This window comes from Benincasa hispida, chromosome 12, assembly GCF_009727055.1.
Source record: "Benincasa hispida cultivar B227 chromosome 12, ASM972705v1, whole genome shotgun sequence".
NCBI classification, from domain to species: domain Eukaryota; kingdom Viridiplantae; phylum Streptophyta; class Magnoliopsida; order Cucurbitales; family Cucurbitaceae; genus Benincasa; species Benincasa hispida.
In genome coordinates this window covers 55,623,517-55,695,605 of record NC_052360.1, presented here as the reverse complement: position 1 = coordinate 55,695,605, position 72,089 = coordinate 55,623,517, and the positions used below count along the sequence as shown (strand labels likewise).

General features: G+C 33.7%; 1 protein-coding gene across 1 annotated transcript; it reads right to left on the bottom strand.

Moving 5' to 3' along the window:
• Positions 1 to 25,172: 25,172 nt before the first annotated feature.
• On the bottom strand, positions 25,173 to 49,621 carry LOC120092612 (uncharacterized protein C24B11.05-like; the record flags this gene model as incomplete). Its single annotated transcript, XM_039050753.1, has 8 exons — positions 25,173 to 25,504; positions 32,794 to 32,859; positions 33,477 to 33,686; positions 34,045 to 34,132; positions 34,222 to 34,259; positions 49,152 to 49,249; positions 49,353 to 49,418; positions 49,495 to 49,621. Coding segments are annotated over 8 exons (825 nt in total), but the record flags the coding sequence as incomplete, so codon positions are not given.
• Between the last annotated feature and the right edge of the window lie 22,468 nt (positions 49,622 to 72,089).

Genomic DNA, 72,089 nt, shown 5'->3' with positions numbered 1-72,089 from the left:
ATAAAGGTACATCAAACTCTCTACTTCGCATATTTATGTGAACCTCATGGCTCGGTTGTTGACGGAGTGAGATTAAAGGAATCTAGAAAAATCATGAGAGGATGAGAAGAAAAAGAAAGTAAAGAGTCATAGCCTTTAAAGACCATCTTTATTTTTAGAGCAGCTGACTCCCAAGATTGAAGATGTACCTCCGATGAAGTTATGATCTGTTGCCTATCTTTCACGTAAGTAAATAGAACTTCACCAAAGAGAAAGAAGCAATTCAAGAAGCATCTCTCACACCAAAAAGAGTTCAAAAGGTGAAAAAGGAGCTAAAATGGATATGTTCATATATGACTAGAGGTGATGGTGGGGGGGGTGGGGAGGAGGGGGAAGGGGGTTGAATGCAAGAAATGCCGGGTCATATTAATGACACCGATTGTCCTTATTATTTCAAAATCAATCACTAGAAAATCCAAGAAAGAAAGCCAATGAAATAAGTCTTCGGCATTCATTGATATAGCTGATGGAAAGTGAAAGTGGGAGGATAATGAAGAAGTGGCCAATTTTTGCTTTTGGGTTCATAGTGACGAAAGAGGACGAACAAATGATAGGTAAACTCTAGAACCTATTTCTTATAATGAATTGTTCAAAGCTTTTGAGAAATATGCAAAATGATTTAGAAAAACTTAGTTCTAAGTATCTGTTGTGCTTAAAAAGAAATACAAATGTTTTATCTTTAGTAAAAAATAAGTTCTTTACTTGAAGAAATGTTTGCTAAAAGAGAATGAGCATGATGCTATGCATATTGATGGAAATGAATATCTCTTGTGACAAGCATGCTTTGAATTGTTGATGAGAAAAATGCCTTGCTTGACAAGTTAAAATTTCTTGAGCATGATAGTTGTGAAAAAGATAATTTGATTAAATTACTCAAAGAAAAGGAATTTAGTACTTTGCAAGAACTTGATAAGGCTAAAGAATCTATTAAAAAGTTGACAATAGGTGCTCAAAAGATTAGACAAATAATTTGAAGTAGCCAAGCCTTTTGGTGATAAAAAGAGGTTTAGGCTATATTGATGAATGTTCTACTCCTTCAAGTTCTGAAACTATCTTTCTTAAAGCATCTCAATAATATGCCAAGCTTAATATGCCCAAGGTTGTGTCTAAGTATGTTAAATCTAATTTTGTGCCTTATATGTCATTATTGTGGTGTTGAAGGCCATTATAGACCTAAGTGTTTTAAATTGAAATATGCTCATACTACTTTCTTCAGAAGAAAATTTTCTCAAAGGCGAAAGTTTCACAATGCTCCAAGGATAAATTTCTCCATGAAAAGTAGAGATACATAAAATTTGTTTGTAAGCAGATAAATCTTGCATAAATGTTGTTGTTTCTCATGTGGCAAGTTTGGACATACAACTTATTCTTGTTACTTGTCTAAATCCAATGCTTTAAATGTCTATGCAAAAATGAAATGGATTTCCAAGTTTGTCAATGCTAACCATCTAGGACCCAAACAAGTGTGGGTACCAAAGAATTAAACTTGAACATTTGTGTTTGTAGGTTTGTTTGAAAGCCTCTAAGAAAAACAAGTGGTACTTGGATAGTGGTTGCTCGAGGCACATGACGGGAGACCCATCCAAGTTTGCTTTCTCTCCAAAAAGGATGGAGGTCTTGTAACCTTTGGTGACAACAAGAAAGGTAAATAATTGGTAAAGGTAGTATAAGTAATGAATCTTTTATTTTTAATTGAAAATGTACTCTTTTGGTTGATGGTTTAAACATGAATTTACTTAGTATTAGTCAATTGTGTGATAAAGGCTTTAGAGTTGTGTTTGTAAAAAGAATCGCATCATTGAAAATTGTGGATAAGAAATGTATATATGTTTGGAAATAGAGATGAAAATGTTTATACTATTGATTTGATGAGTTGTCTATTAATGATAAAATGTTTGTCGGCTTGCATAATGATTCTGGTTATGAGCATATGAAGACAGACTGCTAGCATGCACTTAATTTCAAATATTTCAAGAATTCTTGGTTAGAGGTCTTCCCAAATTTAAATTTGAAAAAGACAAAGTTTGTGATGCTTGTCAAATGGGTAAGCAAACTAAGTTCCTATTTCAAATCTTAAAAATGTAATCTCTACAACTAGACCCTTCAACATATTACACATGGACTTATTTGGCCTTTCTAGAATTGCTAGTTTTGGAGGGAACTACTATGCCTTTGTGATAGTTGATGATTTTCTAAAGATTTACTTGGGTTTTGATGCTAAAACATAAGGATGATGCTTTGAAAAGCTTTTCTAGTTTTGCAAAAAGAGTTCAAAATGAAAAAATTTTTGATTTCTAAAATTAGGAGTGATCATGGAGGAGAATTTGATAGCAATGCTTTTGAAACTTTTTGTGAAGAAAATGGGTTTTTCTCATAATTTCTCCGCTCCAAGAACTCTTCAACAGAACGGTGTAGTTGAAAGGAAAAATCGTACTTTGCAAGAATTTGCTAGATTAATGTTGCGTGAGTATTGGTTTACCTACATACTTTTGGATGGAAAGCCGTTAACACCACTTGTTATATTTTAAATAGAGTTTTAATTAGACCTTCTTTGGATAAAACTCCTTATGAACTTTGGCATGACAAAATTCCAAATATTGGGTATTTCAAAGTTTTTGGTGTGCAAATGTTTTTATTTTGAATAAACAAAGAAAAACTTTGGAAAAATTTAATTCTAAGACGGTTGTTGGTATTTTCTCCTTGGCTATTTCCTCTGCTAGTAAAGCTTATAGAGTTTTTCAATAAAAGAAATTTAGTAAATTGAGGAATCTATGCATGTAGTATTTGATGAATCTTGCAAATGTTATTTCTAAATGAGTCTATTTATAGTGTGATGTTTTAGAGAAAATTTTGGAGATTTACTTGTTAGTGACAAAAGGCAAGGAAATGTTTCAAGTAAGCAAGAGGTGACTGCTTAATAAAAAAGAACGAAGTTGGTTCTTCATCCATGCCTAAAGAGAGTGGAGGTATGCTCCTTCCCATCTCCAAAGAATTAATCTTTAGTGATCTCAAACAAGGTGTGAAAAATCGTTCCTCTCCTTAATTATGTTTAATAATCTTGCTTTTGTTTCTCAAATTGAACCAAAAAAGTTTTAAAGATGCCGAAAAATGATAGAATTTTTGGATTTTAGCTATGCAAGAAGAATTAAATTAATTTGAAAGGAATAAAGTTTGGGAGTTAGTACCTAGCCCTCTCATTCTTCTATAAATTGAAACTAAATGGGTCTTTTAGAATAAAATGGATGAAAAATGGATAAATAATCATTAGAAATAAAAGCTAGACTTGTAGCTCAAAGTTATTGTCAAGGAGGAAGGAATAGATTTTGGAAACTTTTGCACCCGTTGCTAGATTAGAAGCTATTAGCATTTTGCTCTGTTTTTTGCTTCTTATAAGAATTTCATTTTGTATCAAATGGATGTGAAAAGTGCATTTTTAAATGTTTATATCATGGAGGAAGTTTATGTAGAACAAACCTTCGGGGTTTGAAAGTTTTGATTTTCCTAATCATGTCTATAAGTTGAAAAAGACTCTTTATGGCTTTAAAACAAGCTCAAGAGCTTGGTATGATAGACTTAGTAATTTCTTGCTTGAGAATGGATTTAAAATGGGTAAAATTGATACTACTCTTTTTATTAAGACTAAAGAAAATGATATGTTTTTAGTACAAATATATGTTGATGATATTATTTTTGGTTCTACTAATCCATCTTTGCGTGAAGAATTTTTCTAAGTGTATGTATAGTTAATTTGAAATGAGTATGATAAGAGAACTTAGCTTCTTCCTTGGATTCCAAATCAAAACAACTCAAGGATGGTATATTTCATAAGTCAAGAAAAATACACAAGAGATTTACTCAAAAGGTTTCCAAATTCCAAATGAAGGTGTAAAATTGCCAAAAACTCCTATGAGTACATCCCTAAGCTTGACAAGGATGAAAAAGATAAACTGTCTTAAAACAAGCTCCAAGAGCTTGGTATGATAGACTTAGTAATTTCTTGCTTGAGAATGGATTTAAAATGGGTAAAATTGATACTACTCTTTTTATTAAGACTAAAGAAAATGATATGTTTTTAGTACAAATATATGTGGATGATATTATTTTTGGTTCTACTAATCCATCTTTGCGTGAAGAATTTTCTAAGTGTATGTATAGTTAATTTGAAATGAGTATGATAAGAGAACTTAGCTTCTTCCTTGGATTCCAAATCAAACAACTCAAGGATGGTATTTTCATAAGTCAAGAAAAATACACAAGAGATTTACTCAAAAGGTTCCAAATTCAATGAAGGTAAAATTGCAAAAACTCCTATGAGTACATCCACTAAGCTTGACAAGGATGAAAAAGATAACTGTGTGGATATAAAAACTTATAGAGGTATGATTAGATCTTTACTTTATTTAACCGCTAGTAGACCCGATATTAGTTTTAGTGTATGTCTTTGTGCTAGATTTCAATCTTGTCCTAAGGAATCACATTTACATGCCGTTAAAAGAATTTTTAAATATTTGCTTGGTACTATTGATTTAGGCTTATGGTATCCTAGAAATGTTGAATTTAATTTTGTAGGATATTCCGATGCGGATTTTGCAGGTAGTTTAGTTGACCATAAGAGTACTAGTGGGACTTGTCAATTTCTTGGTAGTTCTTTAGTTTCTTGGTTTAGTAAAAAGAAAAATTCGTTTGCCTTATCCATGACCGAAGCGGAATATATTGCAGTTGCTAGTTGTTGTGCTCAAATTCTTTGGATGAAACAAACTCTTTGTGATTTTGGATTAAAGTTTGATAATTTGCCTATATTTTGTGATAATACTAGTGCTATTAATTTGACTAAATATCCTATACATCATTCTAAGACTAAGCATATTGATATTAGGCATCGCTTTATTAGAGAGCATGTGCAAAATGATGATATTACTCTTGAATTTGTAGGCTCTAATAATCAATTAGCGGATATTTTTACCAAGCATTTGAATGAAGAAAACTTTTGCAAAAATAGGCTTGAGCTCGGTATTATTCGTTGTGATGCCTCTTAATTTTATAATCTACTTATTAAATTTTTTAGAAGGCATTTTGATAGGGGGAGATATGGAAAGCATGCGTTAATATTCTTAGGGGGAGTTGTGCTAAATTTATGTTCATGTTTTTAAGGGAAACATTTATGTAGTTCTAAATTTTTCTTAATTATTCTTTTTGATGATTCCAAAGGGGGAGAAGTATAAGAAAAATATGCTATAAATTTGTTATGATTTTGATTGTATTAATTAGGGGGAATTTATTTTTTTGAGTGAATTTCAAGAATGATCTTTATGGTGATATGTTGAATTTTAATTATGTGCTACATATGGTTTATATGTATTTGAAGCTATTTTTCTTGAATGGTTTGTCATCATAAAAAAGGGAAGATTATTGGCTTTTTGGCACTTAATCTCAAATAATTAATTTAAATTAATTAATTAATTAATCAATGTTTTGATGATAACAAACTCAATTTTTTGACTGAAAATCTTAGTGTTTTAATATGTCCATAGCGTAGAGCTCGGAACAACGATTCCAACAACTCTTGATTCACTCAAATCGAAGCTAAAACGAAGACGATATGACCGAAACAAGTCTATTGAGAAAATACTGTGAGGGATGATGTGGCATAACCAGACCATTTGCATGTAGACATGTGGCATCATATTGGTTGAATGATGGATCATTAAGAGATTAACATATGATGGACTTTTGATTTTTGAATTGATTTAAAATAAAAAAATTGAAATTAAAAAGAAATTTAAAAGGAAAATAAATTTAATATTATTTTATGTTTGTGTCTAACGGCTAGTTTTTTTACACATGGTATGTTTTTTTTTTTTAATTTTTGGATTGACTTTAAAGAGGATGAATTTAAAAAGAAAATGAATTAAAAGGAAAATAAATTTAATATTGTTTTATGTTTGTGTCTAACGGTTTGTTTTTGACACATTGTATGTTTTTTTATTTTTAGGATTAATTTTAAAAAGAAAATGAATTTCAAAAGAAAAGGAATTTAATATTATTATTTTTTGTATCTAACGACTAGTTTAGTTTAAAATCTTTACCATTGATTTTTCTTTTCCAAAATCCAATGTCCAAATTAATTGTGGTTTCTAAAAATTTTTCCATCTCTATATAAACCATATTCCTCTCCAAATTTTACATTTCATAATCCTCCAAAACTAAAAAGTTCCATTATTACTCTCTCTAAGTTCCCAATTTTTTTTCTTTTCATCTTATTCTTAAGAGAGTGTTATTGTATTGTGAGGATAAACTTGTTGAGTGCTTAAACTTGTAAATCCACTCTAGTGAGAGTTGTATTGTGTTCTTCCAAAATTCTAACATTTGTAACGGTTTGATTCTAAACCGTGGAAATGATCGGGGTTGCTCTTGAACCCATCAAAGAAGCGGTTGTGTAATGGTTGGCTCTAATCCGTGAAAAGAGTCGGAAAGATTTTATTCAAATTCTCAGAAGGCGCTTGGGGAGTGGAGTAGGTCGAGTTTGACGAACCACTATGTTTTAATTTGTTCTTATTTATTTGTTAAAATTTGATAGAATTAAATTATCACATTTTTTGTCATCTTATTTTTGCATAATTTGAATTTTTCTTATTATTTATAAAAAGTGTATTAATTAGTTTAATTTGGTTAATTTAGAAAAAAAAAAGTTTAATTAAACCCTATTCACCCCCTCTAGGGTTGTCATATCGATCAAACATTATGATCAATATGTATCTTCTCAAGCCCAAACAATTCATCATTCAAAACATCTCTCATCCAATGATACATTACATGTATATGTTTCATTCTAGAATGAAAGGTAGCATTCTTACCAAGAGGAATAACACTCTGATTCGCAATATATCACATATCATTGTTGCTTGATGCCAAGCTCCTATATAAAGCACTTCATCCACACACTCTCTTTGCATGCCTCTTTGGAGGAAATTAGATATAAATATGATTTATATCAAGTAGAGGAGAAAATACCATAGTAGATATGTGATATCATACTATAGGATAAAAATATAATATGATTATATTTATTATTAATATTTTAGTTGGTTAATTATATGATAATTAACCCAAAAATTAGGTTTGGACGTGGATTAGTGGGGCAACATCGGTTATTGTAACTGATGAAATAAAAATGAAATTGTTTCATTTTGAATTGTTCGTTCAATCGCCCATTCGAAAAGAAATCAAGAGAGCGCACTGGTGAATCCAAAAACGATCGCTTAAGTAAATCGGGAGTCTAAATGATAATCACTCTCCGCCTAAACGATCGTCCACCTCGCGCCTAAATGATCGCACACTAATTCCTACACAATCGGATAGCTTACCTAAATGATCGTAGTGTGTGTCGAGTTTGCTAAACGATCATATACCATTTCCTAAACGATCGTTCAGTAAAACCTATACGATCTTGTAGTGTCTCCTAAACGATAAGCATCGTGCTACACGATAGCGCCTTTTTCCCTCCCGCTTGCTTACCGCCTACACGATCCGTGCTTCCTCCTTCCTCTAGCAAATTCACCAAAGAACATGCTTTGGGATCTCACTCCGAGAATACCCAGGGCTCTTTTTTGGTGGTATCGTCCCCGCGGCATTCGTGTTCGTGCAGTTGCTCGTTCTGCTATAGTCGACGCTGCTGCTGGGCATTGGTTGATCAGGTGGAGGGTTCTGCTGCGTCGAGTTCCGAAGATTGAAGATTATCTTCAACTGGTATGTCACTCTCTCCCTTGTTATATCTTGTTCATAGCATGCCGTTAATTAAGATTTGTTTGCACAATTGTGCGTTTGAATGAATATTGTTGTATTTCGGTCATTGTGAGATCGGAGCGATCCGAACGTGCTCATGGAACTCTTTGATAAGAGATTCTTCACTGTAAATGTCATAAAGTAACCAGAAGTAGACTTTTGGTTATCTAGATCTCTTGCCATATCTGAATCAGTGTAGCCGACAAGCACTGACTTTCCACTTCCAAATGTGAGCTTCAAGTTGTAAGTACCTCGCAAATATCTCATGATGCACTTGACTACCTTCCAATGTCGTTTTTCTGGATTAGACATAAAGTGACTAACAACATCAATAGCGTGAGCAATATCAGGTTTAGTACATACCATGACATACATTAAGCTCCCAACTTTTAAAACATATGAGATCTGTCTTATATCTTCATTCTCTTTATAGGTAAAGAGATCCTGTTTGCTAATTAGTTTAAAGTGACTAGATAAAGGATAATTGGCTGGCTTTGCTATACTCATGTTGAAAAAGTACAAGGTTATCATATGTAGTCTTGAACAGTATGTAGTTGACATACAAGGTGGATCATATTCAAGAGATAACCTAAAGGTCTATAGTATATGAATAAGGTTGGATGTCTTATCTTAGTGACACATGGATACGATCCACTTTGTAATAATTACAAATGGTTTGATCTAAATCGTTCATGTGGAAACATGTGAGTGAGAGTATCCTATACAAAGAGTTTGAATAAGACTAGACTACAAAATATCTAATCCATCTTTGTACATCTGTTAATTGATGAAATTAATATTTCATACTCAATCATGTGTGACTCAATACTAATCCTGAGTAATTTATGAACTCATGTCTATGAGGTTAGTCCTTGATTTGCATGGGTGAGAGCGGCCCGAGCTGCCGACTCAACAAGCCTACCATTTTGGGATTTGATTAAATGAGAAGTTGGGAACATAAATTCACAAGATGGAATTCAGTTCTTCCCTATATGGGTAAGTAGATGAGTAGTTCCCTTAAGTGCTAATTTCGGGAATTAAACAAAGGGATCACACCCTCTCACTCGTCCAGGAGGGACTTAGTTTATGGTTAGACTATAAATAAATTGTTCATTAGAGGAATCAATGAGACTTAAGGAAAAGATATAATTACAGGGGTACAACGGACTTTTTAATCCAACTATAATATGAACAACTCATAAAGAATCGACTTGCTTATATTGATTATATCCATGGACACAACTTGTCTTGTAGTGCATAAGAGTTTAACTATGGGCCTAGTGGTTTGTCCTGTAGTTAATGAATGAAGTTAACTTAATTAAAGAGTTTAATTAATTAATCTTGGATCATTGGAACTTATAATCTGTAGGTCCATAATGTCCCTTTGCCAGTTCACCACGGACCAATAAGGATCAATTGATGATTAAAAGAAAAATTTGAAGTGTTCAAATTTTTAGAAAAAATATTAATTGTATTGGATACAATTAAATATGATTTATTATAAAGTTTATTTGGATGAGATTCAAATAAAAAAATTATGGAGAATTAATTTATTTGAATATGATTCAGATAATTAAATTATTTGGATGAGATCCATATAATTAAATTATTTAATTTAAATGAGATTTGAATTAAATAATTACAGAGATAGTTAATTAATTAATTTAAATTGGATTCAAATAATTAATTACTTAATTTTAATGATTTTCAAATCAAAGATTCTGTAAATGATAAATGATTTAAATACTTTAGAACATTTAATATAGGATTTTATTTCGATATATATTCATGTTATTGAATATTTAATTTAAAATTCTTGCAAAAGGGTTATTACAATAGAATTAGGAATAACCCATAGAGTTCTATAAATAGGGCACTTAGGAGCCCTCAGAGTTTATACTCTCTACTCTCTACTCTTTACAAGAATAATCTCTAAGATTACTTTAAAACTCTCTCTAGAAATTCTCAGTTCTTTAAAAATTATTCTTCCCATTCCCTTTATTCTTTTAAAAAGCGGTTCCTATAAACGGAGATTTTGCTGCCATTTCGTATCGACAAAGGTATGTTCTTAACCTTTTCTTGCTTATTTATATTTTTAATTGTTTCAAGAATCAAAGAATATGATCACACATTTCCGTCAGGGTTCAATTTCCTTCATATATAACTTCTTGGATGTTTTGACTTGTACTATTCGAATTCTAAGAATTTTTTTTGCAGGCCTCAAATCCTTCGTGGAAAAATATTTGTGCAATTGTTTACTCAACATATGAATTCTCTAAATGTTCCAACCAACAATCAAAGTGTCATCAACATAAGTAATATAACAAAATCATCATCATCATCATCATATATATATATACTTTAACAAAAACGCAATAATCAGAAGTATTTTTTTTTTTTTTTAAATTTTTTGTAGCCTTGCTCCCTCATACCTGACTCAAACTTCTTATACCATTGCCTCAGTGCTTGTTTAAACCCATACAAATTATTTTTTATTTTTTCCAGTTTACACACTGGATGCTGTCTATCTTTCTCCTTAAAACACTCTGGTTGTTCCCTGTAGATTTTATTATCTAAATCCCCATGAAAAAAATACAGTCTTGACATCCATCTACTAAATCCCTAAGTCAAAACTAGCTGTCAAACCCGAACTACATGTATAGAAGACATCTTAACCACTGAAGTAAAAATTTCATCAAAGTCAGCACCTTTTTCTTGACTAAATCCTTTGACAACCAATCTCGCTTTGTAATACAACCTTAAGGTGTGTTCTTTCTGTTTCACTCTATAAATCCATTTATTTTATAGTGCGATTTTTTCTTTGAGCAATTCCATAAGCTCAAATGTTTGGTTTTTATGTAAAGACTTGATCTAATCTTTCATCACATCAATCCACTCTCTTCTGTGTTAATCTTCTATTGCCTCTTCATAACTCTCAGGTTCTCTTTCGTCAGTCAATAACAAATATTCATTAACTAAATATCTTGTTGATGGATGTTGATCTCTGACAGATCTTTTAAGTGAAATATCTAACAAAACTTTTGTTTTGACAATTGTTTGTGAATACTGTGATCTGCCTCAACTTGCTCAACACCCTCATATGTATGAACAAACTGATAATTCTGAACCTCATTTAACTATCTATATAGAAGCCTGTTTCAAATAAACTAAATTCAAATCAATTAGATCATCATTGTGTTTAGACACTATTTTATTTGTCTTCTTAATATCTAGTATTGTTTGTGGTGAGATTGAATCTCAGAGCAGAAGCGTGAATCATTTTTGTTATTGATTTTGGGAGATGAAAATAAATATAGAAACATGCATCTCATACTATGTAAAATAGATTAAACATTAAATTAAGGAGAGAAAAAAACAATACATTTGAAGACCTTTTCTTCTAAATATTTTTCGAGCCTTTTAATCACGAATAAAATATTGTAATTCGTACTACATAACTCTAAAATGCCTTCCCGACTATCCTCTGGTAGGAATCTCACTTGCGGGAGTGGTTTAATTTGAAAGAGATAAGAGGAATATTAGGAAAAATACAGAATGAGAATTTTTCTTTAGTTTTTGGAGAACATGAGAATCCTTTGAGAGAGAAATATATCATTGAGTGAAGTTATGTGTCTACAAAAATGCAGAGTTAGAATATAATTTTAATATAAGTCTTATTTTATATTAATTTAATATTTGAATCAAATTCAAATACATTAATTCTCATAATATATATTTTTAATTATAAACTATATATTATAATGTATCAATATACATTATACTATATTTTAATATAAATCCTATTTATATTAAGTTAATATTTGAATCTAATTGAAATATATTGATTTTCCCCAATGATATGTAGTTATTATTATAAATCATATTTAAAATTAACTATATATATTATAATGTATCAATATACATTATACTTTTTATTAATTATATCATATATAATTAATACATAACTTAGCTCATTTGAACAATTCAATTATTCTTTCAGATTTTGGTCCTTGGTATTTCGTAGTGAGCTAGTAGAGGGACCTAATGAACCTACAGATTATAAGCTCCAATGATCCAAGATTAATTAATTAAACTTTTTTAATTAAATTAATCATCATTCGTTAATGAGAAACTTCACTAAAGTCCCATAGTTGCACTCTTATGCATTGTAGAATGTATTGTGTCCGTAGATATAACTATTACATGTAAGTCAATCCTTCACACGTTGTTCGTAATTACAGCTGGGTTAAATAACCATTTTACCCTGTAATTACATCTTGCTCCTTAAATACCACTTTCTCTAATAAGCAACCTGTTTAAGGTTCAACCATAAACAAAGTTCGTCTCGTGCCAGTGAGAGGGTGAGTCCTCGTTGTTCAAGTGCCCGAGTTAGTACTTAAAGGAACAACTTATCTAAATTCCTTAAAGGTGGGAAAAAGTGAATTCCATCTTGTGTAGTTATATTTCCAGCTCACTGCTCGGTTTTGTCCCCAAAATGGAAAGCGTATTGAGTTAGTGTCTTGGGCCATTCTCATCCACAAAAATCAAAGGATAAGCCCTCATAGGCAGGAATCCATCACTCACTCAGGATTGATGTCAAGTTACATTTGGTCATAAATTGAAGTATTAATCTCTCCAGTTAACGGTATTACAAAGAGAGATTATACATTTCGTGGTCCAGTCTTATACAAACTCATTGTATAGGATATCCTCATTCACATGTCTTCATATGAACGATTTGGATCAAATCGTTTGTAACACTTTCAACATTTGTAATCTTTACAAAATGGGCCGTATCCATAGTGGTACCAGGATAAGGCACCCAACGTTATCCATATACTATAGATCTTTTAGGTTATTACTTGAACTCGATCTACTTATATGTCAACCACATATTGTTCAAGTTACATCAAATAACCTTGGATCTTCATGACTTCTTATGAGCTTCTTTTGTATTAAATCATACAATTTATAACCAAACTCATCTTGGCCATAGTCAAGAAACACATGTTCTAATCTTTGCTTCAAGCTTCGATCTCTTATCTTGAGGAACATTAACAAAAGCTTTACAACTAAAGACACGCATGTGATTATAAGATATATCCTTATTTGACCATATTCTGTTTGGAACTTCTAATTCCAAAGGAACACATGGTGTAGGATTCAAAACATGTGCTACTGTTCTCAATGCTTCACCCCAAAATGATTTCGATAACTGTGACTGTGAAGCAAACATCTCACTCTCTCAACTAATGTTATGTTCATTCTCTTAGCTAACCCATTTAATGGAGGAGTCTTAGGAGGAATCTTTTGTTGTTGAATACCATGGTTTCTACAATACTTATCAAAAGGCTCACAATATTCACCTTCATTATCAGTTCTAATACACTTCAATTTTTTACCAGTTTCTCTCTCAACAAGGGCATAAAACTATTTAAACACTTGTAACACCCGATCTTTAGTCTTTAAGGTATAAAGTCATATTTTCCTTGAATGATCATCAATAAACATCATAATTGTCGAAGGATCGTGCCCTAAATCTCGTGGTTTGTAATGTATAAACGACGATATCATTTATTTAATAAAATAAGGGGTTATTTTATTTGACATTTAGAATTGGGTAACTCAATCCAATAAACACGATCCAAGGTTATTTAATGTAACTTAAACATGTATGTGGTTGACATACAGGTAGATCATGTTTAAGTAATAACCTAAATGGTCTATTGTACATGGATAAGGTTGGGTGCCTTATCTTGGTGACACTATGGATACGGCTCACTTTGTAATTGTTACAATAGTTGTAAAGTGTTACAAATGATTTGATCCTAATTGTTTATATGGAGATATATGAATGAGATTATCCTATATAAAGAGTTTGTATAAGACCAAACTGCGAAATGATTAGTATTTCTTTATAACGCCATTATTTGAAAAAACTTACATTTCATTAGGATGACTATAGGTAACTTAACCTTAATCTTGAGTGAGTTGTGAACTCCTATCTATGAGGGAAAATTAATCTGTATAGGTGAAAATGACTTGATTTGCCGACTCAATATGCCTACCATTTTGAGGATTTGTTTGAGTGGAGAGCTAGGAACATAGCTACATAAGATGAAATTCACTCATTCTCAATCATAGTTAAGTAGATGAACTGCTCCCTTAAAGGCTGATTTCGAGTCTTGAACGATAAGGTACTTCACCCTCTCACTGGCTAGAGAGGGGTTTAATTTATAGTTGAACTATAACCAATTATTCATTGGAGGGATCAATGGTACTTAAGGAGTTAGATATAACTACAGTAGTAAAATAGTAATTTTGACATAACTATAGTTACGAGCGATTCGTGAATTGACAACTCACTGTTGATTGGTTATATCCATGGACACATAAATTTATCTACAGTGCAAATAGTGTAACTGTCGATCTTTAGTAGAGTCACTAACAGTTAATGAATGTTGATTAATTAGTTAAAGAGTTTAATTAATTATCTCGTATCATTGGAGTTTCTAATCTGTAGGTCCATTAGATCTTCGTTTTAGCTCACTAAGGATAACACAAGGAACAAATAGTTTTGGAATAATTGAATTGTTCAAATTATTTAAGGAAAATTTTATATTAATGTGATTAATATAAAGTATAATGTATATTGATACATTATAATACATAGTTAATTATGAATATGATTTATAATTAATACTATGTATAAGGGAATTAATATAGTGTATATTCATATATTATAGTGCATTATGAATATGATATATAATCAATAAGAGAGATAAATATTTGAATGAGATTCAAATTGATATAATGTATATTGATACATTATAATATATAGTTAATTATAGATATGATTTATAATTGATACTATATAATATATGAGAATGATATATTTGAATAAGATTCGACTATTATTTATATATAAATGCGACTTATATAAATACTGTGGGTTAAAATTTGATGTAAATATGATTCATATTAAAACTATAGGGAGATGTGCAATTTAATGTGATTAAAATGCATATTGTATGATTAATTAAGTTAGTTAATTAATCATATAATATACTTTATTATATGATAATAATGTGTATTAAATAACTCCTCATTATAAGGGAATTATTTTCATTTCACGTTGGATGGGAGTTAAAATAACTCCTATCCTCCCTTTTCCTTAAACGATCTATATTGTGAATAGAAGTAGAAGTTTGTGTTGGGTTTTAGGCTCTAAAACTCATAAATGATAAATGTAATATTTGATCGATCATTAATAAAGATTTATCAATGTTTATTCCAATAAATAGTTATTGCTTACCTTGAATTTATCTTGCCTAAATAACCCTAATCATATAAACTAACTGTTGGGAATGTCCGAGAACTTATAGTTCGTGTTAAACATTCTATTTATCAATAAATAATAAATTGTTGATTTTGCATTCTATTATGAAAATCTAATAAACATATCCATGGCTATTGTTTGAATACTGTAACGTTATGTAGTGACATAAACTGGCTCAAGTTAATAGTATATAGCCTAAATGGTCTAATAAGTATATGGATGAAATTAGGTATCTCATCCTAGTAACACTATTGGATGCGGCCCACTTTGTAATTGTTACAAGAAGTTGTAAAGTGCTACAAACGATGTGATCCACATATTGTTCATTTGAGACATGTAAATAGGGGCATCCTATGCAAAGAATTTGCATATAGTCTGGACTACGAAAATAGTCACTTTTCTTTATAACGACCATTTACTGTTAAAACTGACTATTTCATTTATTACACAACCTAGGTTAACTCGATCTTAATCCTGAGCTAGCTATGAACTCCTGTTTGTTTAGAATTATCCTTTGATTTACAAACGGTGAGAGTAGTCCAACAGCAATGCTCAATAAGCTTTCCATTTTGGGGATAAGATCGGATGAATAGTTGAGGACATAGCCTTGCAAGATGAAATTCACTCCTACCCGATTTAGGGTTAGTAGATAGGTTGTTCTCTTAAGTACTGATTCCATGTCTTGAACAATCGGGGCTCCGCCTTCTCATGATAGAGAAAGGACTTGATTCATAGTTGTTATGAATCAGAATTGTTCATTAGAGGGTCAGTGGAAACTTAAGAAACAAGATGTATTCACAGGACGGTTATCTTGACCCAGCTGTGATTATGAACAACTATGAAGGATCGACTTGTTGATTATGGTTATATAAAGTGGACATAATATATCTACAGTGAGGGGAGTTCAACTATGGGCTATAGTGGAGTGACCCATTAGTTAACGAATGGGGGTTAGATCGGTCTAATGTGTTTAGCCGATTAATCTCGAATCGTTGGAGCCCATGATCTGTAGGTTCGCGAGGTCCCCCTACGAGCTCGTAAATGGATAAGCTTTAGAGTAGCTTGAGAAATTAATTTGAAACGTTCAAATTAAAATTAAACAGAATAGGAGAATATATATATTTAAATATGATTTAAATATATGAAGATGAGTTTGTGCAAGGATTAATTTAATATTTGATATAAATTAATTAGTTTTATTTAAAAATTAATTTATGAAATTACTTTTATAAAATTTAATTTTCAGTTTTAAAATCAAAATGGATTTTGAAGTCAAATTTTGATTTTGAGAAAAATTGGAAAATTGAAAAAACATGCACAAATGGAAAAATGAGATATTCCATTATCCATCTTCTTCATGCTTACACAAATCCCATTTCCTCATCTTCATTTACTCCAAGCATGGGTTGCAAGTCCTACAACATTCTTCTTTGCAAGTTCACTTGCAATAAATAAAGAAGATTAGAGTGAATTTGAGGCATGTATTTTATTAGAAATTTTAGAGAAAATTTCGAGCTGAAGAAGAGTTCTTCGAGCATGCTGGTGCAGTGAGATTTTCTCTGTAATTCTGTTGTTTCAAGCTATTCTTGAGTCCCATAACTCATTCTAAAGCTCCAAGAGAATAGTGGGGAAGATCTTTAGGTGGTTCACGTTGTTCTTTGGAGAAGTCTGCTGCTGATGGTGTTAGACGATAGCCTTCAGTGTTACACGATTGGTCTTAGTGAGATTTTGAGGTTAGACCAAGAGCAACCAGTTCGACCGATTTTCTCGAGGTCCAATCCAGTTAAGCCTCAAAGGATTTTTGGCTGGTCCGGTTCAGACTCATCCAGTCTAGTTCAAGATGCTTGGGTTCGGTTTGGAGCGGTTCAAAGATTATTTTGAAGCTATTTGTAATAGTTAGGCATCTGTTTGCTTGTTTATGCCAAAACTAAAACCGTATCAGTTTGTATTTAATTGTTTATGCATGTGATGTATGTAATAATTAAATAATTCATGTATGTGCATACAGTATGCCATGTAGATTTAAAACCCTACCGTAGGAAGCATGTTACATGCATTGAAAGTATGTTATAAATGTTATAATATATAGTTTGCATGTTAGGGTTATATTTATTATAATGGTTATATTTGATATTGAATGCCTTTGTTGAATGTTGTGGATGTTTAGCATGTCTAAAATTTTAGGTTGTTATAAAATTGGGTTAGACGTTTAAAATCCATAACAAAGTACAGCTGCATGCTCACTTAGGTTAACAACTAGTTTTAAATCATTAAAATAAATTGTTACCTTAGAAAATTCGGTTAAAAATTCATATCGGTTCATAAACCTGTATAAGGCTTGGGGTACTTAAATTGACGATTTATAGAACACCTCCTACCTGGGGACTATCGATCAATCAGCAACAGTCTTCTCCAAAGAACACCGTGAACCACCTCAAGATCTTCCCCACTATCCTCTTGGAGCCTTATAACGAGTTTTAAGACTCAAGAATAGCTTGAAGCAACAGAAAACCAAATAAAAGCTCATTGCACCAGCACGCTCGAATAACTCTTATTCAGCTCGAAATTTTCTCTAAAATTTCTAATGGAATGCCTGCCTCAAATTCACTCTAATCTTCTTTATTTATTACAGGTGAACATGCAAAGAAGAAGCTACATGAGTTACAGCTCATGCTTGGAGTAAATGAAGAGAAAGGAAATGGGTTTTGTGTGAGCATGAAGAAGATGGGTAATGGAAAAACTTAATTTTCCATTTTGTGCATGAATTTCAATTTTCAACTTTTCTCAAAATCAAAACCAATTTCAAAATTCAATTTTGATTTTAAAATTGAAAATTTAATTTTATAAAATTAATTTCATAAATTAATTTTTAAATAATACTAATTAATTTAATATCAAATATTAAATTAATTTTTGCATAATACCATCTTCATTAAGAACTGAGTTCAACCTTTCTTACGCTTCAGGATATCATGCTCAGAATTTAAGTCATAGAAATGGAACTCTGTGTTTGATTTAGCATGATTCACTATATATCACTCGTGATAAGTTATTATCCATTGAACCTGTTTTTTGGGATCTCTTGTCTACAGGTTGGGTTTTCCTGCTTGTGATTCATCTTTCTATAGGCATCAGTCCCATCCTTTCTGAGGTTCTGAAAACCTTTTCTTTGGCCAGTCCTTTTGTCAAAGGATCTACCAGATTTTCATCAGTCTGTATGTGATCTACTCTAACTACACGAGTAGTGAGAAACTCTCTAATGGTGTTGTGCTTACTACGTATTTGACGTCTCTTTCTGTTGTAGTAACAGTTCTGAACTTTTGCGATTGCTGCAGTACTATCGTAATGGATCAATATGGCTGGTACCAACTTTTCCCATAAAGGAACCTCTGATAGAAGACTTCTAAGCCAACCTGCTTCTTCACTAGCTGTTGCCAGTGCTATCATTTCTAACTCCATAGTAGATTAGACTAAAATAGTCTATTTTTTGGACTTCCAAGAGACAGCTCCGCCAGCTATATTAAAGATATAGCCACTTGTAGCCTTTGAATCATCCGAAAGAGGGTTCCAATCAGCATCGCTGAACCCTACCAGGACAGCGGGAAACTTTTGATAATACAATCCTAGGTTTTAGGTTTTCTTCAAGTATCTCATTACCCTTTCTATAGCATTCCAATGCTCTTTACTAGTTCTGCTTGTAAACCTGCAAAGTAATCCTATAGCATAAGCTGTGTCAGGTCTACAGTCGGTAGCGTATCTAAGGCTGTCTATGATGCTTGCATACTCTGATTGATTAACACTGTCACCAGTGTTCTTGAACAACTTGACACTAGGGTCATAAGGAGTACAGGTTGGTATACACTCAAAGTAATGATATTTTTTTAGAATATTTTCTATATAGTGAGATTGATCCAAAGAAATTCCTTTTTTAGACCTATTTACTTTTATGCCTAAGATTACACTAGCTTCTCCTAAGTCTTTCATGTTGAAGTTCACACTCAATATTGATTTTACATCATTTATGACGTACAAGTTTGACCCAAAGATCAATAAATCATCTACATATAGACACAAGATAGTGCAGAGGTTATTATTAAACTTATAGTAAATGCATTTGTCACTTTCATTGACCTTGAAACCTTTAGAAAGGATAAAGTTGTCAAATTTTTCATGCCATTGCTTAGGAGCTTGTTTTAGTCCATAGAGAGTTTTGTCTAATTTACATACCTTATTTTCTTGACCATGGACAACAAAACCCTCAGGTTGTTCTATGTAAATCTTTTCTTCAAGTTCACCATTTAGGAAAGAGATTTTTACATCCATAAGATGTACTATGAGATTATAAAGGGCAACGAGAGAGAACAAGACACGAATAGAGGTAATTCTAGTGACAGGGGAAGGTGTCAAAGAAATCTACATTTTCTCTTTGTCTAAAACCCTTTGCTACAAACATGGCTTTAAATTTGTCGATAGTCCCATCAAGTCTAAGTTTCCTCCTTAAGATCCATTTGCACCCTATTGCCTTACATCCTGGGGGTAGATCTACTAAGTGCCAAGTCCTATTTGACTCAAGTGAGTCCATCTCATCATTTATGGCTTTTTGCCATAGGTTGGCATCAACTGAGGACAGGACAACTCTTAAATCTTTAGGATCTTCTTCTACATTGTAGGTCAGGAAGTCATTTCCGAAATCTTTGGTGGTTCTAACTCTTTTGCTTCTTCTAAGTTCTGGGTCAGTTTCCTCACTAGGGTTAGGATCTCTAACTAGAGTTATACCACTTGATCCAGAGCCCCCACTATTCCTTGATTTAAAAGAAAATCTATCTTCAAAGAAGTCGACATCTTTTGACTCAATGATCACTTGGTTCCCTAGATCATAGAACCAGTAGGCTTTACTATTTAAGGCATAACCTATAAAGACACATTCGTAAGCTCTACTAACTAACTTTCTCCTTTTTGGGCCTGGAATCTTTACAAAGGCTAGACAACCCCAAGTTCTAAAGTAGGACAAGTTTGGTTTTTTATTCTTGACAATTTCGTAAGGTGAAGTTTTGTTTTTAGATTTTCGGATTCTATTTAGGACATAACACAAGGATGATTTCACCTCACTAATAAGACGCGGCTTCTGAACTAAGTAAAATAGTAACTACTAGTTTAGCTAATGTTCTATTTTTCTTTTCGGCTTTTCTATTCATTTCAGAAGAATAAGGTGCAGTCTTTTCGTGTATTATTCTATGTGAGTTAAGAACTCAATAAAACTGTCTGAGTCATACTCCGTTCCCCTATCACAATGAAGTCTTTTAACCTTGCTATTAAACTAATTCTCTATTTAACAAACAAAAAGTTTGAAGGCATCAAAAGCATCACTTTTGTTTTTCAGCAAGTATACGAAAGTAAAATCAGAGCAATCGTCAATAAAGGTAATGAAATATATTTTACTGTTCCTAGTTAAGATGTCATCAAATTCACAAACATCAGAATGAATAAAATCTAGAGGTTCTGAATTCCTAAGTATAGATTTATGCGGAGTTTTAGTAATTTTAGCCTGACTACAATACCCGCATTTATCAAGATCATTCGTGGATAACTTAGGTATCATTTCCAGCCTAATCATGTTACTAATTAAATTCTTATTCACATGACAGAGTCTAGCATGCCAAATATTCATAGAACACAACATATAAACAGAAGATTTCATTTTATTAAGGTCAAAATTTAATTTGAACATTCCCTCAGTTGCATATCTTTTCCCTACAAATACATTATTTTTGGTAAGGGTATATAGGTCTGCCCCTATAGTTTGAGTAAACCCGGTTTTGTTGAAGAGATAGCCCAAAACCAAATTCTTTCTTATCTCCGGAGTGTGTAGAACGTCCTTCAATGTGAGGGTCTTCCCAGAGGTAAACTTCAGTTCCACCTTGCCGCTTGTCCAGTTCCAGCAACTTTCGTGGAGTGGTGACCAACAGAATACTCTTATCCTTAGTTTCAGTATAAGTTTTAAATAGACTAAGGTCGTGACAGACATGGCAATGTGCCAGTGTCTATTCACCACCTTTCAAAACCAATCACATTTACTTCTGTGATCATGGCGACTAACGGTTCTTCTGTCAGGTTTGCCTAACCAGCAGAACGACGTTTGTTCCTACAGTTCCTAGAGATATGTCCAGGTTTATTACAATTAAAGCAGAGGAACTGTACTGTTTCTTCTAAAGAGGCCTTTTTTTTTGTTGGTTTTGGTTGCTGGAGCCACGATTCTGACCTTTCCTTTTTGTCCCCTTAGATTTTTTGTCAGGTTTTACCACGGTAGAGGAGGGTTTTCCCAGGTACTGCGTTCATCTCCTCCCTTTGGTCTGCTTCCGAGCTTCCTCCTCGATCCTTAGCCGGGTTATAAGACCCTCCAAGGAGAACTCCTTGGTCTTATGCCTCAAATTGTTTTAATCCTTCCACAAAGGGCAGTTTTATCAATAATAACAACAACTTGGATTGTTCGTCTAGAGGCATACCTTCAATATTTATCTTGTGGGCTATCTTCTAGAGTTTATGGGATTTGGGCCTCCAGGGATTTGTCATCATCCATCATCTGAACTTGGATGACGGCTAACAACATATTTCTTTGACCCAGCCTTCTCGGTTGTCATACTTCTTTTGCAGGTATCTCAGACCCATTCGCTGTCTTCATTGTACTGTAGTAGTCATACAGATCATCAGTCAAACCATCCAAAATGAAATTCTTACAAATAAATTCTTTCTTCTCCCAGTCAGCAACTTTCTTTGTCTGTTGTTTAGTTGGTTTTCTAAAGGGACCATCAGCTTAGCTCTGGTATAAGTTTCGACAACTTTCTTGACGGAGAAAAGAACAACATCTTTTGTTTCCACTACTTGAAGTTCGCTCCTTCGAACCGGAATAGACGGTTGAAGTCAGATATCATAACGCCATGTTGCTACTGAGGGCCATTGATTGATGTGGCATAAACGTCTTAAAATGTTAGAAACGGCAGGACCCTCCGAACGATGAACAGTAAAATAGTCAAGTCACGGCGGTCAAGCAAGGAGCAAAAACCTGCAAAAACAAAATCTCATTATAGGCTGAGTCGCGGAGTTCGCTCTCTTTAAGATGTTTCGCAGCTCTACCCAAGTGTGCAAGCAAAAATTGGTCGCGTCGCCCCAAGAATAAAACAACCAAAGAAAACCCGATCGAAAATGCACCGTTACCGATCGAAACACACACCCTTTCTAAACGAATTGCTCGGAGAACTAAAATGGAAGAGGAGAGGAAAAGTGAAATGAGAAGTGAAGAATGAAAATGTGATGATCGAATTGATGAAGGCCAAACCTTTTATAAGCCTTCAGCGTCAAACTGTAGGGAGCGAAAAAGACTCTTTGCCTCAGAATGTGGGCGGAAGAAATGGTGGAGCGGACGAAGTGGACCTTTTTTTATTCTCGATTAAAAAAATAATAAAAAATAATATTTTTATTAAAATTAATAATCACACACACGCGCCATGCCTGACCAATCGAACGGCAGCAACGGCACGCGCGAGATGTCTACCGAACCCAATTTGGTCTATCTCCTCATTCCTTCCAAAACATGGGTACCCCTTGAGGCCCAAACCCAAAACTCAAGATTGGAGTACATAAAGGAGGCTTCCAACACCAAATTTTCCAATGTGGGATTCTCTAAACAAAAGATTGGTTCCCTCTTGTTTTGAAAGTTAAATTTTCACCCAACATCACATCTTTTAAAACCCTAAGTGGAGCCGGTGACCTCGCAGCATTGTCCCGAGTACGAAACACGTGAGAGAGTTAAGAGAATGGGAGAGCAACTATCATGCAACTGTGGATGCTTTCGACATTGAGAAGGGCTGGTCGAAGAAAGGGCTTATGGTAAGGAAGAGAGAATCGAAGAAGATGATGGGAGGGGGAGAAAACAAAAATGGAAGAGAGGAAATGGCTTGTTGGGAAAATTGAAAATAGGATCTGAAGAGAAGGGAATGGAAATTATATGAAACAGGGTTTGGGTTTTAGGAAAATGGAAATGGGGGAAAGAATAGAGGAAAAACAAAAATAATTAAAGGGCTCCAAATTTTCAATTAATTCTTTTTATGAAATATTGTGTACTTTCAATAACAATGTAGTATGTTGCCAAAAAGTTTTTAATATTTAGCGACGCTAGTCAATACGTCACAAATTGTTTCAGTGATGCCAATGCAAATTTCATTGCTAATAATGATATTCTACAACATGGTTTTAAACGCGTTGTTAAATATAAACTTTTAGTAACAAAAATTGACTGCGCCACTAAATATTTGTCACTAAAAATAGATTTTCTTGTAGTTTGTACACAATGTTCACATGCTTTCGCAAGGAATTCGGTTCCTTCAATAAAATTTGACACCTCTAAGTATTTTTGTTTTCATAGCACCACATATATCAGAATGTACCAAGTTTAGTACAACTGGTTTCCTTGAATAATGAGATGACTTAAAAGTAACTCTTGTCTACGTTCTTACCAAATAATGAGAACACCTTTTTAGGGGTGCACTCTTTATATCACTAAGATGATTTTTCTTGGCTAGTATCTTAGCCTGCTTATAATACAATGATGAATATTTCTCTCCTTAGCTACCACTATAAAGCCGTTAGTAAGCTTCCATTTACCACTATAGAAGGTATTGTAAAAACCTTCTTCATCAAGCTTACTTGCAGAAATCAAATTCATGCGTATATTAGAAATGTGTTTCACATTCTTCAAAATCAGCTTAGAATCATTCTTGTTCTCCAAGTGTACATCTCTAATGCAAATTGCTTTTGAGTATCTATCATTGCCTATCCTAACATTGCCAAAATCACCGTGTATAGGATGCAAAGAAATCTCTCTTGGATGTAGCGTGAACTGAGGTGTCACTGTCAATCACCCCACTACTGATCTGTTGTGTAGCAAGATTTATAACATTACCATAAAAAAAATGTAAAAATCGTTGGTGACTAGTGTAATTTTGTCAACACATTACTCTTTACTAAGTCTATACTTAGTACTTCATTTGGGGCTGAGTTTGATAAGGAGGTTCTAAATATTACCCACGAGTCTGACAATGTACCAAGGACTGGTAACCCCATGTATCTCGTCTTCGAACTTGATACTTCACCGCCATCATTTGTTTGATAAAAAAAATTATATTATTATAAGTTTTAGAAGCTCATAGTAACTCAAGCTTGTTCCACATATCATTACTAGTTTTAGGGGTACATTGCGAATGTAATAGGAAATTAGTTAACTAGAAACAATAATAATTATCATGCAAGTAACACAAACGATTTCAATGTGGAAAAACATCCTCAATGTGATGAGCAAAAAACCACGAACCAAGGTCAAAATCTCTACTATAATTAATAATAAGAACAAAAAAAGTTATTCGTAGTCACAACTAGAGGCATACATAAAATATATGTCAAGATCGATAACCTCGGCAACAAATGACAATAATAAAGAATAATAAATTAGAAAAGTCTCACTTGAAGTGACAAACAATTATCACTATAATCTAGTGTAATTTCTATTGTATAAATTGAAGTCTCTCGTATCAAGAATATATTGTCAAAATTTTAGGTGGATGGGATCACAAATCAACCCCCAAAGGCTGAAAATCTTTGTTGTTCGAAATGAGTTTTCTTAATTTTCTAAAATTCCTTTTAATTTTTCTTTCTGTCGTCAACCCTCTCTCGGTCTGCGTGATGTTACATCAACCAACCGACGCTGCGTTTGGTTTTATATCTGAAACCTAGTCCATAATATTGGGCCTTAAAATGGGCCTTCACATAGTGAAATAACACATCACATTGCAGGATGTCTATTCGAGTCTGACTCAATTATTTTTCAATTCTTATATGTTCAACTGAATTAGTCGATCCAAATCCATTTATCTTTTGGGGTGCACATTACCATGTGCCTCTTTTATCCTATAGACTTGGACTCCATGAGTTTTGAGCCTTGCATTAGGCAATTCTCAACATAATTATATTGATTAAAAATTGAAAATAGATTGCCATATATTTATTTATTTATGCCACCATTACGAGGCTAAAGGAATTTTACCAACACGCTGCTGGTGGTATAGATTGTAGGAGAGATGCATTTATTTTTTTTTAGGGTAATATCGTCTATATAATTTAAGCACTTATAAGTATCGCTTCAAGAATAAAATCAACTTTGCTTCAACTCTCATTCAACTTTTCATCATCACGATCTGATTCTACGTTCACCCATATTTCTGGAACTGCTTGTACCAGATTATGTACGGTCTCCACCACGTAATCCGCCTCCTTGCTTTTCCTTATCTTCCCCACCTTCATTAATGATACGATAGCATAATTTTGCCATTAAACTCATAATTTTGTATCTATTTGATTTTTAAACTTTCAATTTTATCTTTAACAAGTCATTGAACCTAAAACAAATGTCTAACAAATTCTTAAACTTTCAATCTTTGTTTAATAAGTCGTTGACAGATTTAACATGCACCTTTTAAAACTTGAAAGTTTAGTCCTTTATTTGAGTTCAAAAGTTTAGGTCGTTTTTTCGACAATATGTGGAAGTGGGAAGACGAGGATCTAACCCCTGATCTCGAGGTCAATAGTCCATACTTGATGTCAATTGAGCTTACTCATTTTGGCAAGTTTATGTCTTCATAGATATAAAATTCAATTTTATATACACTTGATCAAACTGTTTCTTAAATTTTTTTTTAACATATAAAGAATTGTTGGATACAAGATTAAAACCTATAAAATGTAATATTAAAAGTTCATGGACTAAACTTGTAATTTAACATGTATTCTAAAAAATTAAAAAGTTTACCGCATTTAAAAATTCATATTTGTTTACCGTTGATGCAAATACCTCATATTAACAAGAATCTAATTGTAATTTATATGTGATTTAAATTATGTTTTGAGCTAATATTGATGACGTGGCTCCACTATTTGGATGACTTCCATTAGAAATAATTAGGATACGACGATTTTATTTATTGTAGAGTAGAGGAATTGAACCTCCTAATCTCGAAGTTGATCAACCTTTATGTTAATTTTGGTTAGAATGATGATTCCAAATTCTAACTTAAATAAAGAAAAATTTCTAATACTATAATAATAAATATCCTTTCCATTCGATCTTCGATATATTATAAGATGAATAATAATTGAAAATTTCTTACTAATTGATAGGACAATTTTTTTTTTATATAACAAACCATCGTGAAATGCCATGTCATTTCAAATATATACATATATTTTTCCATACACAAAGGAAGGGATCTTTTAGACAACTTCCTCTGATTACGTAGAATATTAAGATTATTTACACGTGATTATGAAAGTAATAATTAAGCATTTTTTTTTTTAAAAAAATAATCGAACATATTCTTTATCATTTTTTTTTATTCTATGAAAGACAACATGTGTAACAACTACCGAGTAGAGAATAAAGTAGGAAAAGAAAATATGTGGTTAAGATTATACTACTTTAAAATCACGTTTTTATCCTTCAATCACCAAATTTATTATATTTAATATTGAAATCTTTAAAAAGAATATTTCTAAGTTAATAAATCTTTGAGAAATAATTTTTTTAATAAAAAATAATAAATAACAATTGATATTTTTATTTGATAATATATGTGGTGGGAAACAGAAACTCCATTATATAAGCTTTATGTTAATTGAGTTATACTCATTTTGAAACAAAAAAAAGCTATTTCGATTATTATATATCTTATTGAACTTATTCAACTCTAATATGTATAGTGTTGAAAATAGTGTTATTAATCTAGGGGCATTTATGTAATTGTGTAGGTTCCTAGGGTTTCCTACTGTCTATTTATACGTTTTGTCCCTGTGTATTCAGTGTATCAGATTAACTAATAAGAAAGATCTCTATATCGTGGTTTTTCTTCCTGTACTGGAGTTTCCACATAACTGTGCGTTGTTATTCTCTTTTCTTCTTCTATATTTTAACATGGTATCAGAGATAGACGATGAAACCCTAACCGTTATGGAAGAGAACCAACCACAGTCGTCTTCTACCGATGGAACTTCAAGTTTTGACATGAAGACAGACATTCGAGCAGCCGTGAAGGAGTGTTTTCAAGCAGTCCTACCGGAGTTGATTTCTGTCGTTCAGCTGCAGTCGATGGAGAGCCAGAGTCGATGGGAGCTATCGCGCCAGACAGAAGCCACGATCGGCGATCGAAACCAGGGCGACGCTGCCTTCGACGGTCGGACAGAGACGAATCCCATCGAGCCCAGCCGTGTCTTCAATAGTCGGATAGAAACGAATCTGATCGAGCCCAGCCGTGGGTTGCTGCCATCCGTGCCGATCGTGCTCGCGTTGGTCGAATCCTACGCACCAGGTCGGATCGATCGCCGTAGAGCCGTGCCTAGCACTTCGCTCGAGCATTCTAGCTGGCTGGTGCCATGTATTGTGCCGAGCAGATACGAGGACCATCTGAAGTAGCCGGCAACTTGTGGCTTGACCCAATGCCCAGATGATGTTAGACAACGGTTGGCTTATCTCCAACAATAGATTTCAGACTTGGATACGATGTTCGGCGCAAATCCCCAACCGGTTCAACTAGTCTATTCAGAGAATTCGATAAATTCATTCCCCTATTTTACCAAATGCTTCTTATTTATCTGGGTCGATGGGAAACTCTACAGGATTTCTTGTAGGGAAAAAATTAAATGGCTAGAATTATTTCTCCTAGTCCCAAACAATCAAAATGGCCTTAGAAGGGCGTCATAAATTTGGGTACTTGATAGGGGAGATTCCGAAGCTGGTACCAGGCGATGCTCAAAAAGGGATCTGGAAAGGGGAAGATTCACTGTTACTTGAAAATTGAAGAAGCAGAACATGTGTATGTTTTCATGGCTGGATTAAATCCTAAATTCGATGGTGTCCATAGTCGAATATTGGGTCAACGCCCTACCTTTCTTTCAGAGAAGTTTGCTCCGAAATACGGTTGGAAGAGGATCAGTCATGCGCCATGAATAATCCTATTACTACAACTGATGCAGTTGCCTTCATTGTAAAGTCGGCCAGTGCTGATGGCGATTAAACCCCAACCCCCCTCCCCCACATGTGTGTGAGCACTGTAAGAAGCCCTAGCACATAAATAACCAGTGCTGGAAATTGCACGGGAGACCTCCAAACAGCAGGCGACGATAGCCCCATGACAAATCTAATATTGGTCGTGCCCTAGTGAGTGACTTAGTAGATGAACATACTCAGAAGCAATCTTCTATTGACAGTAAGAACCGTTTGAGTATGGTTGGGATGAGTACTATTGCACAATCAGGTAATTTTCCTTCATTTGGCCTTATTAGTATAAATGGTAAAAAACTGTGGATTGTGGACTCAGGGGCCACAGATCATCTTACAAGTTTTTCAGATCTGTTTATTTCTTACAATCCGAGTGCTGGAAATGAGCGTATTTGAATTGCAGATGGATCTTTTGCCCCTGTTGCAGGGAAATGCTATATCTCCCCGTTTGGCGGTTTAGTTCTGCGTGATACTTTGCATGTGCCTAAAATCTCTTATAATCTGTTGTCTGTCAGTAAAATTACAAGGGATTTGAAGTGTAAGATAATTTTCTCACCTGATTCCATTTTGTTTAAGGATCTGAAATCGGGATGACGATTTACATTGTCCGGCACGATAGAGGATTCTATTTCCTTTTCGAAGATGCTTCCTCTAGAGATGATCATCGAACTGGGTTTATGTCATTAAATTTTTCTATTTCTAAAAATGACTTTATGTTGTGGCATTTCCGTTTAAGACATCCAAATTTTCAATATATGAAGTATTTGTTTCCGCATTTATTTCGCAATGTTAATACTTCCTCTTTAAATTATGATGTGTGTATTCGTGCCAAGCAAAGCCGTGTTCCTTTTAGGTCTCAGCCTTATAAACCCTCGAGTCATTTTACTCTTGTTCATAGTGATGTTTGGGGTCCTTCACCTGTTACCACTTCCACTGGTAAATGTTGGTTTGTCACGTTTATAGACGACCACACTCGCCTTACTTGGATCTTCCTCCTTACTGACAAATTTGAGGTGTCATCCATTTTCCTGCAATTTTATATAACTTCCGGGACTCAGTTCAATGCAAAGATTGGAATTTTATGGAGTAATGATGGGTAGAATTCTTCAACACCTCCTTCAGGGATTTTCTTATCTCTAAGGGAATTGTCCACCAGAGCTTGTGTGCATATACTCTGCAACAGAATGAAGTAGCCGAACGTTAAAACCGTCATCTGGTGGAAGTTGCCCGGTCTCTTATGTTATCTACCACTCTTCCGTCATATCTGTGGGGGGATGCCGTTCTTACTGCCGCCTATCTCATTAATCAGATGCCCTCTCGTATTCTTAACCTTCATACTCCCTTGGAACTGTTTAAAGAGTCCTTCCCAACCACTTGGTTAATCTTCGATGTTCCCCTTCGGGTCTTTGGTTGCGTTGCCTTTATTCATTCCCATGGTCCAAACTGCACAAAATTTACTCCTCGTGCTCAAAAGTGTGTCTTTGTTAGATATCCACTTCATCAACGTGGGTATAAGTGTTATCATCCGTCATCTCGTAAATATTGTGTCTCCATGGACGTCACCTTCCTCGAAGATCAACCGTTCTTTCCAGTTAGTCATCTTCAGGAGGAGAACATATATGAAGAGACTAACTGCTCCTCTTATGCTATTCCCTTAGAGTAAGCTCCTATTCATATTTTGTCTTAGCCTAGTTCTGAGCATGACAACCCGATCCTTCCTACCAACCAAGTTCCTTGTAAAGCTTACTATAGGAAGAATCTCAAGAAGGAAGTAGTGTCACCTGTTGAACCGGAACTGCCGGCTTTAGTACATGAGTCAGACCTGCCATAAGATCTAAGTATGTATATTCCTAAAACTAATGATGTTGATGTGTGTATGGAGACTGACAAATGCAGGTAGGATAAGGGCAAAGGAAGTGGTAATACTGAAAGTATGGGAAGACAGTTGAGAATGAAATGATTCTATTTAATGATGATGTAGAGGATACTACTGAAGTCCCTGATACACAGATAGTCGATCATGGTGAGGAGCTTGGAAAGTTGAAGGATCGTTATGCCTCGCTCGTTCTTCCTATAGCTTTGAGGAAAGGCACTCGTTCATGTACTAAATACCCTATGCATAGTTACATGACGTATAGTAATCTGGCACCCGAGTTCAAAGCTTTCACTACCAGTCTGGACACTATGATGGTTCCAAATGACATAAGTGTTGCGATGGAAAAACCAGAATGTCGGTCTGATGTTATGGAAGAAATGAGAGCTCTCGAGAAGAATGGAACTTGGGAACAGGTGGCTTTACCTGAAGGGCACAAGACAGTTGGATGCAAATGGGTGTTTACTATAAAATACAAGTCAGGTGGGATGATTGACCGGTACAAGGCTAGGCTTGTTGCAAGAGGATTTACTCAGACCTATGGAGTAGACGACTCTGAAACCTTTTCTCCCGTGGCCAAACTAAACACTATCCGAGTGCTTTTGTCAGTTGCCATAAATAAGGATTGATCCCTACACCAATTTAATGTTAAAAATGTGTTTCTGAATGGGAAACTTGAAGAGGAAGTCTATATGAGTACTCCTTCTGGATTCGAGAATCAGTTAAAAAACAGGGTGTGCAGATTGAGAAAGTTGTTATATGGGTTGAAACAATCTCCAAGGGCCTGGTTTGACAGATTCACAACCTTTGTGAAAGTACATGGGTATGTTTAAGGGCATTCTGATCACACTTTATTTACAAAAAGGTCGAGATCGGGGAAGATATATGTTCTTATTGTCTATGTTGATGACATTATTTAATCTAGGGATGATGATGTTGAGATCATGAAGCTCAAAACAAAGATAGCCAAAGAGTTTGAAATTAAAGACCTCGGTAAGCTAAGATACTTTCTGGGAATTGAAGTGGCTCGATCAAAGGAAGGTATATCAGTTTCTCAACAAAATACACTCTGGACTTACTAAAGGAAATAGGCATGACTGAGTGTAAACCTATTGACACACTAGTAGAGTACAATGCAAAGCTCAATGAGAAGAATGATAGAGTTCCTGTCAACAAAGAGAGGTATTAGCCGCAGTCGAGAAGTTGATCTACTTGTCTCACACAAGGCCAGATATTTCGTATGCAGTAGGTGTTCTCAGTCAATTTATGCAGGCTCCCTGTGAGGATCATATGACAGCAGTTGAACGTATCCTTCGTTACCTGAAAGGAACCCCTGGCAAGGGACTGATATTCAGAAAGTTCGATAAATGATCTGTTGAAGCCTACACTGATTCTGACTGGGTAGGTTCTGTTGTTGATAGAAAGTCGACATCTGGGTATTGTACGTTTGTCTGGGGTAATCTAGTCACCTGGAGAAGTAAGAAACAAGGGATCGTTGCTAGAAGTAGTGTTAAGGCTGAGTATAGAGCCATGAGTCTGGGGATCTGTGAAGAAATCTGGTTGAAGAAAGTGTTATCTGATTTCCAGCAAGATAATGAGCTTCCGATGAAATTTTTTTGTGACAACAAAGCTGCCATCAGTACTGTAAATAACCCGATTCAACATGACAGAACTAAACATGTAGAGATTGATAGATATTTCATTAAAGAGAGATTGGACAGTGGAAACATATGTATCTCTTATATTCCTTCAAATCAGCAAGTTGCAGATGTGCTTACAAAGGGGTTACTAAGACAGAGCTTTGATTATTGTGTAAGCAAGTTGGGCCTTATTGATATCCATACCCCAAGTTGAGGGGGAGTGTTGAAAATAGGGTTGTTAACCTAGGGGCATTTATGTAATTGTTTAGGCCCCTAGGGTTTCCTACTGCCTATTTATACGTTGTGCCCCTATATATTCAGTGTATCAGATTAATTAATAAGAAAGATCTCTATATCGTGGCTTTTCTCTATGTACTATGGTTTCCACGTAACTGTGCGTTGTTATTCTCTTTTCTTCTTCTATATTTTAACATATAGTCCACATGTCACAAATCATATCATTCATATAGTTTAATCACAACTAATATAAAGTGAGAGCTAAAAAGCTATTTCTAAGTTCAAGGTTTAATTAGATATTTTTGTTAAATATTTACCATTGAACTTAAAATTTAAGTCGATGAATTTAAGAAAATTTAGCATTCTCCGATTATCAACATGAAAATTTGTAATGGTCTCAACCAGTAAATATCAATAATAATTAGGAAAGAAATTATTAAATAGTTTAAGCATATGATCTCTAACTCCAATATCATATTAAGGGTGTGTTTAGAATACATTTTCAAGTGTTAAATTTAAAAAATAAGTCATTTTAAAAAAACTTGGAGTGTTTGATAATCACTTAAAATGAATTTTTTTTTTAAAACTTTTTTCTTAAATCAATCCAAACGAGTCTTAAATCACCATTATTCCCAAAATATTTAAACTAATAGATTAGGTTAATTAAATTCAATCTTTTAAAGACACTCTCACAATTTTAAATATAAGAAATTAAAATAAATATTGGGAAAAAAGATTTAAATGGTAAAACAGAAATTTAAAAGACAGGGGAAAGGAAATTTCTTACCAAAACAGTACGAAGACCGAGGGCTTTTCCAGCAGCGATGTTGCGCACGTTATCGTCGAGAAACAACTGGCGAACAACGATAAAACAAATCAACAAGGGATACTTAAAAGGTTTGAATTGGATTGTATTGAGGATATTTTTTAGATCAATTTGAAAATTCTAGGCGGTTGAGTTGATATCTAAGAGATCCAAATATAGTCTACAACTCAATTCAATCAAATCTTTAAAATTTAAGTTGGGTTATCGGATTATAACTTATATTTTTTTAACTAAAATATATAAATTTACATACAACAATGACTAATAATTAAAATCTCATAAAATTCAAATATTAATACTAAATATATATGATATTTGTTGCACATTTTAAACAAAGACAAATATTATAATAATTCACAAATTAATATACAAAGCAAGCAAACTTTAAACAAAGAGAATACATATATAAAATTCGGGTATGGTTGGATCAATCAAATCTTTTTTTAACCAACCCACGATCCAACCCAACTCAATAAACATAGAAAAAGTATAACCCAATCAAATTTAAGAACAAAACTAACTCAACTCAACTCTTATATTTTGGATTGCATAATTTAGATTGTTTAGATTGTTGGATTATTTGAACATCCTCAAGACGGCTTTTTGTCACAAAATACCACAAATATTATGTAGTGATGACATACCGTTCGACGGGGGTCAGCATTAGCGACATCAAGAGCGATTCTTATAGCGTCCATCGATGGCTTTAGAATGACTGGAAACTTGTTCGGCCGAGTCATCTTGAAAAGATTCGGATTCATTGTCTCGAAACATACAATCTTCTCAAAGCAACCCTCTAGGCCGAGTTGGGCAAGTACTTTGGTTGCATGGTTTATATCAGAATTTGTGAATATCTACTAATTCAATAAGGGATTATCAATATTAATTTAGAAAAAAAAAAAACCGTTGGTATCCTTAAATTTGGATTCTAATTTTCATTTACTATTTAGGTTTGAAAATGTTACATTGAATTTTGATTTCAGTTTTCATTTGATATTTAAAATTTTAAAATGTTACATTCGAATTTTGTTTCCAATCGATTTTAAGTTTGGAAATTTACACGTATATTCTTTTTTTTTTTTTTTAATTAAATACTCACTTTTAGTACTTAATATCTATTAATTAATTTAAAACAATTACATTAGATTTTAATCTCAACTAAATTTCCTTCATACTAATATGGTTGGTTCGTAAGCCGTAACTATAACTTACGATTTTTCTAAGAGGAATGGTGAGTAAGAGACGTCGAAGCTTAAGGTCTTGTTTGATCCACTTGTACGGCAACCTCCCATGCACAAAACTGACAAAACAACACGTCAAAACAAAACGTTATAGTTGATTTTCCTAAATCAGTATTTTTTTTTTTCTGTTCTTAAAATTTTGGCTTACCCATGGTAATCATCTGGATGGATGTCATAGCCCAATGCCTGTAGAAAATTAAATATACAAAAATAAAAAAATAAAAAATGAGAGACATACTTTAGGCCAGTAGTTCCTCTAATGGAGATTGTTGGGAGAATTATAAAGTGTTAGGAAAATGGAGCCAAAACTCCAAGCCCATTTCATTTGTTACTTAACCCATAAGCATGTTTTTATTGGTTAATTATGAAAGTGAAAATAACCTTAAATATGGAGGTGACTTATGAAAGAAGAAAAATAAGAGGCTGTGGAAATTAACTCTGCTCAAGGTTTATTTGCTTTGGGCTTTGTCCCATTTGGCTAAACAATATATATGTGTGCTGCAATATGAAGGAAAAAATGCAAGTGAGTGTGGAAGTGAGTGATTATTAAAAAATACTGTGTATTTTTCTCCTTTACATTGAGATTTCTTTTATTGTTTATTCCAAATTATAGAGTTGTAGTATTGAAAATCAAATAGTTCGTGTTCGACTATTTGAAAGAGATATGTAGCATGAGTTTGAAGATTTTTTTCATTTTCCATCATAGTACAACTTCCAATCATAGAAGAATGGATATAGTCTTGAGTTTAGGGTGAACCAATATATTTTTTTTCGTGTCGTTCTCTTTTTTTTCTTATCCACTTTATTTACAATTTTATAATCGATTACTTATTTGGCTCTAATCTGTGAAGTGGGAGTTTGAGATATAATTTAGTTTATTGTGCATTTATTTATATCTCGTATAAATTTCCAACACAAATATAATAGAAGAAATTTGAGTAATATTGAGAAACAACATGTAAAGAAAATAGATTCAAGTCCTCTGTTGTATGTACTTCTTTTATATCAACTACTGATGTAATAAATATTTTCGGGACTTGTCCACTCTATGAGACAACAGTTGAAAAATTTGAAAAAAAAATGATTTTATTATTATTTTAACGTAGACAATCACACACAACTCTTTATGGAAGGATGTAATACTGTTTAAAACCAAACGAAGAATCGATCCGACTGAACCGACAGTGATTGAATAGTTCTACAATTGGGTCAATCAGAATCGGTTCTATATTTTTAAAAACCGACGAGTTGGTTGATCGGTCCAATGAACAAAAATCGACTGATCGACCAATTCTATTGCATCTTTAAAGAGAGACAGCAAACTCGTAAAGAAATGAATTGATGAGATAGCGAGAAAACCGAGGACTAAAGTTTCAAGAAAACCTTAGCTTATTTTTCTCAAAATTATAGATTAAATAGATAAATAAATAACCAGTGCATTAAATGTTTTTGAAAAAAATCAAATCACTTTTGTTTTCTTTTATCTCTGGGTAATGTAGCTTAAGGCGTACTTAATCTTCCAGTAATTTCTTTATACAAAGTAGAAAAAACAATTAAAAAAATTACCATATGGCAAATTTTTATTAGTGCAATTTGGGCTGCACAATAGATGAGTACAACTCACATTGCACCCAAGTTTTTTTTATCCCTCTTTCCCTCCCCTAATCTTCACCCTTCTATTTGTTCCCATTTCCTACCTTCACTCCATTTCTACTCTTTCTTTGTTGAATTTCGGCAAAAATTAGAATAGTAGTTGTCCTACATTGGAAATATTCAAGTATGTGATTAGTTTCAAGTACTATAAAAGGAGTACATGAGTTTGGTTTCAAATCGTCCTGGGTTAAGGCATTTAAACTTGAGTGTGTTAACTCTAATCAAATTTTCTTTTTGTATTATCTAGTTTGAGTGTAAGAAAATGTTATGAGTGGTACAAAAGCTTTGATAAAGTGTTATTATATTGGAGTCGAGAGAAAATTATGTGATTGTAACAAATTTTCATATAGTGAATTTCTTTTGGTGGGCCATGGTTTTTCTCCGATTTTGGAGGTCTCCACGAAAATTCTTGTTTTTCTTTTAGTTTTTAATTACTTCGGCTCATTCCTGTAGTATTAGTAAGATGTTTTTTCAAACAAGTGGTATTAGAGTTTTAGGTTAGTATTTTCTTGAATTTTTCAGTATACTTTGTGCTTGCAGTATCGTTTGAACTTTCTCATAAAAAAAATTCTTGAAACGTGCTATAATATTGTGAATTATCTGAGTTGTTCATTATTTGAAGACTTGCTAGGCGTGAGCAAATGTGCCAAGCTTTATGAATCTAATAAAGTTGGACGAAAAGAAATTTGATGGAAGGATCTACTTCAACTTATGACAGGGACAAGTCAATGATATAATCATACAATTTGGGTTACCCACATGCAAATTAAATGGTGATGGTGATCTAATGGAATCCAAGAGTGATTCCAAGATAAGTTCAAATAAGAAAGTCTTCAAACAAAAGATAAACTATTGTGAATGCAGACAATATGAGAACATGAAAAATAGAGTAGGTTCGCTCAAGGGTTCTGGATTGGATATTGACGTTTTCTTTCTCATCAAGGAAGACGATAACTTCCTCTGAAGAAGATGAAATTAACCTTGATGACATGTCTGTTTTACCATGATAGAGGATGTGTTGTTAGTGATTCTATAAGTTCGCACACGCCAATTGACTTAGTGGCTATAAAAGTTGCAATGTGTGTGATGGAAGTTATATCGGTGTTTGAAGAACTTGAGCCAAGTGAATGGAAGTTGCACCATAAATTTGTACATGGTTTATCAACAAGTGATAAAAGGAAAAATCTTAAAATGTGAAATTCCATGTGATCTACTCTTTATGGTGGAGTAGGGTATAGTTCTCTGAGTTGAGAATATGATTGCCGGTGAAGACAATGGATGCAATAGAAGCTATAGATTCTTCATGTATCTTGCCAAGGTGAAATTTATTAGATTTCAACAAAATATTAGAAAACTAGTTGTTCCACATAAGTAATGAGTTCCAAGCATTATAAATGAAGCCTATGACCTTGATTTCATATCGTCCTAATTAGAAACACTTTAAGCTTAGATGTGGTAACTTTGGTTAAATTCTTTTTTTGTATTTTCTAGTTGAGAATGTAGAAAATGGTGTTAGCACTGAGCAGTACAAAAGCTTCGAAAGAGAGCTTTTGTAAGTCGGGGAGAGAATTCTATGTGATTGTAGCAAATTTTCACATAGTGGATTTCTTTCTTTGGTCAAGGTTTTTCTTATAGTTTTGAGTTTTCCATTTAAATTTCTTATGTTTTTTTTTCTAATTTTTCAATTGATTTTGCTTATTATTGTGGTAATAGTGGGTTTTTTCCCCAACACTTTTCTTTACACTCTTTCTTCTTCTCCCTTCCCTCTTCAATTCACAATTGTTTCCTATTTTCTATTGTTGTTGTTATTGTGTCTATGGTTTCTCTGTTGTTGCCATCATGCTTACGACTTTTGTTGCCACCATCGAAGTTTTGTTGCCTACCTAACATTGTTGGGTTTTTAGCAAAATGTTAGAAATGCAGTTGTCCTACATAAAAAAGATTTAGGAAAGTCATGGGCTTGTCCAACATTGAAAAGGTTTAAGAAAGTCATGAACTTGTCCTATATCAAAATGGATGAGGAAAGTCATGGGCTCCAAGCATATAAAAGGAGTCTATGCCTTTGGTTTTTAGTCGTCCCAGTTTAAAGCACTTTAAGCTTGGGTGTGCTAGCTCTAGTTAAATTCCCTTGACGTATTTCTAGTTTGAGTGAGAAAAGGGTATGGGTAGTCAAAAACTTTGAGAGTGTGCTCTTGTAATTGGGATTAGGGAGAGAATTATTCTATGTGATTACAAATTTTCACATAGTGGATTTCTTTCTGGTGGGCCGTGGTTTTTCTCCAAGTTGAGAGTTTCCCATGTAAATTCTTGTGTTTCCAGTTTTATTGCTTTCTTTTAATTTCTTTATTATTTTTCTGCTTATTCCTACGATAGAAGTTGGAGTTATTTCCCAACAAGTGGTATCAGAGCGTTAGAATTCGTAGTTTTTTTGAATTTCTAAGTATGCTTTGTGGTTGCAACATTGTCTGATCTTCCACATCAAAAAAGAATTTTTGAAACAGGTTGCAATATTTATGAAAGTATAAGTTGTTCACTATTTGCTGATTTTCTAGGAGTGAAATAGATGTGTGTCAAGCTTTATGAGTTTGATTAAATTTGATGGAATGATTAACTTCAACTTGTGGCAAGTGCAAGTTAAGCATGTGTTGATGCAACATGGATCATAGAAGTACATGTTAAGTAGTGATGGTGTTCTAGTGCAGTTTCAGAGTGATTCTAGCAAAGATTTAAAAAGGAGAGTCTTCGAGCAGGTTCGTTAAAGGGCTCTAGATTGGATGCTGACGGTGTCTTTCTCACTAGAGGAGACAGTGACTTCCTGTTGAGCCTACTTCTGTGAATTGATGAAACTTTTAGCCCAAATGATGAAATAAAGTGAGGCCCTTTTTGCTGATCCAAACCGAGAGCCCAGTTCTTTGCCCCAAAATTTTTTTGGTTGGTATAAAACTTGGCTATTGTGTGCCCATAATTTTTCTGCTGATGCCTTAAACATGGTCTATCCCACTGTTCTTTGTCTGATGGAAAAATAAAAGAATGACTTTCTTTCTAATGGGTGTTTATTGCAAAATTAATTTTTCTCTCTTTCTTGTTCTTTGATTCTCTCGTTCTCCGCCTTCTGTGTTCTTTTACTTTCTTTTAACCCTAATGGTTTCTTGTTTGATCTGAGCGACTGCTTTGAGTATACGATGGAGGAGTCTTGCAATCGTGTAGACAATGGCAGAAAGAAAACGTAAAGGAACATGCAATCGTGTAGACGATTGCTGAAGGAAAAGGTAGACGATCGGTCGATCTTCTAGACGATATGAAGAAAATAGTAAACGATCATGTTATCTTGTAGACGATGAGAAGAAAGGGAAGAAAGGCTCAGCGATGTACGTGGTTTGGCTATTAAAGCTTACGTCCACAGGAAGGAGAGAGTTTTATTCATGAAGCTAAGTCACAAAGTCTTTTTCTTTAAAGATCTTTCAAGTTCTTCTTGAAGCTATGTAGTTGTTGTATCTAAAAATTTGTAAATGATGAGTATTTATACTAATTCTGATATAAGTAGTTACAATAACTAACTGTAAAGATTAAAGAAATGTGAAAAAAGCTTCTTGAATGTTGAATGTATGAGCTTATAATCTTCAAATCTCCACCTTAAGCTCAACATGCAAGCTCTTCTCCTTCAGGATTTAACATGTCTTCACCTCTTTTCAGGAAGCAGAAACCCGATCTGCCCAAGACAATTAGCAAGCTTGAGTTTACTCACAGGTTTGGTAAGCATGTCCGCTGTGTTCTCGGTGGTATGAACTTTTGGCACCTCGACTTCTCCTTTCTCTATTCTATCTCTTACAAAATGATACTTGATATCTATGTGTTTGGTCCTTGAATGATACAGAGTATTTTTGGAAAGGTGAATGGCACTTTGGTTATCACAGTAGATTTTAACTACTGTTTGATTAATATCAAAGTCCTTCATCAATCCTTTTAACCATAGTGCTTCCTTTATTGCTTCTGATAGAGCCATGTACTCTGCTTCTGTGGTTGACAATGTTGTGATTAATTGTAAATTTACTTTCCAACACAACAAGTTAGGACCAAATAAGAATAGATAACCTGTTAGAAATCTCCTTTTGTCTTGGTCACCTGCAAAATCTGAATCAACATATCCATATAGCTCTAAATTTGATTCATTAGTACTTTGATATGTTAATTTTGACTGTTTAGACCAAATTAGATATCTTAAAATCCATTTTGTTGTTTCCCAATATCTTTTTCCAGGGTTAGACATGTATCTACTAACTAAACTAGTGTTGTAAGATAAGTCTGGATTAGTAGATATCATTAAGTATATTAGATTCCCTACTGCTTGATTATAAGGAATTAATTACATTTGAGTCAAATCTCTTTTGGTGAGTTCTCAGAGGAAAGTTTAAAGTGTGTAACAATAGGTATGGTGACTGGTTTTGCATTTGTCATATTGAATCTGTTTATTACCTTTTTATAGTAGCTTAGTTGACTTATGGTTAGGGTTGAGGATGTTCTGTCCCTTTAAATATCTATCCCAAGGATCTTTCTAGACTGACCCAAGTCCTTCATGTCAAATTCTCTCTTTAGAAGATTTTTTACATGAGTTAAATCCTCCTTAGATTTTCCTACTAGTAACATATCATCAACATAGAGCAATAAGTAGACTTTGTCCTTATAGGTAGTAGAATTAATATAAGAACAAATATCATAGGAACTTCTTTGAAAACCTATACTCTCTATGTAGTCATTAAACCTTCTGTACCAGCATCTAGAAGATTGTTTTAGACCATATATTGACTTATTTAGGAGACAGTACAGGTCTTCCTTACCCTTTTCCTCAAACCCTTTAGGTTGAACCATATAGATAACCTCATCTAAGTTTCCAGGTAGAAAGACAATTTTAACATCTAGTTGATCTAATTCTAGATTATACTGAGCAACTAGAGATAAAAGTAGCCTAATAGAGGTTTGATTACTACTGGTGAAAAGGTTTCAGTATAGTCTATTCCTTCTCTCTAAGTAAATCCTTTAGCCACTAATCTTGCCTTGTACCTAGACTTTTCTTCTTTGGTAGAACCTTCCTTTAGTTTATATATCCATTTAGAGGCTATAGGTTTACAACCTTTAGGAAGAGGAGCTAGGGTCCAGGTATTATTGGTAGTGAGTGACTCCATCTCTTAACACATAGTTTGAATCCAAGACCTAGCATTAGGGCAGTTCAGTGCCTTTTCAAAAGTGGTTGGTTCTTGGTCATTAGGAGCTATTGTGGCATTTAGAACTAGGTTTATACAGTTATTTTCAGTATACCTCGCTGGAGGAACTATCACTCTTCTTTTTCTATCCCTAACCAAGGAATACTGACTTAAATCAGGTACAACTTTAGTATTCCTAGTGATCTCATTTGAGGCATCCTCTTCTTCTTCTAAATCTATAGGAGGGTGGTTAGTGGAAGATGTTGGGGTTGATGCCCTAAAGTCTCAAGTCCTGTAGTTTTTAAATAGTATGTACGAACACTTTTGTTGTTAATATATGATATTTACTTCACATCTTGTATTTTGCTCGGTTAATTGTTTTATTTGCTTTACCACAAACCAATAAACATAAAAACCATGATTATCTGTATGTGACTCAAGCATGTATGTGGTGACATACAAGTGGATCATGTCTTGAGTGATAACTAAAATGTTCTGTAGTAAATGGATAAAGGAGGGAAACCTTATCCTGGTAATGTTATGGACGCGATCTGCTTTGTGGAATGGTCACAAGTGTTGTGATTTGTCACAGATGGTCTGATCCTAATCATTCGTGTTGGGGACATGCGAGCAGGGGCATCCTATACAAAGAGTTTGTATAAGACCTGACCACGAGGTGTTAACGTCTTGTTATATAATGTCGTTCATGACAGAGACTTCACTTCACTAGGATGACCATAGGTAACATGACCTCAATCCTGAGTGAGTTGGGAACTTCTACCATTGAAGGCGATCCTTTGATTTGTATGGGTACGAGTGGCCAGATCGCTGATTCAAACCTACCATTTTGGGGATTTGTCTAATTTGGGAGCTGGGAACTCAGCTACACAAGATGGAATTCACTCCTTCCCCGAGGTAGGGGTAAGTAGATAGATGGCTCCTTTAAGGGCTGATTCCGGGGCTTGTTGGCTTCACACACATTCTCTTAGCCCAAGAGGTGTTCACACATAGTTAGACTATGTTATATTGTTTTAGAGGCTCTTTATTTATTGGAGTGTGTATACAGGGGCAAATATTGGCCTAGCTGTACTTACGAACGTTTGTGAAGGGTCATCGTACTCATGATTGTTTATATCGATCACAGAAATATATCTGTGGTAAGAGTTTTAGTTTGCTTTAGTGGAATCATTGACAGTTAACGGATGGTGGATTTCAAGGCTAAAGAGTTTAGTCAGCTATTCACGTACCATTGGAGCTTCGAGCCACAGGTTCATTAAGTCCTCTGGTAGCTTGGATAAAGTCGAGAACCAGTGTTTGGGTTAATTTGAAATGTTTAAATTGACAAGAAGAAGTTCAACTATATATGATATAATTGGACTGGTTAATTATATATGATATAATTGGCTAAATATATGAGATAAATTATTTTGGAGGAAATTAGATATAAATATGATTTATACCAAGTAGAGGAGAAAATACTATAGTAGATATGTGATATCAAACTATAGAATATAAATATAATATGATTATATTTATTTATTAATTAATTGATTAATTATATGATAATTAACAAATTCTTCCACGTTCGGACGTGGATAATGGGCAGCGTTGGTTACGGTAACCAGCGGGTTAAAAATGAAAAGAGTTTTCATTTTTTGTATCGTGCATTCATTTTTTTCGACCGCCCAAAAGAATTCGTGAAAACGATTGCCCGAGAGCCTATACGATAGTAGCTCTTCCATCTAAACGATCGTCTACCTCACGATTTCTCTAAACAATCGTATACGTTTTTCCTAAATGATCGTTCAGCTTTTCACACGATTGTGTAGCTCCTCTATGCGATAAGCATTCTTGCTATACGATAGCACTGTATTATCTCCCACTTGCTTATCGTCTACACAACTCATTATCTTTCGTCCTCTACCAAATTCACCAAAGCCCACTCTTTGGGTTTTCACTCCGAGAATACCCGGGGTTCGTTAGTGGTGGTATCATCCCCGCTGCAGTGTTCGTGTTTGTATTGATCATGCTGTTGCAGTCGATGTTCCTACCGAGTGTTGGTAGATCTGTTGGAGGGATTCGCTGGGTTAGGGTTCAGAAGTTCGAAGAGTGTCTTCAACTGGTATGGAACCCTTTCCTTGTTATTCTTTTTATTCTGAGCATGTCGATAATTAGATTAATGTGCATAACTATATGTGTTGAATATATATCTTTTATATTTCAGTCACTATGAAATCGGAGCGATTTGAACATGCTCATGGAACTCTCGGTATGAGATCCTTCAAAAGAAACTTTAGGTGACTCCACCTCAATTCTAGTAGTATTAGGGCTATTAGAAACTTCATAGGATGTCTTTTCCTTTTGCATAGACATTTCTTTTTCTCTGAAAGTGACATCTCTGCTTATAATAAATCTCTTTTCAATAATGTTCCACATTTTAAATCCTTTTACTCCCTCAGAAAACCCTACAAACATACATTTTACTGCCCTAGATTTTAATTTTCCTTTATTTTGATAAATATAACCAACACATCCAAATACCCTTAGGTTTTCTAGGTTAGGTGGGTGTGTGGTTCATTTTTCTTCAAGAGTCAAAAAATTTAGGGAGAAATGTGGACACTTATTTAATGTGTACACTCTTTAGCTTGCAGCCTCTGCCCAGTAATTTTCACTTAGTATTGCATCTGATAGGAGACATCTAACTCTTTCCATGACTTTTTTATTTAGTCTTTCAGCTACTCCATTTTGTTTAGGAGTGAATCTAACTGCCCTATGCCTAGTAATTCCTGTTTCTTTACAGAATTTGTTAAACTCTTCACTACAAAATTCTAATCCATTGTCAGTTTTTAAGTATTTAATTTCTTTAGAAGTTTGTTTCTCTATCACGAATTTCCATTCCTTAAACCTATCAAACACTTGGTCTTTAGTTTTAAAGAAGTAAACTCAACTTTTCCTAGAGAAGTCATCAATAAAAGAAAGTAAATACTTTGAGCCACTTAGGCTAGGTGTAGGAGCTGGACCTCATAGGTCAAAGTGTATATAGTCTAGGATAACTTTTGTGGTATGTTGTGCTTTAGTAAAACTTTGCCTTGTGGCTTTCCCTAAAACACAGTGTTCACAAAAGGTTAGATCTTTTGAGAGACCTTTAGGAAGAATTCCTTGATTAGATAGGACTTCTAGGCCTTTAGCACTTATGTGAGATAATCTTTTGTGCCATACACATCAGCATTTGTGATCTCATTTGTGGTGGCTACATAAGCTCTCGCCCTCATCTCAACTCCTTTGACCACAAATAAGTCATTTATCTTTTCCCCAACTAATATTACTTTAGAGTCCTTTAGCACTTCAAGAGTTCCTCCTTTACCCCTGTATTCATACCCTATAGCATCTAACATACCTAAGGAGATTAGATTTCTCTTAAGTAGTGGAACATATCTTACATTCCTAAGAAGTTTGATAGTTCCATCCTTAAGTTTCATGGAAACAGAGCCAATGCCTTCTATTTTACAGCCTTGGTTGTTTCCCATATAAACCATTTCTCCTTCTGTTTCCTTAAAGGTGTTAAACCAAGGTTTTATTGAGGTCATATGGTAGGTGCATCCGGAGTCTAAAACCCAATCATGTTTTCTTAGAGGGTTTACATGATTAGATTTGTCTAAAGTTGAGGCTAAAGCATTTGAGTAGATGAAGGAACCTTCTACAACAGATGCTTCAGGCTGTTTGCCTTTTGAATCCTTTTCTTTCTCTTGGTTCTTTCTCTTTAAAATAAAACAGTCTTTTATTAGATGTCCCTTTTTCTTACAGCACTTGCATTTTATTTTCTGTTTTGATTTATTTTCTTCTGGGTTATGAGAATTTCTGTCTTTAGAATGGTTTTGCTTAAAGTTTCCTTTTACAAACAGACCTTCACCACTAGGTTTATCCTTTTTTATCAATCTGTAGCTCAAGCTCTCTGGTTCTTAGGGCTGAGATTATGGTGTCTGTGCTTATACTATCCCTTCCATACTTTAGAGCATTCTTAATTTCTTTATACGGTTCAGGCAAACAGTTTAGAAGCACATAGGTCTCATTTTCATCAGCAAGTTTTTCTCCTAGAGTTTTAAATTTAGTAACTATATTCTTGAACTCATCTAAGTTGTCAGTTAGAGTTTTAGATGAATCCATTTTAAATGTGAAGAATTTCTCCCTAAGATACATTTTGCTAGGAAGGTCTTTAATAGCATACAACTCTTCTAGCTTAGTCCATATTCTATATGCAGTTTCTTGATCTAAAACTTGTCTAAGAACACTGTCACTAAGATTAAGAACCAACATACCGTAGGCTGCCAGCTCCCAATCTTCCTTTTCTTGGGTCGTCACTGTGGTAGGGAGTGTTGATGGATCAAGGAGGGCTCTGTGGGCTTTCTACTGGCCGAGTATCACCTTGATCTTGGCCTTCCACAGTCCAAAGTCTCATTTGCCATCGAATTTCTCCACCTTGAACCTTGTTACTGACATTTTGGATGAATAACTTGTGTCTTGATTCTCCAAGAATTAAGATCTTGAATGCCTATTGCTCTGATACCACTTTGTTGGGCCTGCTTTTGTGAATTGATGAAACTTTTAGCCCAAATGATGAAATAAAGTGAGGCCTTTTTTGGTGATCCAAACCGAGAGCCTAGTTCTTTGCCCCAAAATCTTTTTGGTTGGTAGAAAACTTGGCTATTATGTGTCCACAATTTTCGAGCTGATTCCTTACACGTGGTCTGTTCCACTGTTCTTTGTCTGATGGAAACATGAAAGAATGACTTTCTTTCTGATGGGTGTTTATTGAAAAATTAATTTTTCTTTCTCTCTCTTATTCTCTGATTCTCTGATTCTCTGCCTTCTGTGTTCTTTTACTTTTTTCTAACCCTAATGGTTTCTTGTTTGATTTGTACAACTGCTTTGAGTATACGATGGAGGAGTCTTGCAATCGTGTAGACGATGGCAGAAAGAAAAGGTAAATGAACATGCAATCGTGTAGACAATTGCTAAAGGAAAAGGTAGACGATCGGTCGATCTTCTAGATGATATGAAGAAAATGGTAAACAATCGTGCTATCTTGTAGACGATGAGAAGAAAGGAAAGAAATGCTCAGCGATGTACGTAGTTTGGCTATTAAAGCTTACGTCCACAGGAAGGAGAGAGTTTTATTAATGAAGCTAAGTCACAAACTCTTTTTCTTTACAGATCTTTCAAGTTTTTCTTGAAGCTATGTAGTTGTTGTATCTAAAAATTTGTAAATGATGAATATTTATACTAATTTCTGATACAAGTAGTTAGAATAACTAACTGTAAAGATTAAAGAAATGTGAAAAAGCTTCTTGAATGTTGAATGTATGAGCTTATAATCTTCACTTCCTTTGAAGAAGACGAAATTCATCCTTGTTGTATATTCGTCTTACCATGATAGAAGATGTGATGTTAGAAATTTCACAAGTTTGCACATGGGCATTGACTTAGCAGTTATGCAATGTGTGTGGTAGAAGTTGTGTCGATGGCTAAAGGAATTCCAAGTAAGCCAAGTAGATGGAAGTTGCACCATAACATGGTTTATCGGCATGTGACGAAAAAGAAAAATCTTGGGAGGTGGTATTTCAAGTGGTCTACTTTTTATGACGAAGTAGGTTATAATTGTATGAGATGAGAATTATGATTGTTGGTGAAGATAATGGATGTTATAGAAGTTGTGGATTCTTCAAATATCTTGCTAAGGTGGAATTTGGATTTTTTGACAAAATATTAGAAATGCAGTTGTCCTATATAAAAAAAATTTAGGAAAGTCATAGGCTTATCCTACATAAAAAAAGTTTAGGAAAGTCATAGGCTCCAAGCTTATAAAAGGAGTCCATGCCTTTAGTTTTTAGTCGTCCTAGTTAGAAACACTTTAAGCTTGAGTATGCTAGCTCTAGTTAAATTCCCTTGATATATTCTCTAGTTTGAGAGTGAGAAAAGGGTGTGAGTAGTTAAAAGCTTTGAGAGCGTGCTCTTGTAATTGGGATCGAGGAGGGAATTATTCTATGTGATTGTAACAAATTTTCACATAGTGAATTTTTTTCTGGTGGGCTGTGGTTTTTCTCCGAGTTTGGATTTTTCCACGTAAATTCTTGTGTTTTCAGTTTTATTTCTTTCTTTTAATTTCTCTGTTATTTTTTATTTTTTTTTTTTTTTGCTTATTCCTGTGGTAGAAGTGGGAGGTATTTACCAACAAACATAATTCTTTCTACCACCATTTTTTGTCTTCTTACACCAGCTAGTTGATCATTTGATGCTAGTACCCTCAATAGATGTTGTTAGTTTTCGTAAAACGAAAATTGTTATAGTTGGTTCGATGATGACCTACTGATGATCACCCTTAAGAGGGTGTTTTTTTCTAAAGAACCCAACTTTAAGGAAACAACATGTGTTTGATTAAAAGACACAACTCTATACCAAGAAATATTACTATTTGGATTACCACAAAGAGTCTATAATTACATAGTTTTCTTATCATTTTATACACACTCAAAAAATAAAACACACATATACATATGTTCAAAGAATGGTTTCTTTATTTCTTTATTATTTTTCTATACAATTATTCATATACTGTAGTGTTTGTTAAATCTTGTGGTTGAAATATTACATTCACATGTTAATCATCTTTTCTAACCTAGGAGACAACTATTCATGACACCTTCAACACCATAGAGAGAACGAAATTATCTTGAGAAATCATGTATTTGTTGAGTTCGGATTAACCTCTCTCATCATTTCATCATACTTTTAAGTAAAAAGTTGTCTAGCTCATACTACTTTATATTGAAAAGTTGAGTTCAATTTTTCACAACTCTCTTTTGTCAATTTGCTCTTAGAAAAGCAAAATATATAGATAAATATGAGAAAGTGTAGAAGGAATTGAACGAAATGTTGTGTGTGAAAAAGTGTTGGTAAGAGAGATTTAGAGTATGTTTGGTTAATTTTTTAAAATAAGTCATTTTGGAAATTGAAATGTTTAGCAACAACTCAAGATAGTTTTTTAAACGCTTTTAAAGAGCATTTTAAATTAATTTTATCAAAAGAATTTAAATAAAAACGATTTCTTTGAAAAACTCTTTTTATTGTAGTCATTTCAAAGAGAGCCTTATAAAAATTTTTAGATCTAATGAATTTATGACACAAGTTAAACATCTCTTCAGATAACAAAAACATGAGGAAATTTGTACAGTTAACCTATTTTAGAGACCCAAAATGTTAAATGACTTATTCTTTTTAGAAAAATGTCAAATGACCTTCTATTGATGTCATGGTTGAGTAAAGTTATGAATATGTCCTTGATTTATTTATTCGTCTTTCCTCTTTCATTTTTTGATGCCTCTTTCCTTCTCGATGTGACCACAACTTTTTTGGCGAACCAACTTTGGGGAAACTCTTTCCTTTTTCTCTTTCTTTCTTTTTCTTCTTTTTTGACATACCAGCTTCAGTGAAAACTCTTTTTTTTTTTTTTTTTTTTTTTTCCTTTTTTCCTCGTTCTTCTTCTTCTCTAACAATGAACCTCTCAACTTGGTTAGATTGAACAAAATCCCAAATCTAGCATAAAACAGAAGGAAAAGAAAAAGGTGAATGAAATGAAGAGAATCGCGTAATTGGGAGGGAGAGAGCAATGGTATTGAAGATGATTGAGCCCTCCCAAGAGAGAGTGAGATCCAGAGAGAGCGAGAAATATAGAGAGAGAAAGTGATTTATGAATGAGAAAAGGAAGAACGAGAGATAGAGAGAAAAGATTGATTTATGAGTGAAAAGGGAGAGAGATAGCAAGAGAGACCGAGACTGAGAGAGAAAGCGAAATTAAGAAAGAGAGCAGGACTAAAAAGAGCGAGGGATATAGAGAGAGAATATTGATTTATGAATGAAAATAAGAAGAGAGAGAGAGCGAGAGCAAGACTAAAAGAAAGCATGAGCGAGATGGCTTTTTCGCATGCCCGAATATATTTTGATAATTTTACCTAAATTTGATATCAGTATAGGGTGATTCGACATTTTTTTTTGTTTTTGAAAATATAAATCATTTGACATTTTTGGTGCAATTTTTGAGACGTTGGACAACTTTCCTAAAAACATGTAAATTTTGAGTTTTGATAAAAGAAAAAACATCATCTCATTTAAAATTAGAACTTAATATTAAAATGCAAAAACATAGATTAAAATGGTTAATGAGGGAAATTACTCGCAAACCAGCCAGGTTGCCACCATATGTCTCGAAAAGCTCTTTCCGAAGAATGGAAGCTTTAGTTTCTGGAATTCCACATTTCTGGATGAGAAAAACTGTCAAAAACCAACACTACTACTCAAAATCTTGAATCAATAAATATAAAATTTAAAGAAAATCCACAAAAACATGGGAAGAAACGAAACAGATGTCTGATACCTTCGATGTTTTTATTGACAGCATCAGCAATTCCAGTGTTGAACGGGTACAGAGTATCATCCATGTCTGTATGCAAAAATAGAGTTGCAAAATCTGAAATCTCAACTCATGGAAATGAAGATAGAGAAGAAGAAGAATTTACCGAAAAGGATGCAGTCCAAAGAAGAAGCCATGGAGGTGAAGTTGAAGAAAAACAGAGAGAAACAGAGGAAAACAGAGACTTCGAATGAAGAGAGGAGGAAGAAGAAGAAGCAAGATAAAAAGCAGAGGGATCGAATATTTTATTTTGTTGCTACAACTTTCTAAAATATTTATTTTAATACATCAACATTGGAGGATAAAATTATTTTGTTTTGGATCATTTTTCAATAAATCTTAAATTTAGTTTTTCAAATTAGTTTTTAGAATTGTTATAACTATAATAATTATATCTAAAGTATTAATAAATATAGTACAATGCAAAAAAATTTGTAGATATTACAAAATTTAGATATAGCTCTGTGAATCTATCATTGATAGATTATATCGTTGATAAATTTTATTATATTTTTATAATTTATTTTTAAAAAATATTGTTATACATTTAATTATCGAAAAAGAAGACGTTATGTTATATCATGGAATGTGATATGAAACAACTTTAAAAGTGTTACTTAGTGTAATTATCTTTAACTTTTATCGAAATTAGTTGAAATAATTATAACAATTTTCAGGTAAGAAAACATATTATGTGACTACATTTCCAAAATCTATAATAAAAGGCTTATATATAATATATTCAAAAGAGATCATGAGAACATTATCTCCATTTTCTCATTGCATAATTTAATAATACATATTTTGTCTTTTGTTACAATTATTTGAATTGAAGTGGGGTATAATTTTGTTTGTGAATGTAATTTAGAATAGATATGAAATCTCATGATCTAACGGTAGAAATATGCTTGAATGAACATTCACATCTTTTGTCTTGTTACACCTATTTAGATGTGATTCAGAATAGATATGAAATCTTATGATCTAACATTAGAAATATGCTTGAATGAGCATTCACATCTTTTGCCTTGCTACACCTATTTAGATCATAAATATGACACATCAAAATCTAACGATAGAGATATGTTTGAATGGAAAATCATGTCTTTTGTCCTATTACAACTATTCTGATCAAAACAGTGTATCCTTTCGTGTAATGAATGTGATCGAAACCATAAATATACAACATCGTGATTTAAGAATGAAAATATGTTTGAATGGAATATCACATCCTTTACTCCTTTATAGTTATTTAGGTCGAATTGGTTATGTGACAGAGTGATGTATCCTTCTGTATATAGGTATAATCTAGACTATAAATATGAATATCACGATCTAATAATATAAATATGTTTAAATGAACAATTACATTATACGCACTTTCAAATATTTTTTTAGTACAACAATTGCAGGGATGGGGTGTTAAATTTTATTTAAATTTAATATTATCATCAATGTGGCCTATGTACATTATTAATTATTTTATCTCTTAGGCCTATTATTTTATCAAGCCAATTAAGTAAACGATATTTCCTAAATTAAGTAAAAGACAATTCCTTAATTAAACGTCTCGATGAGATGTGTTATATAAAGATAAAATCGTAGGTATTGTCATATCTCTGCTTCATCAAGAAACCTAAGTAACTTATAAAGAAATGCCAAGAGAGAGAAGCTTGATCCCTTACTAGATCAACATCACGAATCAAGGTATGTTGAAAATCATCTAGTTCAAAGATCTTGACATTTATTGTTTTATACAATATTAGGGTTTTATTATATAATCATGAAATTAAAACTTATATGATATCAAATAACTTTTAAGGAGGAATGTCATATTAATTACCATTGACTTAAGTTCACTTTGAAAGAATATTTTATTAATTAGAATCTTTTTAATTTTTTTCCCTATGTATTAAATAAAACTATAAATTTAACGTGATCATACGTGTTATATAAGCTAAGAAATAATAACAAATATTTTAGAAATATTAACGATAAATAAACAGGGAATAATTTTCTTTTTCAGCTTTATTGAACCAATAGTATTTTAAACAAATTTTAAACATTTATTTCGATCATCAACGGCGTTCGAACATTATCTTTCTTTATTCGCAATTATTTTAATCATATTCCTTTTTATTCCCATACTTAAAATTTAAACTATATTCTTTCACATTTGAATGAAAAATTATAAAAAATAGCACGTTTAGGTTTTTACCTTACAAAATTAGTACTCTTCTTGAAAACTAGTCAAAATAGTTTTTTTCGGTTCATCTCCGACAAGATCGACCAACACATCTAGATGTGTATACCTTACAAAATTAGTACTCTTCTTGAAAACTAGTCAAAATAGTTTTTTTCGGTTCATCTCCGACAAGATCGACCATCGAGAATTAGTTAAAAAAATCAACTTTTCTAATTCATCAATTATTTTGGGCCTTCCATCTTGCTTAATTACACACTGAGATTTGCTAATTTTTTTTTTTTATTAATCCTCTCAAATTTTAAACCAAATCTTATATTATTTTCAAATTTCTCCAAATTTGGTATAAATATTATATCAAATTATTACGTAATGTTTCAAATCTTTAGTATAATTTACGTTTTCACAATTATATGAATTTTCAAAATTCTAAATGGGTTTTTCAATTATCAAAATAGATTTTTCAAATTGATTCAACATTTCTAAATTTTAGAAAAGATCAAATTTTTCGAAAAATTTAGTAAGATTTGAGATATATATAGAATCTCGCTGTTAATCCTGCCTGAAATTCCACTATGAAAGCTCAAATATGTGAATTTCAATGTTAACTATGCTCGAAATTTCACTAAGAAAACTCAATTATATAGAATCTCGGTATTATTTTGCTTGGGATTAACACCGAGATGCACATAATCTCGGTGTATAATTTGGCGAGATGTATCGAGAAATCCCAAACAATCGATAAGTTGAAAAAAATTGATTTTTTTAACTAAAATCTCGTGGTTGATCTCGTCCGAGATGGACCGAGAACAACTATTTTTATGAGTTTTTAAAAAATATGCTAGTTTTGTAATGTAAAAACTTAAATGTGCTATTTCTGACAATTTCCCTATTTGAATGTTACTCTTTCAGTTTCCTGTTAGTAATCTTAAATATCTTAAAAGGTTGATTTTTTTCTCTCAAGGTACATAATTGAAATCTAGATTTCTGAAATTATAAATACTTAGGATTATAGATGTTTAGTTCATGTTTGTTATAATTATCTTTAAATTTTTTATAACTGTGTTTGTTTCATAGCATTTTTCATTAAAAATATCTTGAATTTATGTCCCAAGAATGTCCTTATGACTATTTATTAATTTTATATCATTTGAATATAACATGTTTATTTTTATCAACTTGAATTTCTTTTTAAATTAATGCAATGTATATTATTTTTATATGTTATTTTCACAATAAAATAATATATATTAATTTAAAAAATTTATATAAAATAAATTTTAATTTCAAATTCCAATTCAATATCTTGGTAAAAAAAATATAAGCAACTATGATATATAATAAAGGGTTGGTTACACAAATAATAATCAGACCTAAAATAATTAAAGATGTAGAACAAGGATAAACATACTAGGGATATGGTACAAAATTAGTGTCAGATATCAATAATAGCATCTATTAGTGATAATTATATAGGTAAATGACTAAAAAACCCACACACAGCCCACCATTTCACACTTCTTCTTCCAGTTTTCTAAATTGAAAGCTATCACTGATAACATCTATTAATGGTAATAATTGATAACAGCTATCAGTGGTAGATCATGATAACCAACTTACCATACTAATTGTAGCCACTGATAGTGTAACGACCCGACCCTCTAGGACCTAAGTTAGACCATTACTAAATACATGCATGCATGGAACTCAAAACGATACTCGGTTATGGCGAAATAAATGCTAATTAAATAAGGTAAGTTCAAAAGTCTTTCATTAAATTCAAATATTAAAATAATAGTAGGGTACCCATGAATCATAAAAGACAATAAATACGTCTGAAAACTAATTCTTAAAAGTAAGTTTTAAGCATCAAAACTAAAAGAGAGGAACATGAAAAGAACTTTAAATCTCATGAGCGAAAGTGTAAAAACTAGTCCCAGTGGCTCGATCACAAATTCCGCTTGTCCATCGCCGGTGCATCTCTATCCTTACCTGAAACAACAACATGAGAGAAAGAATTAGTATAAAATACTCAGTAAGTAACCCCACTACTGGGGTCAGGCTGGGCATCTATGTCCTATAGATACCCACCTCTGGTGAAACATATAAACTACTCTAGTCCTCATGAGACACATATACACATGAAACAAGAAGGAGACTGAATCCTATCCTACTGTAGTTAAATATGTCCACTACCTCTGGTGAATCCCGAAGGAAACACAATCTCTTACATACGCATGATTATGCATACACCTCTTTCGTATACATATAACCCACTTAATGTGTACCTCTTTCGTACACATAGTTACGTATACACCTCTTTCGTATACACATAACCCACTGAATGTGTACCTCTTTCATACACCTGGTTAAGTATACACCTCTTTTGTATACACCTAACCTACTGAGTATGTATCTCTTTCGTACATCTAGTTATGTATTCACCTCTTTCGTATACACATAACCCACTGAGTATGTACTTCTTTCGTACACCCCAGATCCTCTCTATAAAGGTAGGGATGTGTATCTCTTTGGTACACATGGTTAGGCATACACCTCTTTCGTATACACATAACCCACTGAGTATGTACCTCTTTCATACACCCCAGTACCCTCTGTGTATGTATCACTTTCATATACACCAACCTTAGTACATCTCTTTCATGTACTAGCGCCTTTGGACATGCATCACTTTCATGCACTAACTCATGTAACAATCAAACATTTGAAATTTTATAATACATCATATAACTTACGCACTTTCACAAAAAATCACATCAATAAGCACCTCAACAAAATGCTCCAACTTTCACCTAACATTAAGACATTTCCATAGTGGTATTGCTTAATTCATAATTTAAGATCATGCCCAATCGTCCTTTTAATATATTTCATAAAATTCTAAATCATGCTCATACATTAACGTGCTTCAATCATATTATCACATGCTCATATATCTTTTCTAAACAGTCTATTAAATCTCAGAACAGTCAAAATTATCCTTGTAACTAGTCTTACAATCCTTAACATCAACAAATCAAATACAACCATATGGAATCACATACCATCTCATGCTAACATTCAAGTGTCTATGTGCACAAATAAATCTTTCAGATCTCATACCAGAACATACATTGGTCATACTATACTATCAGTCCATCATGCTGTCATTCTGCCATATCATTCATTTATCATGCTAGCATACATCTAATGTCTGGCCCGTGGGCAGTTCCAGTAGTAAGATTACTTACCTCTAATCGCAAACTCTAGAAACTATAAGCTCAACCTCTTCCTTGCCCAATGAAACCTTGAATCAAACAAATATGCAAAACAACTTTAATCCTTGTTGGTTGTTGTTCGAAATTTGGAGCCATTAAGAAGTGGGTAACTTAAATCTAAGTCGCAAGCGTTGTGGCCGTTGAAGTTGTATGCTGCAGCGTCAGAGGACATTGGTTGGAGATCGTGGACATTGTTGTTGTTCATTGGAAGGAGAAAACGAACAGATGGGAGGTGGGGTTTGACTTTTTATATATAAAAAAATAATAATAATAAAACAAAAAAAGGAAATAATATAATTATATTTAATTCCTTTCCATTTATACTATTAAATTCCTTTCCATTTCAAAAGAAAATTAATTCCTACAATTAATTTTCAAATTGAATAATTTCACGCCAACAATTAAATTCCCACACTTACCCCTGAAGTCCAAAATGCCCTCAACTAATAACAATTACTAAAATTCCAAATAATAAAGTTACTGAAATTACATTATTACTAAAAAAATGTGCGGGGTGTTACAGATAGCTACTATTAGTTGCTTTCATTGATAGCTGCTATCAGTGATAGTTTTCAATTTGAGAAATATTACTACAACCTTGAAATAGTAATACTTGAAAAATCATCTTTCGATTTGCTATCAACCATCAATAGCTATCATTGATACACATTGATCAATTAGAATCAAATTTAAAATATTAACACCTAAGGCTATCAGTGGATATCAATGATAGACTTTTATAAGTACTTATTTGTTGGGATTGGTGTCCTAATTCTCCCAAAGTCTCGTGGTTTGTAATATATACACATTGTTATGAATAAAATAAGAGTTATTTTGTTTGCCATCTACTCATATCTGATAAAGAAAGCTCAATGGTTATTGTATGTAAACTTAAGCATGTATATGAGATATACAAGTGGATCACGCCTTAAGTGATAATCTAAATAGGCCTGTAGTATAAGGATTAAGGAGGGATATCTGATCCTAGTGACACTATAGATATGACCCGCTTTGTAGAGGTTTGCAAGTATTATGAACTACTATAGATGGTAGATCCTTACCATTCATGTAGAGACATGTGAGTGGGGGTGTCCTATACAAAGAGTTTGTATAAGACTGGACTACGAGATGATTCGTCTCTGTATATAATGCCGTTGATACTGGAGACTTACATCTCACCTAAACAACCATAGGTGACATGACCTCAATCCTGAGTGTTTTAAAAACACCTGCCTTTGAGGGCGGTCCTTTGATTAGTATGGGTGAGAGTGGCCAGATTGCCAACTTAACATGCCTACCTTTTTGGGGACTTGTCTGATTTTGGAGCTGGGAACTCAGTTATAGAAGATGAAATTCACTCCTTCCCCGAAGCAGGAGTAAGTAGATAGATTGCTTTCTTAAGGGCTGATTCTGGGTCTTGAACGTAGTGGCCATAACTTCTCTTTGGAAGAGAGGACTCAGTCATACTCAGTCATATTATGACTATGACTTATGTTCATTAGAGGGATTAGTGGTACTTAAGGAGTTAGATGTAACTACAAGGGCATAACAGTTATTGGCTCAACTGTACTTACGAGCAATCTGTGAAGAGTTATCGCATTGTTGATTGGTTGATATGGACACATTATATATCTGTAGTAACGAGAGTTCAGTCGTCGGTCTTTAGTAGAGTGCCTAGAAGCTAACAGATGGTGGATCCCGTGACTAAAGTGTTTAGTCAGTTATTCACGTACTATTGGAACTTCCTACAGGTCCATAAGGTCCCCTCGGTAGCTCAATGGATTCAAGTTGAAAATCAGTTCTTGATGTTGATTTGAAATGTTCAAATTGATAAGAGGTAATTTGATTATATATGATATGATCGGTCTGATGTATAAGATACATCAAGTAGAGGATTATCATGAAGATGAAATAGAAAAAGAACTATGGTTTATATGTTTCATGAGATGAAATATTAAAACTATAGTTTATAAATATAGTATGGTAAGTTGGTTATCATGTATATTTATAATTATATTAATTTTTGGATAATTATCTCTTTTTCTCTAATAACCAATTGAGTGGGAAGTTATTGGTGGTTTCATGGTAACCGTGCGATAAAAGGAAAAATATTTTCCTAATTTTAGTAATTGTTGTGGGAATTACCATTCTCAAAAAGATCTCACACAGATGTTGTCAAGTGGATTAGATTCGATAGCTGAAGAGAGACTGTACGATCGTGGAGTGACACTACACGATAGTCACTCAGCTGGCCGATAGCTAAATGATCGCGAAGCTTTTGCTAAATGATCATGGAACTTCTTCTAAATGATTGGGCATTATCTATACGATAGACTTGTCATCTATGAAGCACAGATACTTCATGTGAGGTAAAGAATCAGTATCAGATACGTATCGGATACCGATACTTCCAGATACTTCTCAGATACGTATCTGACACACGGTTTGACGTATCTATATTTTCTGATACTTTTCAGATACGTATCTGACACGCAATTTGATGTATCTATTTCTATGCGTACTTTTTTTTAAAGAAAAAAGACAAGTAACTCGTTTAATTTTTCCCAATCTAAAATTAGGTAACCTATTCAAAAAGCTCACTACTCGAGTCCAAAACTAAAAGAAAAAAAATTAATGAACCAAACCCTAGACTAGAATCATATAATCTCCATCTTCACATTTGAGTCATCACAAAGTCCACCAAAATATAAACCACTTGGATATCTTCAACAATTTAATGAAGAAGTTCTTCGTTTATCTTCATACATCTCCCTCTAATCTTCTTCTTATCCTTTGTAATATGAGTCACTTTTCTATTGAATTTTATTAACTATTGTACTTCAACATCTTAGATGTTGCTTTTCTTGTATTGTATTTTAGTGTTTGTATTCTATTTTGTGCTATTGTTATTAACTTACATACTTAATTTATCTATATCCTATATTTTCTTAAAGAAAAAAAATGTATCTTCAACGTATCAGTATCCTCATTTTTTAGAAATATCTATATTAAAAAATGACATATCCTTAGACGTATCTGTATCTTAGTTTTGCCGTATCTAATCCGATCGTATCCGTATCGTGTACTCATATCTGTATCTGTGCTTCATAGCTTGTCATCTTCCACTTGTTCAATCATTTACACGATTGTTCTTCCTCTGGTCTCTGCCACGAACCAAGTCCACACAGAGCTCACACTTCTGGATTCTCGCACCGAGAATATCAAGGTAGCCATTATGGTGGTGTCATACTCAACTCGACATTGTTCGAGGTTTTTGGAGGCCGTTCGTTGTGTTTGTGATCTTGGAGATTGCTGAGTTCGTGATTGTTGTGATTGTGTTGTGTTGCGGTCATAGTGTGCAAGCATTCGTGATTGTTATCTTGTTGATTGTACGAGCGGTCGAGATCAAGGGTGTTTAAAGATGAATCTTCAAAGGTATGATTCTCTATCCCTTGATCTTTGTTAAGCATGCTGTAATTTCGTTGTATGCGTGACCAGTTAGTTTTCGTTTCTTGATTGTAATTGTGTATGTTCAAATACGATTGAAATTTGGAACGATCATTCCGCTGCTCGTGGAGATCCTCATATCCGATTTCCTTCATTATTAACTTTTGAAAGGAAACTATCATCTTTCAAAAATTAACATTTAAAGCTGTAAGTGATAGAAGTCTACCAGTGAGACTTATAAGTGACTATCTCTGTTATTTACCTAAGTCATATCACTAATATCATTAATATTATTTATAATTGATATATACCTAAGTCATATCACTGATATATGAATATCACTGATAGTTGTGGCTATCACTGATAGCTTCTATCAGTGGTCATCACCGATAGCTTTTAGTAGTGGCTATCAATGATAGACCACTACAATAAATATGACTTATTATAGCTCTTGGACATAGCCGTTATAAAAATAGGCGATAGAAACTCTAATTTATTTTTTTTAAAAAAAAGGGAAAATGTTGAAATCAAATTTTGGGGGTGCGCTAAAAATTTTGTAGTTATCCACCCAAACACTCAAAATTTTAGGGGTCGCACGCTTCACCCCTCTTCAAACACACAAAACCCATATTTTCTTTTTCTCCATTTCTCTTCTTTCCTTTCTTCGTTTCTCCACACAAAATACCAATCTTCTTTCTCTCAAATCTCAACCCTTATTTTCTCAAATCACAACTTTCAGTACTTAAAACCGATATTGTTCTTATTCCTCTCTTTATCATTCTCAACTCCGCGTGATGCCCTAAAATGTGCGCCTGCATTCTACCGTCGACGGTTGATTTTTCATCATCTCCGTCGGTTGCAGCAACTTTGGTGAGTATTATTTTCCTCTCTTTACTCATCCTTAGATCCATTTTCATTTCCTTTTTCATTTGATTTTGGATTTTCCTTTTTTCATTTTTCTTTTGTGTTTTGGCATGTTTACTATTTGTGTTTAGTTGCTGTTCGATTATAGTTTCTGCACTTGAAGGAGATTAAGTTAGCTAAATGGAATGTAATTATATATTGGGTTTTTAATCTTAGCTAAATGGAATGTAATTATATATTGGGTTTTGTTTCCTCTGATGGTTGATGATTCTATAATTCTAGCCTAAAAATTTATGCTAGAACTCGATCCTCGATCCAGTCTAAAACTCGATCCTCGATCCCTACTGTGAAGAATTCGTCCCCACTATGAAAAACTCGATCCAGTCCAGAACTCGATCCAAGTCTTAATCCAATCCTCGATCCGGTCCAGAACTCCCCCACTGTGAAGAACTCGATGCTCGCCCAGATCTGTCGCAAAACAAACTCACTCGATGCTTCCCCACTCGATGCTTGCCTGATTTGAGCATGAGAGACTTTTAAAGTGGGTAATAACATACAAATGCTCAAATTTCAGTTTAAAACATCTTTTAGAACATTTTGAATTATCGTTCTCTTATTCTTTTGATGACAATTTTCTTTTCTTCTCTCTTGTTCTACACAATTTCTCTTCTCGCCTTCAATTGTTTATTACTCTATTTTTACCATGAGTATTATTTGTAGGTTTGTGATTATAGACAAGACTAGAATCTTTTTGTCAATGAACCACAGTTAGAAAAGTATTATTTTGGCATGTTTGTCATGTTTTTTTTTTTTTTCTTAATGGGTAAACAAGTTACACTTTACTCAATTGTTGATTTCAATCTATTACTAGAATTGTAAAACATCTCCATATTCTACATATTGTTCTGAATTTTTTTTTAACATATTTATTTGTTATGTCTTTGTTTCTATTTTACTACTATTTTCATATGTTTAGAGTTCATGACCATTACTTGTATTATTATTGTCTATTAATGGAATTTATTATTTCAATGATCTATGAAATTTAATATCAACTTATCCTTCCTGACCAATGCTTGTATATATTTGTTATATTGAGAATAGCTAAAATGAATGTCAGGCTCATGAATTTAGAGGTAATTAAAGGTTTAATAATTGTGTTTACATAACTTTGTCGATTATTAATGAACCACATATTTTTAGGTTGTTTCAAGAGTCAAAATGACAATTATGTACTTTTTATATAGTTTTGACATTCAATTGTGATTTTGGGAACCAATCTGATTTTAATTCACTTTTTATGTAGGTAGATGAAGATCAAAGATGGAAGCTCAATTTCATGATGCTATAATCTTCAAAACTTGATGAATTTTGTATTTTGTGAACCTTGTATGGTTGAAAATTACATTTGATATATTTTTTATATTATTGGATAATTTTTTTAGTTTCTAATGTACATTGTATTTACTAAATTTTTTACTAAATTTCAATAATCAAAGGAAGTCATTGTATTTAATGCATACATTGTGAATTATTTCATATGTCTATTTAACTTAAAACAAATGTTTATAATGTAAATAGACATAATTTCAATGTTGTTTGCGAAGGAACTCTTAAATAAGAGTATCCATGAGCGGGTTCAGATCTTTCCTATTTTATCGTGACCGAATTATCACACACATATTCTAACAAACATGTATGCATTTTAACACTAATTATAGGCATGCTTTGACAAATAAAATACAACAAATTGAGTAAACGTACCAGTTGAAGGCTATCTTCACTCGAACTCAATCCAGCAGAAGTGACTCCTCTACAATCCTTATCACCCAACAATTAGTCTCCTAACAGCACCACGATCGTCCAACAAATGGCAGCGCATGAACAAGTAGAAACTGGGGACGACACTACCACTTGAAGCCCTTGTTATTCTCGGAGTGAGAATCCAAAGAGTGGACTTTGATGGAATTGGTAGAAGAACAAGGAAAGGACAATCGTGTAGAACAACAAGCAAGTAGGAGATAGTAGGTGACTATCGTATAGTTGAGTGCTTGTCGCTGAGAGAAAGGTACACGATCGTGTAGGTTTTACTAAGCAGTCGTCTAGTAATTAGTAAGCGGTCGTTTAGAAAAGTTTGGCGTGCTAAGCGATCGTTTAGAGAAGGTGAGCGATCGTTTAGAGAATGTGTGCGATCGTTTAATGCGCGGGTGTGCGAACGTTGGGAGCTATCGTATAGGCTCTCAACTAAGCGATCGTGAAGTTTCCACACCGTGGACGAATTTTTTTTAACTCTTTACAAAGTGAAACAAATTTTTATTTTATTCTTCAGTTATAATAACCGAAATCAATCTTCCCACATTCGCACGCTTTAAGAGAAATTCCCGACCAATTATCTCATAACCGCCTATTTAAATAAATAATGAATATAATCATATTATATTCTTAACCTATAGTTTGATATTATATATCCACTATAATAATTTTTTCTCTACTTGATATAAATCATATTTATATCTAATTTTCTCCAAAATAATGTATCTCATACATTTAGTCAATTATATCATATATAATTAACTAGTTCAATTATATTATATATAATCGAACTCCCTCTTATCAATTTGAACATTTCAAACTGACCCAAAAACTAATTCTCAACTTTTATCCAAACTACCAAGGGGACCTCATGAACCTGTGGTTCGAAGCTCCAACGGTACGCGAATAACTGACTAAACTCTTTAGCCACGAGATCCACCATCCTTTAACTGCCAGGCATTCCACTAAAGTCCAACAGCTGAACTCTTCTTACCACAGATATATTTTTGTATCCATTGGATATAACCAATCAGGAGTACGATGACCTTTCACTGATGCTCGTAAGTACACCTGGGCCAATTTACCGTTTTGTCCCTATAGTTACATCTCACTCCTTAAGTACCACTGATTCCTCTAATAAACAATACAATATAGTCCGACTATGTGTGAACACCTCTCGAGCCAATAGAAGGTGTGTAGTGCCACATCATTCAAGTCTTGGAATCAGCCCTTAAGGGAGCTATCTATCTACTTGTGTAGCTGAGTTCCCAGCTCCCAAATCAGACGAATCTCCAAAGTGATAGGTTTGAGTCGGTGACCTGGCCACTCGCACCCATACAAATCAAAGGACCGCACTCAATGGCAGGAGTTCCCAACTCACTCAGGATTGAGATCACGTTACCTATGGTCATCCTAATGAAGTGAAGTCTTTGTCATGAACGGTGTTATATAACGAGACGTTAACACTTCGTGGTCAGGTCTTATACAAACTCTTTGTATAGGATGCCACACTCGCATGTCCCCTACATGAATGATCAGGATCAGACCATCTGTGACAAGTCACAATATTTGTGACCATTCCACAAAACGGGCCGCATCTGTAGCATTACTAGAATAAGGTTTCCCTTCTATATCTATATACTACAGACCATTTTGATTATCACTTAAGACATAATTCACTTGTATGTCACCACATACATGCTTAAGTTACATATAGATAACCAGGGATTTTAGGTTTATTGGTTTGTGGTAAAGCAAATAAAACAAACAACTAAGCAAAATCAAGAAGTGAAGTAAAATATCATATATTATATATCACAAGCATTCGTACAAACTGTTTACAAACTACAAGACACGAGACTTTAGGGCATGAACCCCAACAATCTCCCACTTGTCCCAAGGTGAAGTGGGGTGTACATAAAACTAGGACAAAACAAGAAACTAGGGCATAAAAGCCTAGTACAAGAAAATCTCCCACTTGCCCTAGTCCAGCAGCAGTCGATTCTGTAGACTCATGCTCTGAAGGTGACCCTCAAACACCATAGCCATGAGAGCCTTCATAGATGGGTCTGTAACATTGTGCTCCGAAGTGATCTTCGTGACGATCACGTCCTTTCGATGGACTATCTCGCAGATCAGATGATACTTCCGCTCTATGTGCTTGTCGCGCCTATGTCTCCTAGGCTCCTTAGAGTTCACCACTGCCCCACTATTATCACAATAGAGGGTAATGGGCCTTGACATATCTGGAACAACTTCAAGTTCTGTCAAGAACTTCCTGAGCCAGACGACCTCCTTAGCAGCTTCGCAAGCGGCTACATACTTCGCCTCCATAGTGGAGTTGGCGATGCACCCCTGTTTAGTGCTTCACTACACTACAGCTCCTTCGTTAAGAGTAAAGACTGACCCTGAAGTGAACTTGCGAGAGTCTCTATCAGTCTGAAAGTCAGAATCTGTGTATCCAGTAAGGATCAAATCTCTAGATCCATACACGCTCATGTAGTCCCTCGTTCTCTGAAGATACTTGAGAATGTTCTTCACTGCAGTCTAGTGACCCAGGCCTGGGTTAAACTGATACCTACTGACTATGTCCACAGCATAGCAGATGTCTGGATGAGTACAGAGCATCGCGTACATTAAACTACCAACGGAGGATGCATATGAAACCCGTCTCATCTCCTCAACCTCTTGAGGCGTTTTAGGACACATGTCCTTAAACAATGTGACTCCATGCCTGAACGGTAGTAGGCCCCTCTTGGAGTCCTGCATCGAGTACTTGAGCAACATCTTGTCAATGTATGATGTCTGAGACAGTGCTAGTAGTTTGTTCTTATGATCCCGAAAGATCTGTATACCCAGAACAAACTGAGTCTCTCCCAAATCTTTCATTTGGAATTGGGTCGTTAGCCAGTTCTTAACTGCAGTCAGTAGACCTACATCATTCCCAATGAGTACTATATCGTCTACATACAACACTAAGAATACTACTGAAGCGTTGATGATCTTCTTGTAGACTTGTTCATTAACGTTCTGGTCAAAGCCATACGACTTGATCGTAGTATCAAACCGTATGTTCCAAGATCTAGATGCCTGTTTCAACCCGTAAATGGACTGATTCAAGTTGCAAACCTTTTGCTCTTGACTTTGGGCTATGAATCCCTCGGGTTGCACCATGTAAATGGCCTCCTCAAGATCCCCATTTAGAAAGGCCGTCTTGATATCCATTTTCCAAATTTCATAGTTATAATAAGCTACAATGGACAGGAGGAAGCATATCGACTTTAACATGGCAACAGGCGAGAAAGTCTCCTCATAGTCGACTCCCTCTACCTGGGTATAACCCTTTGCCACAAGTTGAGCCTTGGAGGTACTTTTCGTTAGCACCCCATTTGCGCTTGTAGATCCATTTACAATCTATAGGTCTTACCCCATCGAGCTGATCTACAAGATCCTATACTAAGTTGAAGTATATTGACTCCATCTCGAGATCCATAGCCTTGACCCATTCATCCCGGTCGACATCCTTCATTGCCTTCTGATAAGACAACGGACCCTCAACGTCACCATCTGCTCCATAGCTAGGATTTCTTAAAAACCCAGATAGCGAACGGGCGGGTTCATAACTCTCCCACTACGTCGAGGTTCTTTCAACTTTTGAGGTGGAACCGACATACTAGATGAACTACCATCAACAACTCTTGCTGATGAAGCAGACTCTTCTTACTCTTGTTGACGTTTCAATAGTTTCATTGGAAAGCTCACGCAACACGACTTTACTTCATGGACTGTGCTCCCTAATATGATTCTCTTCCAGGAAAGTAGCATTCATGGAAACAAACACCCTATTTTTCAATGGATCATAAAAATAACTCCCTCGTGTACTTTTGGGGTAGCCTACAAAGAGGCATAACCTTGACCGTGGTTTCAACTTCTTGGGATTTGCCTCAAGCACATCTGCAGGGCAACCCTAAATGTGAAAGTGACGTAAACTAGCTTTACACCCGTTCCACAACTCTAGAGGTGTTCTCGCAACACTCTTGGAGGGAACACAGTTGAGTATGTATACCATAATCTCCACTGCGAAGTGAACACTAATCCTGAAGTGAGAAACTCTATCAAATAATCCTAGAATTATGAGTCCAAAAACTTTCCACTTCGATCCGATTGAAGTGTTTTAATCTGTCTATCCAATGCGTTTTCAACTTCAGCCTTGAACTCTTTGAACTTTTCAAAGGATTTTAAACTTCCATTGCATAAGATAAATATACCCATACCTAGAGTAATCATCAGTAAAACTGATAAAATACTCATAGCCATCTCGGGCTCGCACATTCATAGGACCACAAAGGTCAGAATGTACTAACTCAAGAGGCTCTTTGGCTCGATAACCTTTTCAAGTAAAAGGTCTTTTAGTCATCTTACTCTTAATGCAAGATTTGCACACTGGTAAAGAATTTTCTTCTAACTCACTTAGAAGTCCATTCTTCACTAATTTTTCAATCCTATTGAGATTGATGTGCCCTAATCGAAGGTGCCAAAGTTAGGCATTTTCTTTTGGAGAAATTCGTTGATGTTTAGTTTGAGTTACGACAGTTTTAAACAATTTTGTGTTCTGGAGGGAATTAATGGCTAACGGTTTTAGCACATACAAGTTACATTCCAGATACGCTGTACAAATATTAACACCATCTTTATGAATAAATGCTTTATCCACATTAAATGAAATAGTGTATTTACATTGTAGCAAGCACTTTATAGAAATAAGGTTCCTCTTATGTTCAGGAACAATATATACATCATTTAAAACAAGAAACCTATTCTATAAAGTTAACTGGAGCCCTCTCACTACCACAGCTGAGACGACATGGCCGGTACCTACTCGTATTGTCATCTCACCAGCCTTCAGCTGTCGCCAAGATCTAATCCTTTGAAAAGAAGAACAGACATGATTAATGGCGCTCGAATCAATTATCCAAGTAGAATCATCATTTTCCACTAAACAAGTTTAGAGTACAAGTAAATCATATTTACCTTTTTCTGCCATGGCCTTAGCCTTGACAGCGTTCCTTTCCTTCAGCCAGCGAGGACAGTTCCTCTTCCAGTGTCCCTTACCACCTTTCTTCTTCTTCCCCTTTGTAGAGTTAGAAGTAGAAGGTGCAGACTTCGTTTCTAAGGTCGAACCTCTATGGAACGTCCTGGAAGATGAAGCAACATTTGCCGCAGCCTTCTTCCTCTCCTTACTATTCAGTAAAGATTGGTTGGTCTCCAACTCGTTGAGGAGAGTTGTAAGGTTATATTTCACTTTGTTAAGAATCACATTACTAACAAAGTGCAGGAAGTACTCTGGCAAAGAATGCAAGATTATGCTAACCTGGCTCTGATACCAATTGAAGGAACTCCAAAAGTATCCATGAGCAGGTTCGGATCTTTCCTATTTCATTGTGACCGAATTACCACACACACATTCTAACAAACAGGTATGCATTTTAAAACTAATTATAAGCATGCTTTGACAAATAAAATATAACAGATTGAGTAAACGTACCAATTGAAGGCTATCTTCACTCGAACTCAATCCAGCGGAAGCGACTCCTCTATAGTCCTTATCGCCCAATAGTCAATCGCCTAACAACACCACGATCGTCTACACGAATGGCAGCCATGAACAAGTAGCAACCGGGGATGACACCACCACTTGAAGCCCTTGGTATTTTCAGAGTAAGAATCCAAAGAGTGGACTTTGATGGAATTGGTAGAGGAAGGAGGAAAGGCTGATCGTGTAGAACGACAAGCAAATGGGAGATAGTAGGTGGCTATCGTATAGTCGGGTGCTTGTTGCATAGAGAAAGGTACACGATCGTGTAGGTTTACTAAACGATCGTCTAGTAATTAGTAAGCGATCATTTAGAAAAACTCGGCGCGTTAAGCGATTGTTTAGAGAAGGTGAGTGATCGTTTAGAGAACGTGTGCGCTTGTTTAGAGAAGGTGAGCGATCGTTTAGAGAACGTGTGCAATCGTTTAGTGCACGGGTGTGCGATCGTTTAGGCAATGGGCACTATTGTATAACTCTCAACTAAGCGATCGTGAAGTTTTCACACCGTGAGCGAATTTTTCGAACTCTTTACAAAATGAAACCAATTTTTATTTTATTCTTCAGTTACAATAACCGAAATCAATCTTCCCATTTTTGAACGATTTAGGAGAAACTTTCTGCCAATTATCTCATAACCGCCTATTTAAATAAATAATGAATATAATCATATTATATTCTTAACCTATAATTTGATATCATATATCTACTATAGTAATTTCTCCTCTACTTGATATAAATCATATTTATATCTAATTTCCTCCAAAATAATGTATTTCATATATTTAGTCAATTATATCATATATAATTAACCAGTTCAATTATATCATATATAATCGAACTCTCTCTTGTCAATTTGAACATTTCAAACTGACCAAAAAACTAATTCTCAACTTTTATCCAAGCTACCAAGTGGACCTTATGAACCTGTGGTTTGACGGTACGTGAATAGCTGACTAAACTTTTTAGGCACGAGACCCACCATTCATTAACTGCCAGACATTCCACTAAAGACCAACAGCTGAACTCTTCTTACCACAGATATATTTCTATGTCCATAGGATATAACCAATCATGAGTACGATGATCCTTCATAGATGCTCGTAATTACAGCTGAGCCAATTTAGCATTTTGCCCCTATTATTACATCTCACTCCTTAAGTACCACTGATTCCTCTAATGAACAATACAACATAATCCGACTATGTGTGAACACCTCTCGGGCCAAGAGAAGGTGTGTGGCGCCACATTGTTCAAGCCCTAGAATCAGCCCTTAAGAATTTCATCTAGTGTAGCTGAGTTCCCAACTCTCAAATCAGACGAATCCCCAAAGTGGTAGTTTGAGTCGGCAACCTGGCCACTCACACCTATACAAATCAAAGAACCGCCCTCAATAGCAGGAATTCTCAACTCACTCAAGATTGAGGTCATGTTACCTATGGTCATCCTAGTCAAGTGAAGTCTTTGTCATGAACGGTGTTATATAACGAGACGTTAACACTTCGTGGTCAGGTCTTATACAAACTCTTTGTATAGGACGCCACACTTGCATGTCCCCTACACAAATGATTAGGATCAGACCATCTGTGACAAGTCACAATATTTGTGACCATTCCACAAAGCGAGCCGCATCTGTAGTGTTACTAGAATAAGGTTTCCCTCTTATATCTATATACTACAGACCATTTTGGTTATCACTTAAGATATAATCCACTTATATGTCACCACATACATGCTTAAGTTACATATAGATAACCAGGGATTTTAGGTTTATTAGTTTGTGGTAAAGTAAATAAAACAAACAACTGAGCAAAATTAAGAAGTGAAGTATTCGTACAAGTTGTTTACAAACTACAGGACACGAGACTTTAGGACATCAATGCCAATAGTTTGTTATAACATAAGATTAAAGCTATATATATGATACAGTAGCCTTAATAAAGGTTATCATATGTTAAATAAAGCATTAAGAAAAGGCTATTATATAATAAAGATAACATTGACAGCAAACTATTATATGTTAAAGATAGCTTTAATGACTAATGTTATTGAATGTTTTCATAGTCATGTATACATCCTATATCTCCATACTCTATTATAGAATCCATTATAGCTCTACAAAAAGACTATAAAAAGTCTCAGACTTTTAATAACATGGGTTGTCAGGACCTTAAAAAAAGTTGTGGAAGATCTTTTATAGTCTTTTACGTTAGTTATCGTATCCATTATTTCTTGTAGTGGACTTTCATCAAATGGAACTGAATTTTATATTATTGATATCATTGATATATGGATATCACCTTAGTTCTATCACAGGTATCATTGACATCACTTATATCATAGTTATCGGTGATAGCTTCTATCATTGATAACATGCTATCAGAGATAACTTCTGTCATTCTTTTTTACTATCAAATAACATGCTATCGTTGATAGCTTCTATCACTGATAACATGTAATTAGTGATAACTTCTAGGCATTCCACTTACACTTTAGTTTGAGATTCAACTTTATTAATTAAATTCACTAATATGGCTATCAATGATAAACTTCTATAAGTGGCTATTAACTGTAAAATTTAATCATCAAAGATTAGGCTATCAATAAAAAAAATATTAGTCGCTATCACTGATAGATTTTCATTAGTGTCTATCAGTTTTGAAATATTAACACTGAAAATTATTAGTGGCTATTATTGAGAAACTTTTATCATGATTATCAATAATATACTTTTACCACTAATAGACTTCTACTGTTGATATCTACCTAAGTTTGATATCACTAATACATGAATATGACTAATATCTATCTAAGTTCTATCACTAATATCAGTAATAATCGATATTATCAATACACAAATATTACGGTACATAAATACACAAATATTTCAATTCATGCCCTTTATTTTGGGACATCTGTGTCATTTTTCTAAGTTTGTTACTGATAGACTTCCTATTCTTAAAGTTCTATTGAATGAAAAAAAAAAACTATTGGCATGTTTGATAACGTTCTTATTTCTCATTTTTTGGGAAATAAATTTGTTTAATAACTATTCTTGTTTCTGATTTCAAACTTTTAAGAAATTTTTCTAAAAATGGTGCACATTTGAGGACTAAAAAAAATAGTTTCTTTCAAATCTATTTTTCATTTGTTATTTATATTTAATGTTTCGTTATAATAATCAAACTTAATGATTGACTTGTTAGTGTTATGTCATTTATGAATTTGGTACTTTCAAGTTTTGAGTATGAAACTCAACCTTGTAATTCTTATGAAAAAAGAAGGGGAATAAGCAAAAATCAGAGAAAGAAAAAAATAAAAAATAATAAAAAGAGAGGGAATATGCAAAATCCAAAGAAGGGAAAGAAAATAAAAAATTTTAAAAAACAAAAGAGAGAGAAAGGGAAGAAAATAAAAAGCAAAAGAGAAAGGGAATAAGCAAAAATTGGGAAAGGAAAGAAAATCAAATAAAAAAAAAAGGAAGAAGCAAAAACTGAAGAAAAGAAAGAAAATAAAAAAAAGGGAAAGAAGCAAAAATTGAAGAAATGAAAGAAAATAAAAAATATATATAAAAAGGAAGGGAAAAAGAAGTGTGCAACAAAACAAGACAAAGGAAGACAAAATTGAAAATTAAAAAAAATTTAAAAGTTGACTAGTTAACACTTCCATATTTGTAAATATTTTAAAGAGGAAATATATTTTTATATTCTTTTCCTTATTTTACTATCTACTATAGAGTAATATATATGATTGACAAAATATATATAAGGAAAGATAGGAAAAAAAAATAAAATGGGGATGACCCTCAACATGATAATTTAAAAAATCCATGTTTAAGGAGGACATCTAAAACTTTCGAGATGCCTAAGAATCTCTAGATGTCATGACATCTTATAATGCTACAAAAGAAATGCGGTAATCCATATACTTACTTCATGAAAATCTAGGATGTCCAAGGAACAAACGATCATATAGTGTTTATGCTGTTGTGTCTGCGCCAACCAATACTAAACCTTAATTTAATATACCTTTTAGAATTTTATCACTCAAATTGTTTATTCTCAATTAAGAAATTCCTTCTAAGAGAATTCTTAAATTTGTTTTAGAAAAGAATAAAAAGAAATGAAGCGTGTGAATTTTAAAGATATATTGAATTTCAACTATTAATCAATAAAAATACAAGAAAAAACAATGTGCATGTATCAAATGTTCAATCTCTCATCCCACATAGTGTTAAAAAAAAATATAGAAAGTCAAATATAGCCTAATGGTGTATTATTTTACACAAAAGTTTGGGGTATCCATTTTTCTAAAATAATAATAATAATAATATTAATATCAAAAGGCGAATGTAAGAGAAGTTTCTCGCAATTATGAACTTCTCAAAACAAGTTTTCATTCCAAAACCTGAATAAGTAAGGAAATTTTTGCAAAAAACAGAAAATTGTTCCCTTACAAACAAAAGCAAGAATTGGCAAGAATATTCAGAGAAGAAAACAAAGTATATGGGATACATACAACACAATACATTTGATATATATTTGAATTTTCTATAAATATACCAAGGTATATTTGATATGTACATAAACAAGACAATTGCACAATTTATTGTCTTATATACCATACAACATATGCGATGTATATTTACATTTTTAAATATGTTCGACTTATACTTGAGATCTTAATGAAGATTTGATTGGTTTTCGACTAGGAATATGAAATAAAATAAGTGAAATCTTCTAAAATGAAGGAAACATTAATTTGAAATATCTTGCATTAAATGAATATCAACGAGCATTAATAAATAATGAAAACAAAATAAAAAATTGAAAAATGATGGTAATAAGAAAGAATTATATAATTAAAAAAATTAAAATAATGGTGAAAATATTAAATTGGTCTGAAATTAAAGCTAAAAATTTTAACAAAATAAGTTAAATTTTAGGATATTTATGAAATATATAGTGTATAAAGAATTTTCAGTGGACAAATATCTTATTTCAATTTTTTTTTTTGGTTTCCACGTAGAAAGCATAAAGATAAGGCTATGCCTCGAACATTTCAGTTTTTACAAAAATGCCTATTGAACTTTGTTTTTTCATTAATGTCAGTGGTTATATATATAAAATAATACATTTCATATATTCTCTCTCCTCATGATTCACGGCCATTTCTTCCTCCCCTCTTTTTTTTCCTTCCAACTGTGTGAGTTGCAGGCAGAAGATAGATGACATGGGGCGAGCAGATTCGACGATGAGAGACGACCGACGTGAGGTGAATTAACGACGCGACACGAGATGACACAAACGGCGTGGGACGAGTCAATGATGCGGAGCAGATTTGGTCGACCTCATGATGGATGAGAAAATCGACGAGCAAATCCAGTCAACGCCGGTGGAATAAGTAGATCCGGTCGATCACATGGGGATAGAGATCTGTGGCAGCTATAGCTGAAGAAGAAGAAGAGACGAAGATGGAGAGTTATGTGTTATAAACCCTGAAGATGG